A 72089-nucleotide genomic window follows, 5' to 3' on the forward strand; every position below is an offset into this window, starting at 1 on the left:
CCAGGATGAACCCGTCCATGGAAAGGCTGTGACTTCACTACATCGGTAACACTACTGATGAAATTGCTCAATGGCAAGGGGAGATGGCTCTTCCTTTGACTTATTAAATCCTGCTGTGCTGGCCGTGCTGGTACGAGAAGCTTCCTACTGACAGAGCACTGTTCACATTGGTGCTTAGGTCAGTGTAACTTACATTACTCAGAGGAGTGGATTATTCACACTTCTGAGTGACAGAAGTTATACCAAAGTAATGTGTAGAGTAGGCATAGCCTCAGATACCTTGTAAATAATAATCCACTTCAAAGTCCTTGCGGGTATTTTGTGAGTTAAAAAACTCCTCCTTGTCAGGCCCTTTTGACATTTTTTAAGCTGACTTTATGTTGCGGAGCAGCAGCAACAAAGGAAGCTGACATGAGTTAAATATATCAGGGGGTGGGTATGGTCAGCAGGAAGATTATGTCCTGATTGCTAGAGTCTCTGTAAGTGCCTTCCCCCCAAAAACAGGAGAGTGCAAGCAAGCAAACAGAGGCCTTTGGGATGCCCTTGCTCACCCTTGCAGCATGACCCAGTAGTTGAAGTAGATTGGTCTGCCTCTTCTCCTCCCTGCCTCAGTCTAAGGCTATGTCTACACTACAGAGTTTTTTGGAAAAATGGCAGTTTTTCTGAAAAAAATTAACTTACGTCCACACTGCAATCATGTTCTTTCAAAAAACAATTGAAGGAACAGAGGGGGTTTTCCGACATTGGTAAACTGCTTTCTAAAAAAAAGGAAGAAGCCTTTTTCCGAAAGAACTCTTTCGGAAAAAGGCATGTGTGAATAGGGAAGAGGGAGTTCTTTTGGAAGAATCAAAGAATCATAGAATACTAGAACTGGAAGGGACCTGTAGAGGTAATCGAGTCCAGTCCCCTGCCCTCATGGCAGGACCCAGTACTATCTAGACCCTGATAGACATTTATCTAACCTACTCTTAAATATCTCCAGAGATGGAGATTCCACAACCTCTTTAGGTAATTTATTCCAGTGTTTAACCACCCTGACAGTTAGGAACTTTTTCCTAATGTTCAATCTAAACCTCCCTTGCTGCAGTTTAAGCCCACTGCTTCTTGTTCTATCCTCAGAGGCCAGGAAGAACAAGTTTTCTCCCTCCTCATTGTGACATGCTTTTAGATAACAGAAAACCGCAATCATGTCCCCTCTCAATCTTCTCTTTTCCAAACTAAATAAGCCCAATTCTTTCAGTCTTCCCTCACAGGTCATGTTCTCTAGACCTTTAATCATTCTTGTTGCTCTTCTCTGGACCTGCTCCAATTTTTCCACATCTTTCTTGAAATGTGGTGCCCAAAACTGGGCACAATACTCCAATTGAGGCCTAATCAGTGCAGAGTGGAGCGAATAATGACTTCTCGTGTCTTGCTTACAACACACCTGTTAATGCATCCTAGAATCATACTTGCTTTCTTTGCAACAGCATCACACTATTGACTCATATTTAACTTGTGGTCCACTATAACCCCTAGATCTCTTTCTGCAGTACTCCTTCCTAGACAGTCGCTTCCCATTCTGTATGTGTGAAACTGATTGTTCCTTCCTAAGTGGAGCCCTTTGCATTTGTCCTTAATAAACTTCATCCTGTTTACCTTAGATTATTTCTCCAATTTTTCCAGATCATTTTGAATTATGACCCTATCCTCCAAAGCAGTTGCAACCTCTCCCAGCTTGGTATCATCTGCAAACTTAATAGGTGTACTCTCTATGCGAAAGAGGAAAAAACACAGGTGCTCTGGTGGCCACTCCGTCCGTAGTAATCACAGCTGAAATGCGAGATAGCGGCCAATCAATGTGGACACTATTTTTTCGGAAAAGCAGATCGCTTTTTCGATGAGCTTTGGCAGTGTGGAAGTTTTTTCAGAAGATCTCTTCTGGAAAAGCTTCTTCCGAAAAAAGCCTGCAGTCTAGACATAGCCTCAGGCACTTAAGCAGGGTAGAGCATAAAATGAATAGTCTGGGTTGCTCAGGGCCTCAGATAGGGCAGAATGGCAAGCCGACAGTCTCAACAGAGAAGTAGTGACTTAAGTGACTGGTAGACAACTGCAAGCCTCTAGGTTTAAGGGAGGGAGAAGCTACCACTCCAGCGAGGTGTTGGTAGTAGGACACAGGATCCAGGCCCATTCACTCCACCAGGTACCTCCACTGGGTCAGCAGGGCTCCCACCAAAACATGCTGATGAGTCTTCTGGTCTCATGACCAGACTAGAATCTATTTCTCTTGGGCTACTTCTTACCCGGTCTCCGAGGACAGCAGTCCATGGGCCCCCTGGGTCTTTAGGGTTATTTGCTGGTGAAGTCCAAATCCCTTCTTAGGTCTTTGCTGGTTGTCCAGTGTCTGCCCAGGGTTTGGCACGACTGGCATCTGTGAACAGTGGTTCCTGCAGTTCCATAGAAGGCATTCACAATATGTATCCATCCTGCTCAGTGGTCCAGCCCAACTGAGCTGGGCTCCTTCTTTACACCTTGTCTTCAGGCTGAGCATGCTTAGGAGCGATGGACTGTTTGGCTTCTTCAGTCTGCCATACACAATTAACCCCTGCAGGACCAGTGTGGAGTAAATACACACCTGCACAGAGTTTGGCCAGGCCACATTTCTACTCTATGTAGAAACCTTGGACTAGGGATTTCTCTGCTATAAAGTTCAGGAGGAGGAGGAAAAAGACAAGTGTTTTAGCGGTTGGAGCTATCTCCATTTTCTGTGAATTGTGAGCAGGGCCAGCAGCTACTTAGAAAAGAGCAATGGCATCTTACATGAGGGTTTTGCCAGAGAGGAGTTGCTTACATGCCGTGTGTTATGATCCCTGTTGAAGGAAAGAGGATAGGTGAACCTTTTGTAAATAAGCAAATGACACTATGGAAACACCTTATTTTGTATCCTTGATTCCTTCTTCAAAAAGAATATGGACCATGTAGACCTCAGATTTTGCTATTGCTCAGCAAAGAAGCAGAAATGCATTCTGCATTGCTGTTCTTATGCTGCTGTATCTGTACTGTGCTTTGCACAAAGCTCCACTAGATCTCTGAAGAGTAAAACAATTAAATTGCAAGATTTTCTCATAGGCTTTTAACTTGCCGTACAAAATTTACCCATACAACTCTTATGGGGTGATGCATGTAAATCAATTTGTGCACATAAAACATATGGCTAAAGTGAGTATTCAAAAGGGTCTTTTAGAGTTTTGCCATTTATAATTTGCTCACAAATATTGACTCCTGCTGAGCCAAGGGAGGAATCTGGTGGAGTGGGTGGGCCTGGATCCCCCTATCTCCTGCTGCCAACACCTCACCGGGGGCAGGGGGTAGCTTCTCCCCACCTTAGACCTAGAGGCTTGCAGTTGTTCACCAGTCACTTGAGTCAGAATGCTGCTCAACTGAGACTGCAGGTTTGCCATTCTCCTCACCTGAGGCCCTGAGCAACCCAGACTGGCAGAATCGTGGCCAGCATGAATTTAATACTTCATATATATTTCCCCAAAATGTAATTTGGCCATTTGTTAGTGATATGAATATATGTGAAAGGGAATGGGAGATAGAATAAATGCACTGGATTTTTTTTTGTAATTGTAAATGGCAGTGTAAGCAGTAGTAACTTTTTCATATCAATGCAAACTTTACAATATCTTTAAACTGAGTTCTTGTGATACAATCAAAGTACAGTAACATTGTCATGAAACAATCCAGGGTATGAACAAACATATGTTTCCCAACAGAGATATTCTTTAGTTAAAGGTCAGAAAAAAATCTCTAGGGTAATTTAAAGTAGTCATTCTAGATTGGGGGGATGCCAATAAGAGAGGATCCTAAGACAATTTGAGCAAATATAATTTATCTGGGGGAATGCAGTTTAGTCTGCATTTATGAGCTGGAGTTTTAACTTTGAAATTTCAGTTCTTCATGAACATAAGACAGAACTGATTGCTTACAAAGGGTCTATATTTGGAGTGTGGGGAGAGAGAAGAGGAGAAGAAGGATTTCTGTATAAATGAGGGCTTATTTTATATGGACCTAAACATTTTCTGATGTCAGATGTGACACAATTACTGGGCTCACTGTACAGGAGTCTATAGAATCTGCAAAGCTTTTAAAGCCCTTTGAATAGTAATCCCAGCATTTGTAGTTCTATGTTACCTAGAAATAACGAGTGAGAGAGAGAGAGAGAGACTGTTGACATGAAATAAGCCAAAGCAGTTTTGGAATTTATGCTCTGGTACATCAGCTTCAAAGGGAATTTACAGCCAATGAGGAGGCAAATTGTTCCTTCTTAGACAAGTTGGAAGTATTGCTTTAAGGTATCTGTGGTAAATATTTTTATTCATGTAGCTTGTCTGTATCTTTTAAAATTCCTACAGGCTTAAAGTTAGTTAATTGGGGTTTCCACTTTTAAAACGCAATGGCTTTGTAAGCATAGCACTTGTCATAAGACTAGCGTGTCTGCTACCTACTGTAACCACATACAAATGATTTTTTTTTCTCTTCCAAATGCTAAACACAGGCTCTGTTTCTATGAATCTATCTTTAGCTAGGTGATTATATGGCTGTTGTCACTGTAGTATCTGAGGGCTGAGATGACAATGCAACCTCTGAAATCCCTTGTCTTTTAACATGCATAAACCAGCAAAATCTAAATGGATTTGTAATGTTTAAATGTAATATTACAGACCAAATGATTCCCCTTTTCTTGGGCAACAGAGTAGAGCCTGAAGTTGTTTCTCTTGGTAGGGAGTGGGGTGCAGGTTGGGAGTGCTGAAGTGTTCCTCTGCCACAGTGGCTACAGAGTTTGCACTTTAGGGTTAGTTGAGGGAGAAAATTGAGATGCGGACAGGAGAGCCAGCAGCACCTCCCCCTCCCCCAGATTGTCTCCATCGCCCAATAACGCTGTATAGAAAATCCAGCATCACTTAATACTGTCTGGGCCAGCATTTGCTTGTGAGAGTCTCTTCTCTATACTGAATGTACTCATCCTCTTCTTTACTTGACAGGGGAACCTCCACGGCAGCAGGGAACTTGTGTTCAGTCTAGTTCTGTACTGTGAAGGACTCTAGAGGAGGGGATAGTGGCCCTCTGTATGGTTCCCTGGCTGGATGTAGATGCATGCTCAGAAGGTTTCTAGTCCTCACCATAGATTATTTCCCCATGATCAAGCTATGAAAGTTACATCCATGTTACTGGGGGCCCAATGCAAAAGACTAAAGACTCCACACTAAAGATAATGGGGAGGGGGGTCTCTCCTTTGACTTCAGTGGGCTCTGGATCAGCTCACTTATGTTTAGTTCTTATACTGCATTCCCTGCCATGGTTATTGAAAGACAGAGCTCCAGTAAGCACAATTTGTGCTCATATACAGCTGGGGGTTGTCTTTGCAGGCGTTTGGCTAGTAGGACTGCTTGTACTGATGTTTTGTCCACACCTGAGCAACAAATCAAGCCAAATTTTAAAAACTGCCAATGAGTGTGTGTGTTTGTTTTAAATACAGATGACACTTTTGTGGTTTGAATTATTTTTGGGAGGGGAGGGGGGTTGATAGGTGTGAGGAGTGCTCAGGTTACAGGTCTAGTGACTCATTCTTTACCCTTGATTTGTATAGTCCTTTAATAATACAAAACTACAGCAGCTGGATGATGTTTCTATGACAAACCAAAACACTGGGAATGCAAATATAAGCTTAGCTTTGAGTTGAATTGTTTTTTCTAGCATCACCCATGAACAATCCTGTACCTCAGGCTGCAAGAATGAATTTTACAAAGCTTGATTCAGAGAAGCAATCAAAAGTCCCAGTGCTAATCCACACATTTTTTTCTAAATCTCTAGCAAAGCCAGGCTGTTTCTTGAAACTTCCAGTACTTCCTCATTAGGGACTTGTTGTAAATACCACTATAGAGACTCCTTTTGCTATATTATCACACTTCTCTCTTTGGTTAACAGGAGGGGTCTGAAAAAATAAACAATAAAATGAACTCTTTTAAATCTCAAAGATAGTTTGTGGTTTGGGTGAGATTTTGATTCTGTTTATATTTTAACCAAACCAGTGCATTCCTTTCTAATTCAATAGTCTTGATAGAATGAGACTTTATTGGCTAATTTGCATCCTGTTGAGAAATTAATTGGAAGAGGTAGGCAGTGAAGCAATGGACTGAACATACCTGGGACTACATGAAATGAATGTCAGAGCCTTCTCATTTCAATTTAATTTTGCATTTCGGTCCAATTCAAAACATATTTTGCCATGGTTTTCTAGCTGAATAATTTAAAATCCCTTGACTGTGACTCCAAGATTCCAAGTTATATAAATCTTTTGTGTCTTACTAGAAAAAAGGGGAAAAAATTGGATAAGGGTTGCTAAAGCTGAATTTTAGTCTCTGCAGTCTTATTATCATCAGCCACTCAAGACCTGCTTTTCTAGTTCATCAACTGGATTATTTACACCGTCATATTTCAAAAGTGAACCTAGAGGTCCTGGTTGCCTAGCCCATATGTTAAAATAACAAAATAAGCCTATAAATATATCCACTTCAGTCCCAACACCCCCTCAACAGCATTTGGAAGGAGGAGAGAGAGAGAGAAAAAAAGATGATCACTGCAGCTTGCCTGAAGAGTAAACAAAAGTTCCAAAGCCAAGACCCACTTGCAAAGAACAGGATTAAAGCACGGCAGGAAGAGCTCTTTCATATTATTCCACACACTGTAACCATTTTAATATTTGTTATGGCTTTTGTTAGCCTTATTTTTAAGACAACACTAAAGGGTATATGCATGTGTGTTTAATATAACTGATAATCTGCAGAAGTACAATTTACTAGGTTATGTGAAGGAATTATTGGCACTGATCTCTTGGGAAAGTTGCAACAGTGGAATCTAAAAAGATTTTTTTTTGTAACTTATTTGAAAGTTTTCCATTCATCATGAAGATTTATTGATCATTCTGTGACTATGGTATAATTAAGCGTACAAAGGCTTGGCAGTTAAAGCAGAGGCAGATCCTTTTAGAAGGGCTAACAGTATATTAACCCGAGGAAATTCCAATCTGAAATAGAACTCTGTGGGGGTCAGATACAAGTTCAATGTAATGGATATAAATATACATGGTACCATTTTCAAAAAAACAGGTACATGACCAAACTATAAATATCGAATGTATGTCTCATTTGTTCAGTTATTTATTAACATTACATAAAAACCCCATCACCCTACTTCAATTTTAACCATTTTTCATACCTGAATAAAATCAGCTGTGCCAGATTCATAGATATTCATGGTCCTGGAATTCATGAATTAAATGGAAATATATAATTCTAAAAAGAATCTTCAAGTTTTTTTGGAAAATGACATCTTGACATACCCCCCCCCAACGCAGTTATGAGAGGGATCTCTGTATCACCTTGAAATTTGTCTTTCACCAAGAGAAGTTGGTTCAGTAAAAATATATTACATCATTCATCTTGTCTCAGCTACAAAACAGGTGGCTATCAGCTCTCTAAATGAAGTGTTATTGCTAAAATAAAGTAAACAGTGTTTTAAAGCAAGGAACACACATCTTCATAGTAAAACTCAAGCTCATTTTACAATTAAGGAAAAGTGACATGGTCCCTATCCCTTCCCATACCCAAGGTTTTTTGTATATAGATATGTATTGAAAATATTGTAAAAGAATACAAAATGTTATACTTAAACATATATTAATTAGTACACTTAAATATAGCTTAATTATATTTACAATATGATGCAGATACTATTAAGTTTTAATGCCAACTTCAATGTTTCCCCAAAAAACATAACATTATATAAATATACAATAAATATTTGTTACACATCGTGAATAATAGAGAACAAGTCCACAGACATTAACTTACATTTGCACAAAAGTCTTTACTTTAACAAAGCAATAGGCCTGCTGACATGAATAAAATACCTTTGCCACAAACAGACCACAGCAAGACTTCAACTGAGTGTCTTAAAATAAAAATCTCATTTCAACCAAAACTGTCAATCTGGGGTCATGTGTGTGTTAGACCTGCATGTGACAGCCATGGAAACATACTCTAATTAATTGTCTGGTTCATCTTATAGAAATTATAAATATCAACACCTTAGGGAATAATTTGTAATGTAGTAATATACTTGCATAGAAGATTAATTTGCTATTCCTGTTCCTCCCAAAAAGAATCTATGGATTTTTTTTTTAAATATACAATTATTAAAGAAAAATAGAAGTCAGATTCTTCACTCTTTGCCACTTTGTTTAATAAACCACTCCATAAGTAGACTCATTAATTTCAATTACTCAAGAATAAGAATCTGGAAGAATCTGGACATAGATCAAGGTACACTATTTTTAAGAATCTGCAACATATAGTTTCCACATCTGTCCTAATCATGTCTGAGAGTTTTGTTTGAGAAAGGACAAACCGAAAGATAATTTTGTAAATTCACTATCATTATGTTCTGTCTAGTATATACTATGTTTGAAGACACAGACACTTCTCTCAAATTTATTAAAGTCAATTAGAAATTCTTATTTTACACCTATGTTCAGATTAGATTCCTGTTGTATTCTAGATAGCCTTCTATTGTCACATTAAAAAATTGGCCATAGACCTATACACTAATTTTCACTAATGAGAGATAATAAAACCATTGTCATATCTAAAGTTAGACCTCAGGAGAGTCAGTTGCTGTTTTGGCTAAAACTCCAGCGTCTGGCAAAACTTTCATTAAAATTCCATATTAAATACCATTGATTTCAGTGAGGCCAAGTTTTCACCCCTTCTGTCTATCGAAAGAGTATGGAAATATTTTTGAGGTTGTAATTGCTTCATACAGTATTATCAGGGTTATAAAAAATAAGGATATTTAACACACACAATACTGAACAAAATCAAATTCTCTCCCACCCAACCCTTCAGTGCATAAAACAAACTCAAACTGGAGCTCTGAGATATTCAGGTAAGTACCTTATTTGTAGTTCCCATCTGGGAGCAGCATGCCTGAAGTCTCTCCATAAAGCCTGAATTTTGCAACTTCACAGGGATAGAGAGACATCTATCCGAACCTCTTGGATTTTCATTGTTAAAGCAGCAAACTCTTGCTAGCAGGCCCTATGCTTAAACATATTGAGGATGGCAGAAGAAATTGTCATTTAGCAGGTGGAGTAGCTAAAATCTGAGTTTCATTTCTTCTGCTGCACTGAAAGATCCAGAGTCTGTTTACCTTTAGTATACGGACAATTTATTTAATCAATCCCTGGCTGACATGGCTCATTGGGTTAATTTATGGGATAACAACTACTTGTTGGTGGGTTATGTGTGTTCAACATAAGACAGGGATCAATTGTGAGAAGAAAGTACATTTTACAATACGCCTGATCTCTGGGGATTTAGAATAGAGATGCAAAGTTTTGCTAATATTGAATTCTGGATGAATATTGTGAAATTCAAGTGTCCTTGTTTGAACTATTTTCCAATGATCTCTTTTTATCCTACCTATCTGAATTTCATATAAAACTGAACTATTGGACTCATTCTAGAAAGCAAGTTTCTCCCACTGTATTCACTGCAATTCCTGTACTTAGTCCATACCTACATTTTGCCTTTATTTAATCATGTATCTCTGTTTTGAGTTAAAGTTTCTAACTAAAAAATACTGATTGTGTGCGATTGGACTAGTAGACGTCAGCTGCAACTGGATATTCGCATCTAACTGGATTTGGTGTTTGTTATTCCAACAGTAAGTATCACACCTACTTTCTTACCCTCTTATTTATTCATAATGCTATTTGTTTAATGGATTAAAGCAGCCATGTGCTGCACCTGAAGATTTAGAATCTCTTGAACATATCCAAAGTTATTTGGTACTTAAAAGCTAGAGGTAGAGCCCTCTTTTTAGCTCATTCCAGAGCCAGTCTTCAGGAGTCCTTCAGGCCTGAATTCTCTCAATTTCTCATGTGCCATAATTCCCAGAAACTCCAAGGATAGAGCATATTAGATATTTCCTTTGTCATCAGTGGAGAATTAGGCTCCAGTACATGCATCAATATGCAGGGCAATGGCATTGCTCTGCTGCTGAACACATGTTGCCAAATTCATTGCAGATTTACACTCATAATGCCCCACTCAAACCAATGTGTTGTAACTCATCATTGAACTGGGCCCCGAGTGTACAATCTTGTAGTGTCCCTGAGTTGGGTTTACTGTTCTCTGTTCAGACCACATTATCGTGACATTTTATTGTGCTTCAACAAAACGTTTGATCCAAGCACAAAACTTCTTTTATTAAATTTTAAGTAATTGCTCTCAACACTCTATATGATGTTTTCAATATGACAAGCATTAGTCATATGGGGAGGCATGAAATATTTCAGAGATTGCAATCAATTTCCTGCCCAAGAGAGGAAGGGGAGAAAAACTCCAAACACCCGCCCCTGCCAGAAAAAAACACACACACAAATGTGATATAAGTAAACGCAGTTCTTTCAAAATATAGTCATTAAAAAAGAAGAGAAACAAGGAGCCAGGCAGCTACACAAGTTCTGTCCTTGAGTCTGAAGTTCAGCAATGTGAAGCGGAACATTAGCATTCTTTTTCAGTTGCCTCTTTTTTTTTTATTTAGTCAATAGCCTGATTCAATATTGCAAACACCTTCACAACATACAAAAGAAAAACCAAATTTGTGTTATCCAGCACATGTTTCATAATGCTTTTACCCCTTTTCCAACCTTGTGGGAATTTAAAAGTAAAAAAATAAAACAGTAAAACTATGACAACAGCACCTTGACATTGTTTTAATTCCAACGCTATCAGAAGTTAAAAGCAGTAAACAGATATAATATTAACAGGAATAAAGATACTTACTGTGTAAAATGTAAACGGAATGTTTTGGTTCAAATTATTTGTCTGAAAGAGAACAGTTTATCATCAATTCACAATTGAAGCAGCATGCAATTTTATTATTTTTTTAAATTTTTATGTTATCAATTCTTGGCAACGGCAACAAACCACAATGTTATCGAGGAATGTAATGCAGAGAGACTTATTTGTTTTAGTTGTGCGCAAATGACATTTGTTCCCCTTCAGGTCATGGATATGTTCAATAAATAGATTGTGGAACCACTGTACTGTATAAACTTCAGTTATACATGCAGTCCATAAAATTATTATTTTACTGAATAATTTACCCTGTTATGTATATATACAAATAGATAATTTTGTCTCAATATAATCTATACAACATGAATCCACTATCTTCCTCTTTTAATGGTCAATGTACATACACAGGAAGTGTCTATTCTTATAAACCTCCAGCCAACTCTCTTTTTGTTATCCATGGTGAGAGCTCGCACATAAGACTGGGTAGTTCGGCACTGGGAATTCCAGTGCCTCTTGTCTATGCCCCTGCAACCCTCTTTCGTGTAACCTTTGGGATTGCATTTGGTCTCATAGAAGTATTGCTTCAGTTGGCCTTTGGGTACGGGAACTTTTTCCAGGACCGTGACCGTTGCACCAGACATGTCCACTGCTGTCTTTTTTTCTGCTGCTGTTACCCACTCACTAGTACTGTCACACACGCTCAGTTCCCCACGGCGAGCAGGGTCAGAGTGGCGCCGGACCCTCATGGACATATTTGCAGCATCCAAGTAATTTTTGTACTCCTCAAGCAGAAAGAGCAATGGTGGCTCCAAAGGCACTTGACTGCTTAGCATAACCCGAGATGTGTACAAGTCTGCATCTTTGTTTTCCTCACTGGGCTGGACATCCTGTTCCTCATCTAGAAGCTCCTCTATGACATGTTCAAAAGTGTCTGCCAATGATGTCAGTCCTCTTGAACCAGTATTGGGCCCACTTAGGCTCTCCAGAGTCCCATGGGTCCGAAGACCTGGGTAAGCCAAGCTGCCTTGTCCTCTGACACTTGCTTCTTTCATAGGGGCAGCTTTCATGCAACTGAAGTATGAAATAACCATAGTAAGGAAAAGGATGGTCATCACTCTTCTTACTTGGTGGAACTGTTAAGGACAAGACAAACAAGAAACAACAGAAGTTTAAAATTTCATCAGTGCCAAAACAACTTCAGAGCTATTTAGTTGACTCGAGGAAAAAAGTTTACTTTGTAACAGCTGTTATGAATATCCGTGGAACAAATGTTCAGATTAATATCAAAGGTGCATTGTTATTTCCGTTTCATAAAAAGACACTCAACATTTGTCCCTTGATTTAGATCTTCAGCCAACACATAAGCCAATGAATAGGCAACCCTGCCCAAAGTCACTCGATAGTAAATGTCACACTTCAAATACTATCTAGGCTTACGATTTAAGGACCTTCCATTAATGGCACAAGTGTAACAGCAGATTAGAAATGGCACTAAGCAGCCGCAGCACATCTGTAACAATGTAAACAATTTCAGAGATAGCTGTACCAAACAATAGACTTTAACATGGATGTAGCAGTCGGGCTTAAAGTAGGACTTTCTTGGCTACTAAAACAATTGGACATTGTGTAGGTCACAACATGGACATTCTGGGCAAAAAGTAAGTAAGCTATACTTAAACAGTGCTCGCAACAGCCGCACTAAGTAAAGGTGGCTCTACCAGAACCTACACCAGCAACTGTTTTCCTGTGTGGTTGTTGTTTGTGTGGCTCAGACAAGATTTCCATTATGAGTGTGCACACAGGTCTTTCATTCTGTGGCCCCAACCATGTCACAGCCTATCTGCCTGAGGTTGTCTACAGCACATGCAGACACAACGGCCATAAGCTGTACCTATGTTTTGAAAAATACCTTCCGTCACCTATGGAAGGTATACAATTATAGAGTGTTAGCAGGTCTATTCTTGGCCTAGAAGTAGGGGGTGTACAGAAATGGACAATGCAACCTGACAAACCACCCCCAGAGTGGCTACTGTAATAAACACCTTAAAACGCAGCCTAAGTAAATAAACTGTCACCTGGACGTGATGGAAATTTTTCAACACGTTATATTGAAATGACAATAATAAAACCGCTGTGCGGTACCTGCCGAGGGCCAAATCCTACTGTCGTTATTCAGGCAAGCTAGCTGGTGAACTCGGCCTGGATTTCAATGAAAATTTTGCCTGAGGAAGAATAGCAGCATTTGGCTTCGGCACTTGAGCACAGGAGCTAGCATGAGCATCAGCGGCAGGCCCAGCTGTTAAGGCCCAATCACCATCTCAGCAGTGTCCTCCTGCCAAATTTAAATATCATGACTGTCTAGTTTGCCTTTTGTCACTCAGCCCACAGACAGAGGTGTGAGGCGGGCAAGGTAAGAGAGATGTTTGCTTAATTTGCTTGCCCATCCACAGAGACAGCAGATCCCATTGGCTGCAGATCACCGTTCCTGGACAGTGGGAGCTGCGGGAAGCAGTGTCCCAGTCCATGTCACTTCTTGCAATGCCCATTGGCCAGGAACAGTGATCTGTGGCTAATGAAAACTGCAAACAGCCATTCCTGTGGAGGCACAAGTAAATAAAGTGCCAATGGCCCACCAGGGGCTAACACTGGTGAACCGCTTCTGGCTTATTTCACATCCCTGTTTTAGATGCTACACTGCACATCTGAGGTGCTCCTATAAGCAATCCACACAATCCTTGAAAACCAGCAGTGACAAAGAGAGCTGTGTTTGCTGATCTGGAAATGCTTCTACAACATCCTCTAAATCTACTTGTTACTTTTCCCCCCTTCCGATCCCTGTTCATGCCAGTCCACAGCTTGCTAGAAAGCAAGGGCATTATTCACATATTTGAAGCTGCAGCTAATAATCATTTCAGTGTTTTTGAAGTTCATTCGGAAGTACCTCATACTTGGCATGTATTGCACACTGGAGTAAATGCTGTATTTGTCTGGCAACAGGGTGCTCTGTAAGTCTTACTTCATTTCCTACAAATATTCTGTGGGAAACAAGTACTCCCAAATTTGCAAATGGAAAACAAACCAAACTAGTAAGGTCAGATACTAGAGGGACACTGTCCAGGTTTGAGGGCCCAGTATTCACTTAGTGAAGGTTTATTTCTTTCAAGGGCAATTTACTTGTGGATCTCACAGACTCAACTCACCCCTCTGGTCCAAATCATCCCTCTTGTTTTAAGTGTGTCATTGTTTCACGGATACATTGACATTAAATAAGCCTTATGGTTATGACTCACAAGAACACAGTATTTGCTCTAATGATGAGAAATAATAATATTTTGTACATGAACGGTGTTTTTAATTTTTGGAACTGGGTATCATTAACCGAAGGGGATGTCTACACAGCAGGGCAAAAGTTGAATTCAGCTACGTCAATTGTGTAGCTGAAGTTGAAATAGCTTAATTTGGCTTTTGGTGCTGTCTACGCAGCAAGAAGTCAAAGGAAGAATGTTCTTCCTTTGACTTCCCTTTCTCCTCGTAAAATGAGGGTTACAGGAGTCGGAGTAAGAGGTCCTCTATCTCAACATTATTTCGAAATAATGTCAGTTATTCCAAAATAACGCTGCTGTGTAGACATAGCCTTAGTGACAGACAGGGCTCTTATAGCACTGAAAGCTTAGCTCCTTTTGGTTCAAGTAGCACCCTAAAACTAAGACATTGAACAGTATGTGGACAGTTTGAAAAATCTGCCCTAATTTGTCCAAGATCACACATTAAGTTAACAACAGTTCTAGATACAAAATCAAGATCTTATGGCTTGCATTCAAGTATTCATTACTCTTGTTATTTGTATTACAATGGTATCCAGAGGCCCCAGCCAATAACTAAGTTCTGTAGTGCTGGTAGCTGTACAAGCGTAAAGTAAAAAAGACAAGCACCATGCCAAAAACTTTACAGTCTAAATCAGGTGGGCGTAAAACACAACAGGGTGAGGATGAGTGAGACAGAGGTAATAGGGACGCAAGTTTGTACACACAGATTGAACCTCTCTAGGCTGGCACTCCTGGGACCTGACCAGTGCTGAACCAGAGAATTTGCCAAACTATAGGAGGTCAATATTGTCTAGCAGCATTACCAACACTTCCATTGCTTGCTGGGCTCTTTGAAGACATTTAGGGGTAAACTAGAGCTAAATAACAGCACAGAACACTGAGAGACAGGACTGGTGGCTGTAAACAAACTTGTTGGGACCACGGGAAACTTGGCCATGCCACTGATAAGGACTTCCGGGTAACTAACATCATGCCGGACCATGAATATTGCTGGACCAGAGAGTGCCGGACGAGACAGGTTCAATCTGTATTCTCTAGGTGTACAATTTGTAGGCCTCAAAGTTTGTTTTTAAATTAGGAAAGTGAATAAGTGACAGAGTGAATCATGAGCAGGCTGCTTACCTAGCCATTAATATTAGGCAGTTTACAGTGGGCAACATGATGACAACAGGTCTTAAGAAGGGATTTGAAGGCGACCAGAGTAGTGTGTATGCAAAAACAATTTAGGATGGGCATTTCACTCAGAGTGGCCCTAGGTGTTGTGCTGGCCAAGATGGAAAAAGTTTTTGTACCTTCCTCTCCCACAAGGGGCTGGGGTCGGGGAGGCCAACCAGAACTCAGTGGCACAGCCATTTAGTACTCCTAGAAGTTGGTGCCTGCCTCTAGCCACAGGAAGCCATAAGGAATCATATGGAATAGAGGCAAGACAGTGCTTCTGGGAGACTGAAAGGCTCAATCCCTTAGTTTACAGGTATCCTCTGACAACTGGCCATTGGTCCTTCCAGTCTGTCAGTACTCCATACCACCTACTTCAAAGTCAGTTAGCACACAGTGCACCTAACCAGTTCTTCCCCATGGCATTGTAGAAAAGCATCCACCTTAATCTTGATCAGTTTACACCCCCAGAACATGACATCTGATTATCCGTTCAATCCCATTAACAATCCTCTCAGCTATCTAGCCTCTAAACTGCCAGAATTGTATAATGATAGCATACATGCAGATTTATTGTTGTAAGGGTCACCAGTTCCCCCATCCCCCCCCCCCCCCCCCCCCACTTTTGTGATTTAGGCCGGCAGCAAACAAGAATTATATTTGGAATCCACTTTAAAGCACCACAAACACATGTTTCTAGTATGTGAATTTTGGGACCTAAAATTTCAAGTCTCCCCTTTAAATGAGTTATGGGTCAAGTTACATATCCATTGATCCATCACAAAAGCTTGGACTGTATTTCTTTATATAGGAAAGAGGCTGTTAGTAACTTGTGCATTGGGCATAATCATTATCGCTGGCACAGAATGAAGTCAAAATGTGCTAATATGGCAGGACACCCTTTTAACACATACAAAACCTTTTCATTTCATAGGCAACAGTGAGGTCATTCTGGAAGCACAGATGCAGTGAAACAAAGTCGCTAAACTTGTAATATGAAGTCACAATGGTATGACAGTGTTAAGTCTCCGTTCGTAGATAAAAATCTTTTGGTCACTTTCAAAAGCTGAAGACTTTCGCTTTGTTACTTTAAAAGTATTACCTCAGACACTGCAAATTTATTGATGGATGCAAGGTTCATCTCTCACTTAATGATTGGCACAAGATCCTTAATATTGTAACGCAGTGTCATAAAAGGTCACTGGAAATAGTTATTACAGTTTGAATGTGAGTTTTCAGTTCTTTTCCTTCTGTCTCCAGATCACTAAAGTTACAGCCTGTCCGTTACCATAGATGTCTTATAAATCCAAATGCTAATACAGGTTACATATGCATTTCTGTTTGGTCCTTAGCTACCATGCTAGCACCCAGAGGAGAGAAAAGGGGGAGCGACCTGTATTTGCCTACCTTCCAATCTTCTTTACTAGCAGAATTTCTAAATACCCTTTGGTATTGTATCTGTGCAGGTGGGGGAAAGCAGTGTTTCCGGGATCGGTGCATGGTACTTTCCCTCTCCATGCAGAAAGACAATCATCTCCATCAAACCTTGCATGGAGGTGGCCTCAGCAATTCTAGGAATCTGCACTCAAAGGGAGGCCCAGGCTATGATAATCTGCTCTCCCCCCCAGAGGCAAACAGTGACAAATACACTTAGAAATGAATGCAGCATGCCCTATCACTTTCCCAGGAGAGCCCTGGGGCACAGACAAATGCTGTGAAACAGGACCACAAACCCAGTACAGATCCACAAGGCTCCCCTGTAGATCATCCTTTCTCTATAGCATATCCATGGAGATCTCTCCGGGTATTCCAGGATTTGAGGACAGATAGAAATTCTGCCTGTTTTGGTGGGAAAGGGTGGTAGCTAACTTCCTGCAATGAAATAACAACTTATTTTCCCTCCCTGCCACAGCCTTCCTCTTCTGCTTTTTCTTTTGCTTAGCCAGGGCAAAGTCTTCTTCCTTCAACTCAAATCACAGACTAGTACCTGATCCCGCATGTTCTCTAGGATTGCTGAAACTTCTTTCCAAAGTGAATGCTCTGAGATGATGTCTTAGGCTCCAAAACAAGCGTGACACCACACACTTGTTGTTATTAGTTTGTACCGTGGTAGCATCAACAAGCCCTGACTGATAACTGAGCCCCATTGTGCTAGGTACTCTACATGCACGACGTAAGAGATGGTCCCCGGCCCATAGAGTTTACAGTATAAATAGCCATCATAAAGGAGGTACTATTTTGGAAGCGTGAGTCCTGGGGCACATAGAAATTAAGAGAATTATCTAGGAAGTCTCTAGCAGACCTAAGGAATTGAAATGAGGTCTCCTGAGTCTTGTGTTATGATCATAGAAACGTCCTTCTTCTCTAATACAGCATGGAAGAGCAGAAGCAACAAAAAGTGATGTTATACACCATGAGCTGGAGCTCAGATAAACTTATCCTCATTTGCACTGGTATAACACCACTGAAATCAATGGAATCACACTAATGTAAGTAAGATCTGAACTAAGCCACATAACAAACAATGGGAAAGCAACTGGTTAAATGTTGGTCTTGCCAATCATCCAGAACTAGTTTACATCTCAAGTTCTATGATTGTATATCTGTATACTCTTTCAAATAAAAATAAAGAGTCCCCATGAAAAGTCTAATTTAATGAGACTTCATTGAAATATTTTTTACACATATACACACACAGAATTTAAGCAGATTCTAAAAAGATTAACAGGTCCTATTTCCAACAGAGAGACCCAGTCAACGGCTGTGTATAAAGAGCATTTCTCCACTGGATCTTGACACTAAAGCCATATGGTTTCGAGAGTTAAATAAAGGGAACAAATTAGGCAGTGAATGGTATAATAGGCCTTTAAATTATCAAAAATGGAACCCCAGGTGGGCAATAAAATTAGCAGCAAGTAGCTATTCAATTTCTGTCTTGACATTTTCTAAGACTTTTTAAGTTCGATTTGCTACATTGTATTGAACGGCATAGGCATGAGTTCCTGCTCTATTTATCTTTACCGAAGTGTGTGAACAGATACAAAATGAAATGCGTGTCAGCACATGATTTGCAAAGACTAAATGTACTGAGAACAAACAAGATTAACCTTTAACATATGCATAACTGGATGTTTGATGCGTGTAGTTTATCCTTAGGGCTATTTGTGCATTCAACTTTATAATTATTTTTATTGCTGAAAACAAAGGAAGAAACCACATGCACACAATCTAATGAATTAGCGTGTTCATAAACTGTTGCGTGATGTGAGGGAAGAATTATTCCCTACTCTTGCTGGCGCCTATAGCTTTCTCAGGTAATAAAACCAACCAGCTATATTACCAGAGATAGCAGTGACTGAACCACACAAGAAAGTCAGAGTGGGTTGCAAACTACATCTTATCAAAATGAGATATTTTTATTGTCTCACAGGAGTCTATCACAGCTGCTATGGTCATGATAGTAACATGTGGCTCTGGAGAAGTACACATCTATTCAGGGCACCACATGTCTAGAAAACATGAGATATGAGGGAAGATTTAAAAAACTGAGTTTGTGTACTTTGGGAAAAAGAGAAGACTGAGAGGGAGCATACAGTTTTCAAGTACCTAAAAGGGTGTCATAAGAAGGAGGAAGAAAAATTACTTTCCATAACCTCTGAGGATAGGACAAAATGTGATGGGTTTAAACTGAAGCAAGAGAAGTTTAGGTTGGACGTTAGGAAAATTTTCCTGTCAGGGTGGTTAAACACTGGAATAAAATTGCCTAGGGAGGTTGTGGAATCTCCATCCTTGGAGATTTTTAAGAGCAGGTTAGGCAAACACCTGTTAGGGATGGTCTAGCTAGATGGTGCTTAATCCTGCCAGGAGTGCCTTTATGACTTCTTGAGGTTCCTTCCAGTTCTATGATTCTTTATGTTTTTTTATGGAGTTGACCAGAGCCCTTGCTCCCAAGGAGAAGGAGAAATGTCAACAGCAATCAGGGCGGGGGGGGGGGGGGGGGGAGGAAAGGGGAGGAGAGGAAAAGGCAAACCGAGTCTCAGAAAGCCACCAAACATTTGTGCCAAGATGTCCTGACACTACATTGAAATATTAGCTTGATGATACCGCTGGGAGCACTTGTGCTACAAATTCCTTGGGCTGGAAAAACTATGGGCCACAAAAGCCATGAGCCCGGATGATGGTAGGGAGATTGAAATTTGGGGGAACAGAGAGCCAAGCCCAGCTCTTCCAACAGACACTCAAGGTCTTCCTCACCCTCAGAAATACATGAGGCAGGCGCTCCTGGCAGCACCTCTACTAAGCAACCTATGAGAGGCCCACTATCCCTACAATGGGAGGTGGAGACAGTGCCAAGGTGGCAGTATAGGAAGATGAAGAAATGGCAGGCTACCCTTCCAAGCCTAGGAGCTTAGTGACATCCCAACTCTTGTTCATCTTCATTTCAGCAGTGGGGTGCTGTCCATTGGGTGGTGTGTGTTTGTGATCATGCACATTATTTTAATACTTCTACAATGGGAAATGATTGTTTAGTCCAGCACACACACAGCCCCCCTTCAATGTTTTTATGACACCCAACACCATGGAGACCTGATCTGGACTTCCACAGTGAATAAAACAGCAGACTCCCGGGAATAAAAACAGCAGCTTTCCAAAAAGGAGTTCACATTGCAATCCAGGCCAAAGGTAGAACACTACTCAGAAGGGGAATGATTCAGAAACTTGTGAACATGGGACTCTCACTGAAACAGTGCTACGAACTGAGCTACACAAAGTGCTAATGAGCATGCACTAATACAGTTTAATGCACTAACCAAAAAACAGCTTAGAATTTAAATATCCAACTGTACAGAAAAAGCATCACTCAAATAGTATAGCTACCGATAGGTTTACTTACCAGTTGCCGAGCACAGGGATGGGGTGGGGTGACATGCTATATTGCTTGCACCATTGTATAAGAACTATACAGAAAAGGCATGGCTTTCAGAAGTGATGTCCAAGCATCAGCAAAGACTACTGACTGGAAGTAACCTTGATTTCCAGACTCAAGTAAACACTGAAAACTGTATGCCGCAATCTTAGCACCACTTACCCTTGTGGTATTTACATCAGAAGGATTGATTCATCAGCAGCTTCTAGGAGGAGACATACTCTTTATGGAATTGACCACTTACTCTTTTTAAGTCTGCAGCAAAACGTCACCATTCTATGTCAATAAGTTAGCAAGTCCCACAATGAGGGTAGGTGTTTCTTCTCACTCATTTAACAAGCCACGATTTGCTCAACCTGCTCTCCTTCAATAGTTAGGGTTGCCAGTCCTCCAGGATTGTCCGGGAGTCTCCAGGAATTAAAGATAATCTCTAATTAAAGATTATGTTGTGATGCAATCTCCAGAAACACATCCAACCAAAATTGGCAACCCTAAGAGCCATTAGTACACAAGCTCTTGCCCAGTTGGATTGTAGCCATGATCATGCTGGCACATGAGTTGTCATACAAGTTTTGTTTGGGGTTTAGGTTGCCTATCAGCAGTTGGAAAGCTTGCAGAATCTTCCATACAAGAACATTGCTGCAAGCAGTAATTCCTTTCTAGCCACCTACAGGGCCACATAGGTGGCAGTTTGGATCCGATGTAAGCAACAGAACACATGGCTCGTGTTGCTAGGAGGACTAAAAGTTAGAAAGTATAATGCTCAGGTGACACACTCACCTCATGACATGGGCAGATACATAAGGCTGTAACACCTCAGCTGGTCCTCAGGGTGCTTTCTAGATCAGAAACAGCAAGAGGGATGCTACAAAAATTTGTTCTATGCAAGATACCTTTGAGGTCTTGCCTGTGTGTAGCATTAATGTAGGTGACAGAATAGCTGACTGGATACCTTGCAGTTAGCCAAAGTCAGTCCTCCAATGGCATGCTGTGATAATCACAACCCAGAAACCGTAAATGCCTGCTATCAGAGCTTAGATGGGTATTAACATAAACTGTGCCTGTATTTTTGTTAATGGTGTTGTCAGTCATTTTCTGTCCATCCACACTGTGTGTGGGCTTCTCTCAGCACATGCTAAGTCCATTCATCAGCCTGGCATCTCTATGGGAATACTTTCTATACATGGGCAAGCTTACATTCAGGTTCCATAGTGGCTATATGTTAAAGGCAGGAGTCCAAAATTCCATAGAATGTAAAGGATACTATTGGTTTGTTAGTAAGAATCTGATTGGTTAGTGGTTGAACTCAGGAAGTTTGAAAAGTCTCCATGATCTATGCCATGGTGGGGAATTTTTGTTGAACACAGACATAAATACTCATCAGAAAGCTAAACCACCACTGTCACAGCACTAAAGCAGCATGCTGGGAATTGCTGCATATAACTCACCCTTTGATTCCATGCTTTGAATCTTTCAAGCTAACATACGATATTAGTATATCAGTACCTATAGTAACACATTAGCAAAATTGCACTGCAGAAGGTTGGATATTGAGCATGGTCTTTTTTTAAAATAATTTGTGATGACAAGAATCATGCAATAGAGTCTGCAGTATCATTATGGTAAATCAAAGTTTTTGTTGCTGTTTTTAATAAAGCCCAGTGCATACAAAACAGTAACTTTACAAAAAATATGCGGTAAGAATCAGATAACTCTTTTGTTAGGCCTCTATCTTTACTCTAAAATGTGAAAAGAATGACTTATTTTCTTGAAGGAATATTCTTCTGGTTTGTATTTCTATAAAGAGAGCACATTTAAATGATCTCTTTCCCTACGAATTCAAAAAAGCTTGCCCTTGCCCGAGCAACTGTTTTTGTATTCTTTATTAAGAAATGTATGTGGGTTTTTTTTCAATTTTCCGTGGTAGCTTGTTCAGCAAGTGATAACATAGCTTTATTTCATACTTGTCACTAGATCTCATGATAGAAATAATGTCTGAGTGTCAGGGAGCCTATCAGGGAGCCTGCTATGGTAAACCCCAGAAAAGTATAGGAGGCCAAATCCTTAGAGGGTGTAAAATGCTGAGTTAAGCTATACTGATTTATGCCAGCTGAGGCGATTGCCCAGTCAGTATTTCCATGGACTGATCTTGTGGGAATGAAATTAAATGGGGTCATCACCTGAACAGCTGCATCAGAGCAGCAGTCTTTTGCCATGCAGAAGAGAGGTTCCAGGGAGATAGATTCCTCACGCACAAGACTCCTCAGGGACAGATGCATATTTGGGAGTGATTGTATATACAGTACAACTATAAAATGAAGGAGTGTAGATGGCTTCCCAAACATGCCTCTCCCCCTAAATGTCTACTATAACTATTTGAAGAAGTATACAAGTAGCACTCATACACCAGTGATACATAAAAATAGCCTGCTGCCAATCTAATACTCCACCCTTCACTAGAAATGCTTTGCTTCTGGGAAATCCTCACACAAACACAGTTGGGGAAGGAGGGAAGTGGGTTTGCTGCCAAGATTCAGCTCTTGTTGCAAGACCCTCAAGCTCCAAATGGAGGGAAGCACATAAGTGTTTTTAAGCAATTAAGTTACATATCTATGAAGCAACCACAGGACCAGCTCCTTCCCAGAGATTCTGCTGCCTTGCAGGGAAGGGGAGTCTCTGATCAGTTAGCTGAAGAGAATGAGGAAACAAATAATGGTTATGGAGGAAAATATATTTGTTCCCCATTCCAAACAAAAACTAAACAAACAAACAAAAAAAGTCACACAAAAGGGTGCCATGCCAGCTACCCCAAAATTTCCCTATCAGAAATCAAAAATAGCTCTGTATATGGACAGATAGACAAAGAACCAGGTCCAGTAACTAGAGAGCTATTACTCCTCAAAAAATTAAGTGCAAGGGAACACAGATCTAGCACTTAAATTGTGTAGTGCCAATATGTATAAATTCTAACATTCTTATAGCGCTTGTCATCTGAGATCCCACACTTGTCTGAGGGAGGACTTGTATTAAACATCCCATTTTTCTGATGAGTAGACTGAAGCCCTGAGAGATTTAAATAACTTACTTAAGGTCACACAGCTAGTCAGTGCTAAGCCAGGAAGACAACACAGGAGCCCCTACTCCTAGTCCCCTGCTCTAACCACTACAGAACGTTGCCTACCTGTTCATATTACTCATACTTCTTGCAAAGCAAAGGTCTCTTTAGCAACCCCAGAGTTTCTATGTCACTGAGAGGCAGGGCTGCTGATTAAAACCTTAGGGGTATTATTTTGAATACATATGCTAGCTTACTCCCATCTGTGTTGTTAATTAGTTCCTGATCGTGGGTTAAATGTAGGGCATGTTGTCATAACCCAAAGTGGGGTGGCCAGACCTCCTGCTCTTGCCATATGGCTTTTCCCCTCTCCCCCCTTCACTCTTCAGTTTTTAACCTGATCTCTGTGCTTTTAATATGGGGGCTCAACAACAAATTATATGTTGTCAAAATAGAAGTGACATGCTAAAGTAGAAACATGCTCTTCCATGCTGAGGCTTCTGGGAGGGTGAGAGGCATCACATCCTCCATGGCTCATACACAATGATTATGCTGCATGTGAAAGCAGCTTAAGAAAAGCAGGAAATAAATATTCCCCTGCAGAAGAACTGCTGTACAAGTAGGTGATAGCCAAGGCTGCAAAACTCCATTGATCTAGGAGGACTGCATAATATTTTGCCAGGCACGCGTGTCTCCCCTTAATAGGTTTAAAATAGAGAAGAATGGAGCTGCCCCATCTGGAATACAGATCCATTGCCCTCAGAGAAGAGGAGATCCGGGAAACAGAGCATCATCTTGATCCAAACGATCAGAAAGAGGCGGGCAGGCACACTGGATTCCATTATGTCCAAGGCCACATCAAGGCATGAGGGCCTTGGGTCATATCACAGAAATCAATGGCTCATATTCTGGGATACACTTGAGGATTATCAGTCATCATTAGTGCTAAGAACTTGCAACTGTCAATGAAATCAATTCCCAATCAGCTGAAGTGGACTGCAGAAGCAGATTGCAGGGACACTGCACCAGTCAGCATTTGGCCCCAAATCTGTTTGCTTCAGAGCAGCCTTTGTTTAAACTTCTTCCTGACTGCACTCAGTCCTGTTTTCCATTTCTCATTTAATGGCTACTGGTCCATTAGTAAGGAGGTTATAGAAGAGCTTTCCAAGAGCATGGTTTTATAGTCTCATACAATCAGGGGACTCTATTCAGAAAAAAAGGCAATATTGAACAAAGCTAAACCAAATCCAGATGAACAAGCTTTCTGCACTACTCCTGTGAAACTGCCATCCCTAGATATGCCAAATCATCAGAAGAGACTCCATAGAGGTTTAGTGCTCATCTCTCTTACATCCTTATATTACTCTATTATTCAATGTAGTCTTGCACAGTCTTATTCTCTCACTGATTCTGCATGAACTTTTGGTTTTGGACAACCAAATAAAGCATCATGAGGTTTTGTTTTAAATTTACCATTATCATTGTAAGGCTGGAAAAGTAAGTTCTGTGCCAAGGTTAGTAAATGCTATGACAATTTTACAGGGCAACTTTAAGAGGGACTTAAACTCCACACTGTTTGGTCTGCACCCCAAAGAAAACATGTTGCAGAGGTGAGAGACAGGGCTCTTCAACAAACCAGATTCTGCCAAGAGAAAACAAGTATATTGGTTTACGGATACGACACCATTGCAGTGTTGAAGTACCAGGGTTGAGAGGAGGTTGTACAATGGATTCTACCATTTTCTTTAGCCACTTAATACAAGATCCTATACACAATGGGTAGCGTAAGAAGAAAATTATTATAATCTAGATGCTTGCTGCTTATATAAATGATTGTGATGTGGAAGCATGTTTTGAGGTCTTTTAAACCTATGTGTTTGTATAACAATATTTTTGTTCAAAAAACCTCCTTGCAATTTAGACATGTGGCTTTGCTAGCAGTCTACTCCTACATAAGACTGCATACATTTGTGGGCTTATATGGCTACCTGAGCTGCAACAGACCAACTTCTGCTCTCAGTGTGCATGCATAACTCAAATTGTAATCAGTAGGAACCTCTCCAATATCTGAGATCATATCTGGTACAGTGAATACTCACCATATAACTCTTTTTAATGTAGCATAGCATCATATAAGGCTTCTGCATCTGGGGTCCTAACTTGACTATAAAGGATTGCCTTCAATCATAATAACTCCTTGAATGGCAACAGAAATTTAAGGAACGTAGATTAGTCATCCACCATAATACACTGTGCAACTGTAATTGTAGGTTCTGAAGAGTCTTAGAAATAACCAGAGTCAGCATTGAAAAAGACAAGGTGCTAAGTAAATATTATAGACTAATGGCTGAAACTTAAATTTGCTTACGAGTTAAAGTCTCAACTTCCATTGCAATTCTGTGGGAGCTGGGGACCTCAATCTCCTAGACATCTACTCAAGCTTGGTGGCTTACGTCTACTTTTAAGTCACTGGTCTCTTATGTGAGGTCAGGGAGAAATAATCAAAAAAACGACGAAGAGTTCTGGGAGTCAGGAATGCAGAGACACACGAGTGTTCTGTATGAGCAACTCCTGATGGCTGCACCAAGGAAGGGCATATTCCCAAATGGAAGGCAAGTACTATAATTTTCACCAGACAGAAGGATATAAGAGATATTTAAGAGGGGAAGTTGTGGAACCCAGAATAAAGGAGGGCATTCTCTGAGGCAGTCGCACATAGAATGGAAGCATCCACTCTTCACTGTCCAATATTTGGAGGAAATAAACACACATCTGCACAGCCTTTCCTCAGTTCAATTTCAAAACTGTATTGAAAGATAGTGGCTGAAATTCTGAACACAGTCCGATCAATGGCGGAGGTTTTCAATTTACTGTACTTCAATGCAGAGTGGACTTCATAGCCTCAAAAAATTCTTAAAATTCCTATCAAAACACCCTTACTTTCATGCTCAGTAAAATGATTTAAAATAGGTTTTCATGTATACTAAAATAAAATATTTGAAGGGATTTTCTACTCATCTATTTGGTGTACACTTTGGACATGCATCAAGTCTCAATGACACCTGCAATAAACCCAGAGAAATTTAACTGGCAAATATTTCCCCAGCAATAATATAAAGCAGGCATTTGATTTACTGAAAGTGATCCTTCTTTGTTTATTTGTTTACTCCACACAAACTGGACCATGTGAAGATTATGACTTTTCTGATGAGGCAGATAAGTAGACACAATTTTAGTGCATAAATATTTAAAAAACAAGACATTATGCACAGCTAAACCTAGATTCTGTCTACTCAGAAGCAGTTAAGATAATAGTCTCATCACTAAATTCAATCTTCAAGAGTTGCACACAAAAGAAGCTGTTGGCATACCTGGCAAATGTGTGGGACTTATCTCTAGGTGGCGGTAGTAGTTCAGATTTTGAGCTATTCAGATCTACAAATATTTATCTAGAATTTAGTAATAAGTATTCCTCTTAACTCCTTCAGATACCTTTTACAATTATTCTCCTCTGAAATTAAAACATCGTACCTACTTCTCTGTAAATTTATAATACAGTCGGAAATTAAGTTAATAGGATTTTGGCATTTTGCTGTCAAAGTGTATAGAAAAAGGCAAATAGATTTAATTGCCCCCAAATTAAGGCACATTTATGGAACAAAGAGCCATTACATTTCAAGCATTTTAGAGGATTTACATGCTTTCAATTCTGTACACACTGCCATGGTAAATAATGAGAGTTTTAATTAACTAGTTGAAAAGAGAATTACTTCATGCAAAGAGACTACATTCTAAATGAAGTAAATCTACAACTGCTACAGCATGATGACAGCTGTCATGGACTCATGAAAATGTAAGTATTTACGTAAAGTCTTATTTTACTTTTCCTAGTGGTCCAATGGAACTCAACTTCAGACAGCTGAATCAATTAGCGATGTCTAGAGATTATGCTGTAATGGGATGTTTGGGACAAGTCAGGGTAACTAAGGGACTATAATCATAGCTAGTCAGTATTGTCCCAGCAAATCCTTTGTTTGTATTAGAAAATATAAACTACTCCCTTCCTTTTCACTTCACATATTTGAGTGATTTATTAAGAATTGGAATTAATACTTATCATGATTAAAAGTATCCTAATTTCATTTTGAGCACCTCCTTTAACAAAGCTGATCTAGCACGATTAGCAAATATGTGGTTAATGTCATCATATCTTCAATATGTTAACAGAACTCAGCTAGTCAGTCTGGCTCAGCTGAAGTTAATGCAGCTACTTTACACCTGCTGAGGATCTGTCCCAGTATTGTGAAGAAAGTGAAAAATTAAGACCCTAAACCAGCAAAGACACTTTTGCACAAATTTACTCATGTGAATATTCAGAGATGTTGGTGAGACTTCACATTTGAATACAGTTACCAATATCCATGTCTGAAGGATCAGCACCTAAAATTATAGCAATATATGTCTAGCTTAAATAATTGTAAGTGGTATTCCAACAAAAGAGCTGTCCTATTAACACACCCGTCTAGTCCAAAATTTAAAGAATTTTCTTCCGTCTTATATGGTGTCTATTAGTATTTAGTCTGCCTCCAGGTGGCACCAGGATTTAATCTGGCAACATCATTTAATACACAAGTTAGTATAAGAGCAAGCTGTTAAATGCACACACAGGGTAGTTAATCTACATTATTACTGTGACAGCATCCTGGAGTCTCCATTGTGATAGGTGCTGTGCAAACATGGTACAAAGCCACTCCCCCCAAAGAGTTTACAATCCAGGTACCAGACAAAAGACAGCAGATGGATAGTCAGACAGGAAAACATAAGGCAACAATGAGTTAATAGTGCTCAGCATGATTCACAGTAGTCACAATTTACCAGCTGTCAGTCTCAGATCCAGCTGTACACCAATCCGCTTGTTTAAAAGCACATCTGTACTGTTTGTTCACTGCAATAAGATGCCTCAATGGAGATATTACTCACATTTTTCCTTTTTTGGAAGTAGAGTCTGTAATTTATTCCACCACGTCTCATTTCAGAAGTATTTTTTTTAAATTACTGAGCCAGTACTCAACTTTAGCTGTCTTTAAAAACAACTATTTAAAATACAGTTCACTGTTTGATATAACCAAGCATGCCAGCATATGAACTGCTGTAAGAGATGATTGAGAGTCTTTCAATTAAGCAGCAATTCTGCAATTAGGAGGAACTGAGTGCTCATAACAATAATTTGAAAACAAGTCAAGACAAGTTAGTAATTACTCTACTAAAAGGATATATCTGCTTACATCAGAGCCTCTACTACCCCACGCAGTGCCAATATGAGATTTTCAATGTAGGCACACAACACATGCTTAAAACTGCACTTCAGACATACATATATATCTATAAGGCAAACGCTTAAAGTAAAATTTGAGGGCCTTTTATTCTTAAAGCAGTGGTGTACTGAGTATAGAAAAGTGTGAAAGCTCACTGATCTCCATTCTCAGGCTAACATACCCAAAGTTTGAAATTCTTCTACCCATAACTTCTCCTTAACTTCTGCTTTTCTATGTGCACCTTTGAGGATCTATTCACTGAGCAATAATGCAACAACTTCTACTTCTTCAGCTATTATGTCCTATTGTTTATAGTGAGAAATTACTGTCAGGATAATAAGTTAAAACTGCAGACTACTTTCAGTGCTGGATCTTCATTATGCGTGCAACTATAAAAAAGATTTATTGGATGTTTATTTTCCTACGTGTGTCTTGACTGAACATTAGAAAAATGAATTTAAAAAAATGTATCTCTGTACTGTGTTTTCAGCTGGGTCCTTCAGTCTTCTGTGGCAACATATAAACTAATGTGTTTTATGTTTGAAAGCATATTGATGAGAGCCAGCCTTTTCAGTTTAGCCTTCTCAACCCCTTACACGTATAATATACACTTATTGCCCTCTCCTTCACACCTCTACACCCAGTCCTCCATTTCAGCAGGATTATTCAGATAAGAATTAAAATGTTGAGCCTGAGGGCCTACTTTAACCTGACTTTACAGCGTTAAAACCATGGGATCCTCTCTGCAGTGCTAGGATGTGGTGGGTCTGAACAGAAAGCATTATATTTATATTTGGGTTTTCCCAGCTGTGGTTTGGTGAAGTTGAACTTTAAGTAATAGTATGACAGCAGAGAATTGGTTAATTTATGGAGCATAGTAGAAAGAGTCTTCCTGGATGTGTTAACTAACAGTGACTAGCAGCACTTTTCAAATGATTTTATATTGGAGGAGGCAAAGTTGGGGTTTTGTCCTGAGCCCAGAATAAGGGACAACATACTGTTGCGCCACCCCAGGAGTGTACCAGAAGAGTCTCAATCTCTCTTGCAGGTCCCCTCATAGTCTGAGTGACAGGTACCCTGCATATGGTCCATCTGCACAGCTAAAGCACCACACATGCCCAGTGGGAGGAGATATAATGCCTCTGTGAAGACTTCCTCTTCCTGCACATCTGTCTACCCATGGTTCAGACAGCTAGTAAATGGATGCAGAAAGCGTTATTCCTGCTTACATCACTGCATAGCTTCACAAACCAGGCCACCATTGGACCCATAGTAATTCAAATGCTACAGGGCCAATTTTGATACCCTTACTTGCATTAATTAGTATCTTACTCAGCAGATAGATCTATTGAATTTTGTGCAATTCAAGGACTAAATTACTATTCATTGTGATTAAGGGATGAGAAATTGACCCTAAATCAATAATATGACCTTTTATTGTGAGGTAACTGATTAAACACATTCAAATAAATTACAAACTTCTTATTCATGTTGGTGAACAACTACCAACCCAAAAATCAGTGGGACTTGTTGAATGACTAAGTGTTCACATGTATAAGTAGGGGGTTCACAGCCTGTCCCCTCTATGTGTAGATGTATATGAAATAGCATAGATTTTTCATGTATATGTATTTTTATCAAACCACAAATGACAGATACATAAATACTTGCTGAAGAGAAAATATCACCAGGATAGATTCCCTGCATACATTAAAACTCAGTTACTAGAAGCATAAATAAGTAATGAATATTGATCTCACAATGGCAATAACTTCAAAACAGCAACCTATAATAAAGTGAAAGTAAATATGTACATTGTAAAAAAACTTTACTGTTCAAGTGAAGACACTAATAGTATCTCTGGAATTAAAAATTATGTCCATAATTATATTACATTATAATATTACAAGAGTATTTTTTTAAAAAAAGTCAGTAGCAAGGTATCCAAATCATTAATTTAGTTTTTTGGCCATTCAACACAGCTTACCACTTAACACTAATTCCTTTTCAAAGGAAAGAGAAATATTTTCAATGCAGCCATGAAACAAGGACAGAAAAAAAAAACATCAATTTTTACCATCTTCCTAATTCTTAAAAGAAAGAACACATAGCTATTATCTAATTTACTTAAAGATAGAAACTTTTGCCCCTTAAAGAGTTCCCTTCTTCATTGAATGCACCCAGAGCATAATCAGTTTAATTGTTTACTGGACATTTTCATATTCTTTCTTCAGTTTAACACAAAGTTGATGAACAGGACAAAGACTTTATGACATTGGAATTCCAGTTATGGTAACCAGCATGTTTTAAATTCCAGGAAAGGTTACATTTCAACAAGTGAATCTTTCCATTCACTAACTGTACCTCAGTTGATAGTATAGATACATTATTGTGAGCGGCAGTCAATGAGTTTCTTCTCCTTATACTCAAACATTCCATTTACCATTTCAGGCAATATGTTATACATACACTTGTGTGTGCCCCTTGCCAAAACTACACCGCTTAATTCCTTCAAGCTATCATAGCTTGAAGCTGTCCATGTCATATCCAAGTAACTTTAAATCTGGAGAAAATCTAATGTCGCACAAAACAATGAAAGCCCACGCGTTACTTTTACGACTATAGAAAACAAAAACCAGTCTTGAATGTGAGCATGTAAAGTATCAACTTTTAGCAAACAAAAGATGTACAATGTTGGTATTCACTGCGCTATGTTACAGCTTTCCTTCAGGGTGCTGTACTGTAAAGCTGTTTAGCAGCTTGAGTTACAGCAGTGTAGCCAGCAAACTACCATGGCAGAAAGAGATCCAGTACTGGGGAGATTACTCTAACACCTAGAAATCCACTTGGCCTTCACTCCTGTGCAAGTGCGCGTCTTCCTCTCTGTTCGCCGGGCAGTGCGGATACCGACTGGGGGAAAGCCCCCACAGCAAGCTCACTTAAGACAACACACACACGTTGGAAGTGATGCCAGCTGTGCCCCGCTCTGCCCCGCTCGCTACGGCTTGCCAGACGCAGCTACCCATCCCGCCTTCACTGCGGGAGCGTCTCTCCCTCCCGATGGCGCTTAGCGGACAAAGCGGGCTCAAGTGGCTCCTAAGATCCGTGGAAGACCCACCAGCCTGCAGCCGGGGACTGAGCTCGCTGGTCACAGCTCCTCGCGGCTGCGCCAGCACCGGCCGGCAGAGGGCCGCCTTTCCCACCAAACCTCTCCCGGCTCCCACCATGGGCACCCCGCGCGGGGGGCGTGCGCCCAGGGGCGGCAGCCTCCCTCCGCCGCGCCGCGCTCCCTGCCGCCCGGGGGCAGGCGGCCGCGCTCCCCGCCCGTAGCGCGGGGCAATCCCGCCCCCCGCCAGCCTCCTGCGCAACTCCCGGCTCCATTACGGCGCGCGGGGCTCTGTGCAGCCCGCCCGCCAGGCTCTGGCAGCCGGGGAAGCCCGGCTCGCTTATCGGGTCCGCCTGGCGCGTCCCCGCCCGCCCCAGCTCCCAGCCGCCGCCGGGGTGCCCCGGCTGCCCGGAGCGGAATCCAGCAGCAGTCCCGCGCCCCGCGGGGGCTGGAGAGGAGCGGAGCACTGCCCGGTGCTGCCTGGGACCTGCCCAGCGCGCAGCAGGCAGACAGGTGCCTGCGCGCCCGCGGATCCGGCGGGGAACAAAGGCAGCGGCGGGGCTGCTGAGCGGGGAACCCCAGGACCCCCTAATTAGGTCTGGTTCCGGCTTCGGGTCCCCCCCGCCGCCGCGCAGCCCAGCTCCCAACCCTCCCCGCCCGCCTCCTTTCCCCCCAGCTGCAGAGCCCCTAACCGCGCTCCCCCCCCCCCCTGCTCCCGGCTCCCTGCCTGCCCACCCTTCCCCGCTAGCCATGCGCTCCGCTCTGCACGGGATCCCCTCCTCTCCCTGCCCTGGATCTCCCCCGCTCCCCGGCTGCGCCTGCCCCCGAGGACTGGCTCAGGGGAAGCGCGGACAGAAGTTGCTCTGGCGGCCCCCCGCCAGTGCCCAGCCCTGACACTCAACTTTCCCGGCCGGCCGGCCGCGCTGGCGGAGAAGAGCGAGTTAGTTGGGGCCAAGAGGCGCCTCGTACCTTGTTGTCCACACAAAGCCTGCTCGGGTCCCTCCGGAAAGTCACATCCTCTCCCAGCCGCCCAGTCCCACCAGCCGCCTCCTGCAGCCCCAGCAACACAGGAGGCAGCTCAAGTGTCTCATCAAAGCTTTATGAAGGGTGGGAGGGCAGCAGAGTTGTTGTGAGGCTCGGATCTCCCCCCACCACCCTCCTGCTGGTGCAGGAGCCTCTCACACAAGCCTCTGCCTTGGCTTCTTCTCACTCAGGAATTATTTAGATCTCCGTTTGGGCTTCTATTGGTCAAACTGTCTCCAACAAGCAGCTCCAGCAAGCCCGAGACACCAGCGCTGGGCTGCTTGGCTTAAAGGAACCGCACGCCTTTTCCCCTCCATCAAGCCGAGTGGGAAAAGCCCCTCGGCCAGCCCTTCGCTCGCAAACACCCTCTCTCCCGAAACTTCTTGCCCTGAAAGGGGTCTGATCCACAACCCCCCAAGCCCCTTCATTCTCTTTTCGTAGGTAACACACCCTCCAATCAGTTCCTGCTCGGGTGGAGGGGGGACGCACCAGAATTCCCCTCTGCCAAATTAGTCTGATCCACACACTTCGGGTTCCCCAGCGGCTCCCTGCTGCCCTTCGTGTGTCACTTCGGAGTCCCCGCTGCCAGGCAAAAGTCCTGTTTTATTTTGCTACAGAACACGGAGAAATCAGGTAAGGACAGCGAAGAACCCAACACAAATAAAAGCCACCGGGAGCCTGAGTCGGCCCCTAAATCTGTGAAAAGCGTGAGAATATTAGTTTACTTGTGAGTGCATTACACAAACCAGATCCACTTAAATATAGCTCCCTGACTGACCCCTTCATAGTTTGCTATTAAGAATGCAATCAAGATAATAACAAGCATTGTTTATTAATGAACGCTCCAGATAACGTTACGCTAGTCACTTTCTGGAGGCACGCAGGGGCATATTTGCAGAATCTAGACAGCAAAGACTTTCTCTGAGGCATAACAACAGACGGAAATCCAAAACCCACCTGGCTTTTTTTTTTTAGTGGCTACTTGTAAAAGTCAGTGTCAACAGCGCTGCATAGGGGACCTCTGACGAAACTCCCAAATTGACTGTGGTTGGTTTGGGGGCGGCTTTTCTTTCCCCTTCAAAAATCTGTCCTGCCGGTTTCCCCTTCTGTTTGTGCAGCAAACCGATTAAATTATTGATAGTGGAAATTGCATAGTGGAGGTAATAATGGCATCCCCTGACTCAGTAGCTCCATTTGATCATGGTAAAGACAGAAAGATTTCATGCTCGCTCGCTCCCTCGCTAGGGTTAGCTCAAGCCTCATCAGACCGCTAGTGCTCTGAATGGGAGTGTGGGTGGGAAGCCACACTAGCGCTTGCTCTACACTCTTGACGTGTATGTCATATGATACCCTGGCTGCCTCTAATAGACACGCTACTGCATGGATTACAAGAATCAAAATACCATGCATTGAGAATGATGCATCTTTTATTAACGGGGTTTAGTTTCAGTGCCTTACACATGTTTATAATGTTCTCACTTTAGTTGCTCTTATTTCCCCAAAACAGGCACAGTGTGATTTAGTTTAATTTCAAGAGGGGAGCATCTCTCTCTTTAATAAGTTGAAGCAAATACATTTGGAAACCTTAAGGCTGGTCAATGACAAAAGTCACATTGACTTCAGTACCTCATTTTTGCCTTCAGACAGCCAGTGTGCCTTTACTATGAGGCATTTGTGCTCACTAGGCCAGAAAAGTAGTGATTGTGCCAGGCCTTTGAAATCTGAGGATACCTAAGACTTTCTATAAAAAACAACTTAAGGCAAGCATCACAACTTACACATGGTTAGCTTGGTTTGTTTCCCTACTACTGTTTTAAAAACTGTTTTAAAAATCTGATTAAAGTATCACATTACATTCAGACTTGGAGGTTGGGTTAAATAAGTTTGGCTAAAAGTGTAGTTGTACCCTGGAAAGAGTTCCACATTTATTGTTTCAATGATTTCTCGATCAGACTAACTAAGCCTACAAGTAAAAAAAATATGCCATTTCAAACTGCCAGCCCTCCACCTGGCCTCTAAAAATCATGCTTTGTTCTTTCCGTCTGGCATACAATCGCATGTAATAACAATTCCACTGGCCAAATATTGCCCTCAGTTGCACTTGTACAAACCCACTTCCATTTCTGTGTTTAAGGATGTCTCTGCCACCCTTTTGCCTATTTTTATGTGCTCATACCTATACAACCAAGTCTCTCTCTCTGGTGTTGCACAGATGTACTTGAAGGCAGAACTTGCAGACAGGAGGATGTCACACTACTGGAACGAGTTTAAATGAGTCAGAAGTTAATACATCTATTTTAAGTTTGATCACTCTTCAGTAGGACCATTCAAATTTACAACTGTAACTGCACAAGTATGAGAGTCTTGTCTGCAATTAGGGACATCCATACATAAGGGTTTTTTAAAATAATGATGGGAACAGAACAACATTCTTTTATATTGAATATTCAGAGCAACAACTCTGAATGAGCCACTATGCAAATGTAATAGCAACAAGCTAGTAAAAGGTTATATATTAGCTATAATTTAATTAATATATTTTATTTCTACAGGGAGATGTGCACGTGAACAGTATCAAGAACCTTATTAATTGGTTTCTGGAAGTGGTGGTGGTAACAGAGAATCTGTAAGATATTTGTGATTAACACTGAAGGGTTTAAACTGTGTTTAAACTCTGAAGGGTTTAAAGTCAAACAATTTTTTAAAGCAGTTCAATGGCATACCTGCATAGTAATTTTTCCATATTGAGGGCTGGTTTGATAGGACACTATAACTTCCCAACTGTGTTACGACTTGTTTTGGCTTTGTCTGCATAGGTATGACCAGTGTTTTTAACCTGGGAAATGAACCACGTTACAGCGCTTTAAAAACGATGGGATCATTAATCATGCTACATTCATTTGCACTGTGCTCTGGTGGTGAAAAAAGGACCATAAAGCTGATTTAACGAGGCAGCTGAGGATTCCCCCTGCATGCAGGAATCTCCAGCTGGCTCTGCCTCCCCCACTTGTCTTTTGCCTTGGCATAGGACATACCTGGGGGGGACCAGGGCATGGTCAGAGTACCATTGTGCTCTGATAATGCCTAGCTGGCATAACCAGCCCCTTGGGGAGCCTTGCTAGCCAGCCTTTCAAGGCCCTGCTTACTGGGGAAATGAAAATAATGCTCTGTCTTGGTTTCAGTATTGAAGTTTACCATACAGTCTATGTTCCTGATTTTCCAAGCCTTGGCATTATCTTCAGTGTGGGCTTTGCATGAGAGGATCAGGCCCGTAATTTATTAGATTTTTGAAACAACATTCAGAATACAAAGGCAACCCCATGGGCAATTCTACCCATCATTCTGAGATGTTCTGTCAGCTTTATGAAATATAGAGCCTACTGCCTACAAAATTCCTATTGCAAGGATTATTCCTCCTAAGATTTCCCACTGACTCCCAGGTGAACCCATAAAGAGCACGCTTATTGTATTTTCACCTCACTATCATCTGAAAAATGATGTCTCATAACCTAACAGTGTCAGGTGAATATATTTTTCCCCAGTGGGATTTTCCAGCATTAGCATACAAAGATACTTTGAACAAAAACCAAAAAATGCAGGCTTCATGGAAAGGAACAAAGTGATAAGAAATTATTTCCTTATCAGATAAACTTCACTTTCAATCAATTTGCCATCTCTTAGTGTTCTTCAAGGGTCTTGGAGTCATTATCATGGCACATCAACAGATACAAAGTTTATTTTGATCCCTAAATAATTAAAATGGTTTTTCCTGTACATAAAATACATTTTTCTCTCTCTTTTTTTCAACTCAACAAATAGAAAGAGTGTACAAATAAAGGTTGCCAATCAATGTAATGCTGATTTATCCCTGCAGCAACAGGAGATTGCAAAGATCAGTGCTGTCTTGCTGACTTAAATTTGAACTATACCATAAGCACCAATGATGTAGTAGATAGCACATAGAAGAAGGGGAAACATGTACTTCTGGTTTCTGTCCAGACCAAACCCTAATAGGCTGTAGTTACTTGATATAGTAGTGTGCAAGTTCTTAAACTATCCCTTTCCAATGCTAGTGGAAGCAGTAAAACTCCAATATTTAAAAGGAATACTTTTCTTTTTAAAAATGTGTATTTAAATAACAATAGGTTTTGGGGTAATTTTTTCAACAAAAGCATTTCTTGCTATCTTTATAACATCTGTTTTATTAGCATACCACTATCCCAACTTGTTTTTCAAAGAGAAAAAGATCAAGAAGCAACCATTTGGATTCCCATCACTTCTTCTTGTCAGGAAATTTAAACTAATCCTGATTATACAAATGTACTCAAGTTTTGAAACTGGAGTATTTTTTTCTATTAATAATTTGTTTAATTATGTTTATTCACATCTCCTAGTTACCTATCTTCGATATTTTTTCAGATGAAAGGAATGGACAATTGATCAGAATCAACCTGACCAATTCATGTGATGCTAAAAATCCCAATGAGCTACATAATTTGAGTTTGCAGACAAGCCATATTTGTAATAGAATGACTGAACTTTGACTCTTTTGTATGATTACATGACAATCATAGCACAAGAAACACAACAATTTAAGGTCCCAGAGCTTGATCCTGTAGTGGGAAGGTTCTAAGCACCTTTGTTTTGCTCTTTGCAAGTTCTCACACCTTGCAGGATTGAGCTATATTTGTCTCAGGTATATAAATACTGAGTAACCAAACTTTATGAGAATGAAATCACCATAGTGGGGATCCAAGAGACAAAATTGACCCCTTCAGTCTAGGGCCAGGGTGCAGCCAGGAGCCAATCATCTTGTGGCTATTACTCCCCTTTGGCTACAGCCTCTCCATGATGTTTACATGGTGTGTTAAGACCACTCGATCCATGTCAACTTGAATGCTATAGCCCTGCACTGGGCCTACTCTGTGGCTAACCCATGGAGACTTCCTGTGAGTCTGTTCCTCTGGTGGTCTTCTGTGAAGCTAGAATATGTGGGTGTCAGTGGTGCAGAAGGATCATCATCAAGCTGAATTTCATCGGTTGTGTGCAAGGTCTACTCAGAAATTTAAGTGCCCCAGTCACTCTGCCACTAAAAATGCAATTATCAGCATCACCAACAACAATAACACAGGAGCATTTATACTTTTTATAATAGTCCCTCTGCTACTACAGTGCGCATGTGATAAATCAATGAAATCTGCCCTTCAAGCCAGGTGATGATACCTCAGTGTTGTTAAAAAGGAAGACATCATCTTGTACTACAGAATCATCATCTTTCAAAGAGTACTATAGAGCAAGAGAATTGGCGGCTTTCCAGGAGAGCAAAAGGTGCAGTGAATGGTTAAAATAGCTATTTGCTAATCATGTCTGCTAGAGACACCAGCATTTTAGTTTACAGGTGCATAGCACCTTCTATCCAAGGATCTCAGTACACTTTACACTAAATAATTCACTCCTAACACATTTGTAAGGTAGATATGTATTATTGGCTTCATTAATTTTTGCAGATGAGGAAACTAACTTATGGCAAATCTATTAGCAATATGTTCATTTAAAAATATATATATAATGCATCTCATCTGTCTTTATGTTTGCATTGTGCAGACATTCATATCATATTTCATTGGCACAACTGTTCATGGAAAATGAATTTTCATCTCACATATGCCACTTTTCACAAAAGCTGACTGATAAATTTGTACACATGAGTATGTAAAAAAAATAAGACACATTTGGCCAATCACCGCTAACCAACACAGATCAAATTTCAAACACTAGTGGAGAGCCAAGCTGTACTCCGTATAGGGCACAAGGGTGGGGAAAGGTGGCAGCATACCACCTTCCCATTCCTCTGTCCCCAGGGCTGCTTGGAGTTGGTTTGGTAGGAGAGGCAAGATGGAGCAGCCTTAATGCCAACTTGCCTCTCCTACCAGGGATCCATTGCAGAAGCCAGGGATTGTTGTGCTCTGTTCCCATCTCCAGCACTCCTTATATGGCTGGGGGGCTAGGAGGCTTAAAGCCAGCTGTACCGGCTCTATGCCAACTTGAGATTCCCCATGGCAGAGGCATCAATACCTACCCTGTTACAAGTAAGGAAGGGGGTCAGCATCTGGATTAGGATTTGGTCAGTATGTATATAATGGTTTCTTGGTCTTTTTTTGGTATTTTAAAATAATCTAATTTACTGCTTAAGCAATTTTAAGAATGTACTTGGTAACTTCTAAGCAGGGCATGAAATAACTTTCAATATGTAGAAAATACCTGCAGGGTATCCAGTATAATAAATATACTGTCTGCATTGACTCTTGTAGTACTGTACTATTAAAGTTGCAGTAATTTTGTAGTATTGCATCTGCTCTGCACAAGGCTTGACATGAGAGGAGAACAATCAAAGACACCAGAACAGTGGAATACAAGATAAGGAAGGCATAATTCAGGAGGCAAGGCCTGGGAAGAGCAGGAGCAAAGGATATACACAACTTAATACAGCTGCACAGCACGCGAATGGCAATGCACAGACATAGAAAGGAGGACTTGTCCAGAAGGAGAATGTGTTGTATTTCTACGTGTCCTGCACTCACAAAATGCATAGAAACTGAGGATTAGTTTAATCGATGTCATTACCTTACTCCCATGTGCTCTTGCAGGCATTAAAAAGTTAGTGCTTGAACTGAGAGCAAAGTATCTGGGTTGTGCATCGGAGTATCTGGTGACTACCGTGCACTATCTGAGCAATTCTAATGTTCACTGCATGACCCTGGTGACTAACAAAGAAAGGTCCTGAATGCATATCTCTTGGTGATGATGGGGAAGAGTGGATGAAATAACAAAAAGAGGGATCAAAGGCAGTGGCAGACACTGTAAAGAAAAAGAAAATCCATCCCCTGCCCCCTCCAAAAGAGGCTGTATGTGATTCTGCAAGGCAGGGGAAACATGAGCCATAGTCAAGTAGATTAGATAGACAGAGAGAGATGTACTTCTGAGATGAATCCTGCTATTGGAGCTCTATGATTAATGGAGATCAGAAAACTACTGCTGCACTTGAGGGTGAAAGGTGTTGGGATTGAGTCATCTCCCCTTTCCTGTACATGGTCAGAGTGTTCAATTAGATGTGTTATAATGAATTATTTTTAAATTTTAAAAAGATCAAATTCTAGCAGTATAATAAACTAAACCGATCATCTAGTCTACCCCTGCAGTGCACGTTTCTTACCAAAGATGTACCAGTTAATAATCTACCTATAGCCTGTTTTTGATAGCTCTTAAAAATAACACTGCAAATCTCAGGCTCAAACAGCTGTAACAGACCTTAGAAAACTCTTCATGATAATATTCTTTTTATTTAAAAAAGAAACATCCTGTGGCTTGATATTAAGAGGGGTCAGAGCTGGGGTTGCATATGTGAGGGGAGGCATCTATGTGTGTGTCTGAGAACAGAAGATTGCCCCTAGATTTTACTTTGTAGGATGTGTAACAGGGCAGCCTCACCACCCAGGGCACCTCCTGCTGGTCACTCATGGAATTAGCATTTTTAGTGCCACAGCACCCCCTTCTGGCTGGTGTCTTACCTGCTGTTACTTGTTATTCTCCATTACTTTGCGTCAGGGCCCACATCTCTCCCAGACCATGGCACCCCTCTACCAGGGTACTGCCCTACCGTAGTGCTCCCACACACTGCAGCCCTCCCCTTCTGGAAACCCTCAATCCCCCTATGCCACTTTGCCTCAGTGACCCACTGCTAGTCTTCATCTAGCCCCTGCCTTAGGGGCAAAGTGCAGTCTGAAATGGCCACTCATTATTAGCAAGGGGGTATAGACCTGCTGCTTTTGCCTACTCTGGCTGCCTCCCCGCAACCCTAGTACTTTGAGGCCTTGCTTCAGGCCCTGCATCCTGGGAACTTGCCTGCCCAGAGCTTCCCCAGCTCTACTCTAAATCAGGAAGCCTCTAGCTTTCCTGGCAGCTAGGTCCCACCTACCACCCCAGCCAGAGCAAGAGTGTCTCTTCCTTCTTCTCTCCTGGAGCCCTTATTTATACAGTCCACAGCTGGGCCCTAATTGGCAGCTCTCTGCTGCAGCTGCTTGCTCCATGGCTCCAGCTCTCCAGCCCTCACTCAGGGCTGGGTTTTAACCCCATAAAGGGCCAGTACGGGGTAGACACTCCATCACAGATGTCATGCCAATAGTTTTGCACTGTTGCTGTATACTTTTAAACAGCTGCCACATTCCGAGCTCAGAAACGAGTTAAGGGGATTCCTGTTCAGGTAAATGTTTATAAAGCTCCTTGAGACTCTTGAGCATTCGGTGTGTCACCTATTATAATTATTTCCAGTAACCCATCCTTTTGTCACTTCCAGACTGGGGCATCCTATACCATGCACTGCAATGAGTCTTGATTTTGAGTCTTGAAAGAGTCTTGATCTTTCTACTGAATTTAGTGGGCTTTGGATCATCCCTTTCAAGCAAAAGTACATGTAAAGATGCATAATCCTTTCAGTTTTTAACTACTCAGTGGGCATTTTTAAAGATGGATTCAGGATTTTTTTAAAATAGCATATTCAAATAGCTCATCAAGAGGTACTTCTGTGCATTGCACTGTCCATGTTCAAGTGTCAGAAAATGAAAAATCTGACACAATATGGAAGACAATTTAGTTTCAGAGTATAAATGCCAGTGCTTTAAGACAAATTAAATACCATACTAGAAACTAACCCCAGGCCCACACCTCATTCTTCTCATTCCATGTTGATAGCTTGCGGTGAGAGAGAGACCTTTTTTAGATGACTTGTGGATAGGACCAAGATTGGTCTTAATACGCTTTTGTTTTCTGGATTTCATTTTATCACATACTTGGGATTGTAAATCTGCCATTTATTCAGTAAATGGTATCATTGTGGATGTAGACATCAAAGCATTCTTCAACCGAGCTCTACAGCGGACAGGTATCAGTCTTACAGAAATATAACTTTTTCTTCAGATAAAATTAGACAAGCTCTTTATTGTGGCTAAAGAATACTTGGTACAGCTGAAGGGATGCTGTGTGTACATGTAACCCACACACCTAGTGTGGTTCACTGTCCAATCAGTGGCACCTAGACCACAGCAACAGTTAAGAACAAGAGACTTCAACAGCAGGGGCTGAGAGCCTGCTGGCTTTTAGCTCAAAGGGTAGATGCTTCTACACTAAGCTTCGGAGGCCCCAAGTTCAAATGCGCCTGGTGGAGGTTGTATATTCTCTTGATCCTTGATATACTTTGGGTCAGTTTATTCCCTCGTGCATTTTACCTCAGCCAGAAGGATGCCAATGCCTCTGCAATGAATACCGATATCCGTGTGAAGTTAGTTTCATGGGGACCTTACAGCAGCTGCTGTTAGTTTGGATGTTGGGGATAGCCTAGCTATACCTTCTTTCCTCCAGCTATATCTCCAGTGCCAGCCACAGGGAGCAGAAGTTGGTGTAGAAGCCACTATGGCAGAACTATGCCCAATGAGAATACCCAGAAGATGCTCTGGGTAAATCGATGTATGGGCAACTTTGCACTGGCAGAGCAATTTGTATAGTCCATTGTTTTATTAACTGTAATTGTGAAGCTCTTGTGAGTTTTTTCCTTCCACTAACTTGTATATTTCATGCTTCTAAACTTTCAAACTTTAGTGCATAGAATATGTGTATGAGCCACCAACTGAATCTCTGGACAAGGCCCTACATGATGACTATGTTCCTTGTGCTAGAATAGATTAATAGAAATTAAAAGATGTGTTAGATGTAGCCCCCCCCCCACACACACACCTTACAAAAGCAAGTTGTAGACCCCAATCAGCTGTGGTCAGATGTAAGTAACTACAATATGATTTATATTTTAAAATCAATGTTTGCTTTTTATGACATTTTTAAAAATAGCTTTCTGTGTGCTGTACAACATTTCCTGGATGAAACCAGTTCACTTCTGTGCACCAAATCCCGACATGCTCTGCTTGGATGATCAAGGCCTACATTATGCATGTGGTCTGCCATTTGTCATGTGGCTAATGTGCTCACATGTAGTATGGACCCACTTGACCACAACTCCACACATAATGGCTATGTCTAGACTGCAGGCTTCTTTTGGAAGAAGTTTTTCTGGAAGAGATCTTCTGAAAGAGTGTCCATACTACCCAAGCACATCGGAAAAGCGATTTGCTCTTTCGAAAGATAATGTCCACACTAAATGGACTCTATCTCGCATGTAAGCTGTGATCACTATGGACGGAGTGGCCACCAGGGCACCTGTGCTTTTTCCTCTTTCTTCTTCTATCGAAAGAACTCCATCTTCCCTGTCCACACATGCCTTTTTCCGAAAGAGCTCTTTCAGGAAAAGGCTTCTTCCTCATAGAAGGAGGATTACCAGCGTCGGAAAACCCCCTCTGTTCTTTTGATTTTCTGTCTGAAGAACACGTTTTCAGTGTGGATAACTGGAGGTTTTTTTCAGAAAAACAGCTGTTCTTCTGAAAAAACTCTGTAGTGTAGACATACTCATAGAAACAAGGCATTAAGGCACATCTACTATGTTCCCACTAAGCTCAATAGCACAGTACTTCTCTGCATTACCCCAAGCACATCTGAAAGTTGCAATAGTTACCCTGACCTGGCACATATGAAGGAATGGAGGATTCCCTTCTTTGGCCCTGATGTGTGTTTTAGTGAAATTTTAGTTGGCCATACTCTTAGTCTGAGTTTGAAGTGTGATCTAAAGCTTACAGAAGTGATCAGAAATGCACCTGTTGACTTGAGGGTGACATTGTACCAGGCATTTTCTTTGCTGGTTTGAAGGTTGTGATGAATGGGAGGGGTACTACTCTTCTGGACATCCCAGCCATTCTTAACTAAATTGCCTTTAAAAGATTAAAACCAGAGACAGTGGGTCCTAGCAAGGATGGAAGTGACTAGTCGACTATCCGATAAGCATATGCTTATCAGAAAGTCGACTAGACTAGTTGCTTCCCCCCTTGCTGCCTCTATCATATGGTTTATTTCCTGTTCCCATATTATTCTGCTGTACTGAGAATGCTTTTAAGTATCAAGTTTTGGTTTTATACTTTTTCCTCACGTTGCATTTGTGATTCTTATTAGCTTCTGCTTTCTCTTTAGCTGTAACTTATTTTTGCTATATGCAATACACTGACCTCATTGTGTCCTTAGTTGCATGAATGTAGCCACCATTGAAGTCAACAGGGATACATAGCGTGTAAATTGGGGCAGCAATGAGTGGTTTTACTTTAAACTCTTTTTTCTCCTACAGAGAATGTAGACGTTATACATATTTTCTTTCTGTTCATTGCTCTGCCATGCTGTATTTTCTAAGTATGAGCCTTTACCTTCTGGGCATGTATAGATTTTTCCCCTTTGGTTTAATAATTTGGGTTATATCTCATAATATGAATAATATGCTATGATATTGTACCTAGAGCAAATTGATGAGGCCTAAAGAGCTCTTCTGTGATGGGAATTAAGATCAAAAAGGATATAGAATGTTAAATATTCAACGTTTTTCCTTGGATTTTAAATATAGTAAAAACAGTTTTGATGCAAAACTCATTGCAACAGAACATATTACTTAGACTCTCAGATCATGTCATCTTTAAATAGGAGTTGCATTGAGGGAAATCCCTTCATATGTAAATTATGACATTTTGTTTATGGCTTCTTGTTATTAATCTTTAATAGCTATTTTAAATAAGCACCTTATAAGTAGTTGTGTCAGTGTAAAAAAAAAAAAAAAAAGTAAATGAGAACTAATAGACTTTAAAGGTATATTTTCAGTCAGATTTCTAACTAGAAACCTATTAATTTTATACAATTAAAAATAAAATTGAACTTTTTTTTAGGACGTTTAACTGTTAATAAAGATTACTTGAGTAATCTGGCACTACTCTTCTTAGTGGAAGGATTCCTAATTTTAATTCTATTAACACTTTGTTAATTAAGTGTTAATGATTTTATTAATTAAAGAAAGAGCATTGTGAAAAGACGGTATAATTTAAATATCAAGCTCAAATAAAGATGTAATAAATGTGACTTATTTATGAGAAAAATATACTCACTGGTTAAAAGTTAGACTTGGTGTAAGTAGTCACAGCATCAGCCAAATTTGTCTTTTTTTACATCAGTGGATGCCTCATTCATTGAATGCATGATGTGGCCCAATGTGGGTAAAGTCTTATTTTAAATACTGTCACATCTCAGTGCTCCCATCCATAAAAACCCTCTTTGACCACCCTTCTGTTGCCCCCACCTCCCACTTGCAATGGCATTTGTATTAAATAACTTGCCAATAGTCAAAATGCTCTTTCTGTTCAAAGCTTGTTTGTAGTAACACTGGTGTGTGGAAATAGCGAGAAGGTTGGAAATGCTTATGAGCACATGGAGTTCTTTTTACCATGTGCACAGGTCAGAATTTGAAATGATGTCCCTTCTTTTAGCCATAGCTCTGTTATGCTTGGGTTGTACCACGCTCTCATTCAGTCTCTGTCGTGCCACGTTTCAAATGGCACTTATGAAAATTAATGGCGTGAAACAAGTTCAACAGTGGCTCCAGTTTATAACTGCACCTTGTTACTGCATTAGATGTAGACATTCTGAAGAGTGAGGTGTGGTCATTTGCATGGGGCTTCTACCTCACAGCTGGATTGTGTCACACCAGTGCTGGTATCTATGCTCTGGGACTATGAACTAAGGAATACTGATAGGTGCACAGAGGGCATTTTTTGTTGTGCTCCACTACTTGTCAGGGGTTCTGTTTGTCCCCTCATCAACATATCAGTGTTTCGCCTTCCCCCACTACTAGCACCCCATTCCGTTCTACTCCCTCTGTGTTTTTCTTTTTCTTTCTGTCTGGGACAACATTTTAAACTCTATCTGAGACAATGGGCAGAGTTGCAGCATTCAAAAGTTCTCATGTTATCATCAAGGTGACTGTAGGACCATTCTTTGTTGCTAACATTGTTACCATTTTGGCCTGCAAATGCCATTTAGGAATCTTAATTGGAGACAGTGACATTGAAGGATCAAGAGTCATAGGCAAACTTAGCCAAAATAGTTTCAGCTCTTCGGTTGCAGTTTCCCCAATAGCTTCCTAGGGGATCATGTACTGAACTCTAGCTGACTGCTAGTTTCCAAAGGGGAATAGGCATTGCACTCAATCTCCATGCAATCAGTACTGGCAGAAGAAAGCCAGGAAGTTATTCTGTTAATCAATGAGCCAGGCAGCTATCATGCAGAAATAGCATTTGGTGAAATAGCCACTTGCAGGCAGAGAGGGATGTCATCACATTTCTTTGGTCTTGCCCGATTGCTTGCTGTCAGGCTGGCTTGCCCATTTTATGTTGTTAGTGATTGGCATGGAGATTGAGAAACACTGTTCTAAGTGGTCCATGAAACCATTTTTGAGAAACCTGCTAACAGGCTGCTCCGATTTCTTTATTTACTGGCTCCACGGCCACAGAACCTTGTGGCTCCCATTGGCTCTGGTTCGCCATTTGCAGCCATGGGGAGTTGCAGGAAGTGGCAGCTCAGCCCATACCCCTTCCTGCAGTTCCCATTGGCTGCAAACGGCGAACCAGAGCCAATAGGAGTCACAAGGCTCTGTGGCTGCAGAGCCGGTAAATAAACACACCGGAGTGGCCAGTTAGCAGGTTTCTCAAAGTGGTTTTGCAGACCACTTTGAAAAACACTGGTGTAGAATTATTATTTTGTGCCAAAAACAGCAGATTGGGGAAAACCTCTGCAATTTTAAGAAACCAGATGATCTAGGAGAGAGCTTTGCCACAGCCAAGGTAAGCCAGGAGGATTCTGGAAAATGTCTCTGGGTGGGAGATTGATGACTGAGACTAAGTAAGCATGAGGACGGAGAACAGAACAGCAGACGATGGGTTGAAACTACTATTGTCAATGGATATCATACATAACTGGGGATTGGAAAGTACTATTGTGTGCAAGGCAACTACTGAGTGATGAGAAACAAATGGATTTGATATGGAGTGGGAGGAGAGAAAGAAAGAGAGAGATTCATGGTTGGATTCATCTCTCTCATCGTCCCATGGCCCAAATGTACACATATTGTGACAAAGTCCCAAAATGAAGGGCACAAAATTGTTATGAAGAAATTTAAAAATGCTATGAGATGCATTCTTTTGGTATGAATGACTCTTTCTGTACTCTTGGTTTCATTATGTTGGATATAATTAATTTTCTACCATAAAAACGAGGGGATATTACGTATGTAATTCAGGCACCCTATGGACTACAGTGTGTGATATCCCTTGCAATGAAGGATATTTGCGAGATCTAGCCAGACTTACATTCACTGGAAAATACCAATGCTAGAATTTAGCTCAGCTTAGCATCACCTTCTCAATAGAGCTGGTCAGATTTTTTCAAACAAATAGATGAGGGGGAGTTAATTATAAAAAACTGTTTTTTATTTAAAAAATGGCATTCCTCATGTAATAGCTTTGTAATATTTTATTCTGAAAATTTGACTGGCAACATTTTGATAATATTTTTTATCATATTTCCAATAAAATATATTAAAATATTGAAAAAAATTGAAAATGGATCTGTTTTGAGCACTTTGAAACAAAATAACTTTGAAATGTAACCTCTTTTTGGCAAAAAACCAACAATTTCCAGACCAGCTCTAGTCCTCAACTTCAAGGACCAAATTTGCAAAGAAGTCTCTAAGTCCAAGGTCTGCATGCACAAATCAGGTGCAGTTGAAAACTGTAATTAATTATACACATAAATCAGGTGTAGTAAGAAGAGAGCCTGAAATATAAGCCCTTGTATTGGAGGCCTGCTATGAGGCAGGAGCTGTTTACAAAATCTGACTATGAAGTACAAGTCAGAAAGCACTTATGCAAATGCATTCAATATTAAGGATAATAGGAACATGCTGAGTTTTTTTTCTAAAAGATAAGGTTAGGATAACAGTAAGCAATACAAATGTTTTCGTAAACCCAACATGTACAAGTTGACGTTGGGGGCAGTACTAACTTGTTTGTATTAGGGTATAAAAATGTGTCTCAGCGGAAGTAGCTTTGGTCAGCTTAGGGCGCAGTGGAAAGTCTCACCACTAATTGAATAGAATCCATTGTCACAGGCTTATGTGTCTTCATATTGTTGTAAAGTTTGCCCGGTGCTATTACCGTCTTTTGTCAACAATAAATCTGGTCTGGTGCCTTTGTCCCTTAACTGATCTTGTGGTCATTGGGTTGTTTGCTTTAGGTCTGCTTTGCTAGCTGGCTGTGCAGGTCTGAGGTGGCACACAGAGGAGACACACACACAGCCAAATATCTGTCAATATCTTGCCACTTCCATGCCTATTCAGATGTCTAGTGAGTTATTTGCACATACACACAGATATAGGCTATAAATTATAATTGAATGTTTGCAGGTAGACTTTGGCCTACTTTAAAAAATGATTCTAAAATTGAAACATCATAATTGACTGTGGGAGAAGACGGGAAGACAAGCTAAGCATAACAAACTTTATAAATGTTAGACACAAAGTTCTAACCCACAGGACTGGTTGATACAGGTTGCAAGTTCTGTAGCTATAATATATTTATATGGATCTTGAAGTACATTATACCCTGATATCAGATCCTCAACAGAAGTAACTATCTAGAGGGACAGTTTACTCCTGGTATGGAAGTGAAGCAACAGTTTAGTTTTACATGCCCACTATATGTGGCGTAAGTGGGGTTGAGCTAATCCCTCCCATACACCCACTTTTCTTGCTCCTTAAGGATGGTCTGGACAAGTGTTGGGTAAGAGTAGAGGGAGCCCTGAACAGCACAATGAAGAATGTGCAGTCAATAGCCACTGCTCCACTTGTGTGCACACTGAACATTGTTAACAGTATGTACAAGGAATAACTCCCCATAGCCATCTGTGTGTATGATTGGGTCTGATGTGGGTATGCTGAAGTTTCCATAGCTTTATAATTTTATGGCAACACTTTAGAGAAGGTTATAGGTAAGTTTATATTGTTACATCCTATTTGTTCTATGAATAGGTGCTATAAGTTTCCAGAGTGATCAGTCTCAACATTCTTGAATATTTCTTAATAAATCTTCATCTACAAATAAATCTTGCGTATAAATAGAGATACATGGTTCATATATTACTTATCAACTTGTATCTCAAAATACCTTGGAGGGGAAGTACTGTTATGGGAACGATTGTTCATGGGGAAACTGAGACATAAAATGATGCTTTGACTTGCCCAAGGTTCCACAGCACAGTTCCATGGCACAGCCACAACTATACTGAGATCTCATCACGCTTTGTCCACTGGCCATGTGTGTGCCTTTCCTTCCATTCTTCCTTTAAAGCAGCCCAAACAAATTTCTTACATATTGATTGAACCTCTCTAGTCTGGCACCCTCAGGACCTGAACAGTGTTGAATCAGGTTGTCAGTATTGTCTAGCAGCATGACCAACACTTCCTCTGCTTCCTGGGCTCTTAGACATTTGGGGGTCAATCAGAGCTAAATAACAGCACAGAACAGAGTGGTGGCTGTAAACAAACTTCATGGGATGACGGGAAACTTGGCCACACCCATCATAAGTGGACATCCAGCAACTAAAATTATGCCGGATTCCAGATGTTGCCAGACCCTGGATGTTGCTGGACCAGAGAGTGACCAATTAGAGAGATTCAACCTGTAGTGTAAATTTCCTCAGATTCACATTGCCTAGGGGCTTCTTACAGAAAGGCACATTCTCAGACCTCTTTGTGTTTATGCTGACTTAAAGGATCATTTGCTATTCAACTCTTGATGCGTGAATGTTTTAAAGGTTTAAAGGTTTCTTGAATACTTCAGCACGTATTTTGACATTTATTGTAATGACTGAATTCTAGACAGAAGCCTGTCATCCAATAAACTTAAGACATCATTTTAACTATGGCATCTATAAAAAGTCAATAACTGCCTCATCAAAGGGCAATCGTGTCCAATGTGGGTGTCTGACAATTGTGTTTTGAACTGCTGCAATAATCTAGATGTTTACACCCACATTTCCTCATAATGATCTTCATGAGGCTGAGGTACTTAGGCCTGATCTTTAGTGTTTCCTGGATGTCAGAATACTCACACACCTTCTGTAATCCCTGGGCTACCAGCACCCTTTCATATCCTTCTCAGTTGGTCCATCTAATTATTTACTGAATGGCTGTTTAATGCATTATTCATGACACAGAGTGAATTTCAAGATATAATGCCTTCTATTTTAAAAAGGAAACAACTTGCATAGTTAGATCTCTTTTGTTACACAAAGCATATAAAGATTTCAGTTAATGGTACAGATTTCTTACCCCTTCCAAAAAGGAGCCATTATTAGAACCATGTATAGCTCTGTTTCTTTAAAAGTGTCTATATTTCCTGCATCACTAACCAATGCATCCACTTCAGATGTTTGGAGTCTACTTCCTGTTTCAAGAGGGAATTCATTCTTTCCACATGTGTTAGATTCAATAAAGGTTTTAAATGGAAAGTGAAAAAGGTATAAATGGTATAGTGAGAAAGTTATAAACCTAATGAACATGTTACTTAATCATTCTTATTGAATGTCAAAATAAATTGAAGTGTACAATATATGGCATAATATATGGCTTAACTCTCCAGCTTGTTAAATTATGTGTCTCTGTGTGTGCTATGTCTGAAGAAAGACTGATAGACTGGAGTTCTCCAACCACCACCATCACAAAAAGGGCAGGGGAGGGGGGAAAGAATGGAAGGGGCTTAGCGAAGAATTATAAATTTAAACTCATAGGGACACATCCTAGCTCAATAATGCCCATTGGCTAATATTTTACACTAATGCTCTAGTGACACAAAGGTGCTATAAAAATGTGTGGATCCCTATAGTTGCCATAGAGCTGGTTCTAGAGAAATTTCTTTTAGCCCTTGACACACAAGAAGTTGGAATGGTCATGGAGATTGTCAGCCAGCGTGGGACCATTAGAAACCAGCCCCATTCAGAGAAGATGTTGCTTTAAGGTTTGCCAAGGACAGAAGTGGCCCCAGATTTTCTGGGAAGCAGGAGAGCCCAGTGATAGCTCAAAAGTGAGAGTCAGACCCATGTCCATCACTGATGTCAATAGAAGGAGTTTTTCCTCAGCAGTCAGAAGATTTCGTCCTTTGTTGTTACACTCAAATAGAAATAAAAAAATGCAATATACAGCCAATGGGATCAGGCAGTACTCCCATTGCAGTCAATTGCAAAACTTCTATTAACCTTAATAGCAAGAGAGTCATGTCCAGTTTTGCCACAGGATAAAGCTCATACAGCGTTTAAGTTATATATAGTAGGTATATATAACTGCTTGCCAAAGCCATGAGTACACGGACAGATGAAAATTTGAAAATGTTTATGCAACTAAGATCTTAACCCTGAAAACACTCAAGCATGTGAATAACTTTATTCACACAAGTAGTCCCATGAAGATTGCCCTAATAAGGAGCTGAATGGGACTAAGCAAAATTAGTCATGTGCATACATGATTTACAAAACCGGGCCTGAAAACAGCAAGCTCGAAAGGAGGCCAAAATATTACCAATGGATACTGCATGTTCTGCAAGTGTAAAAAAGCCAGACACTAGTATTGTTCCTTTGTGACAGGAGTGGGAGTGGTATTTCTAAACTAGTTACTCTTTGTGCCAGGAGAGGACTTCCTAGCAGCACACAAAGGCCCAAACCCTGCAGTCTTTATTCAGGCAGACTCCCATTAATTCACAGGTTTGGTCCAGAGTGTTCTGTATTTCACATTGCCCTAGTCAAATTCACAAATCATGTTATTTTAGTACTTGGCTCTCATTTATTCTTTTATGAAACCCAGAAAGGGGAAAAGTCCTTTACAGACACCTACGCCCAACATACATCAACTAAGAATAGAAACAATACAGGAACAGATGGAAATGTTAATGCTGACACTCACAAGCATTGCATCACACATTTGAGAAATAAATAATGCAAATGGGTGGGCAGTTGTTATGCACACTCCATGCCGGCTAGTATGTTTTTCTGGTGATAAGCTTGCAAGAGAATTCTCAGAGATATTTTCAGTTAAGCAGAGCAGTCGCTCCATGGTGTCTCTCTGGCACGTGGGTGTAGGACGTCACAGACACTCATGTTTTTTGCACTGCACTGGTGTTCATTAGTTAGAGCCTCTTTCAGAGACATGTGGCATGTCCATTCATAGGTGGCATGGTGTCCACTTGCCAATGGTGCCCTCTCATTATTTATGATGATGGGGCTACCACAAGATGGAAGGGGCAAAAGTGGTGACAGCTTCATTGACTGGAACCTCATGGAAATACAAACCTGGTAAGTGGGGGGAAGATGGGGGAGAAGGAGAAGCCAGGTTTGAAAATAGATGTGTCCTCTCGGATAGCCTTGCACTTCTATAAATTGTTATTCTGAGAAGTGATATTAAAAGACTACAATGACTTTTAATTTCTTGTGTGTTCACCCCTTGCATGGCTAGGTTGACTCACTGAACATGAATGGTAATGAGAACTACAAATTCAATCCAAATTACATCTCAAGCTTTCCTTTTCTGAATAGCATATTTCTATATTAAAGACAATGATATCATCTTTGCTGCCCCCAGCCCCCAATCTGTTACCCTAAATTGTGCATATGGGGTATATTAATTTCACAAAGAGCATAACATGGAAAATTCTGCATTCTGTGATCTCAGCCTAAAAGGAAGGAGCCATATGTAGCCACATGTCTAGCCATATGCAGAAAGAACATACATCTCTTTGGCTGATGCTATCTACATATTTTACAACTCTAGAAAGGGCATTTGGAAACCAATGGGAAATGAGAAACCTACTTACAGAGTAATATGTTGCCCAATGGGAGCAAGAGATCTGTATCTGGGCCAGTCCTGTTTGTTAGAGACATCCCGTGCCCACTGATCTTTACCAGGAATAGGTAAAACATGGCAAATAAAATAAATAAATAAATAAATAAATAAAAAAATCCAAGAACTAGAAGTAACAGTTGTACAGTTAAACTAGATGGAGATATATACAATTATCCACGGAGTAGAATAATTATATAAATATAAACTCCCTGGCAACATAACATGATGGAATCTGTTATTTTTGGAAGCAGATGAGTTTTAGCAAGGAGCACAGCAACTAATTAATAATAGAGGCATTCATACAGTAGATGAATACAAAGAAAAAACACTAGTTGGGGAAGGGGGTTAATGATTGTTTTAAATGAAATGAAATTGCAAATTAGGTGAGAGTGTTAAACATAACTGATTAAGAGAGAACACTTTTGATGTTGACCTTTCCTTATCAGGTCTCCCACCATTTTGTGTTTGCTTAATAAATGATTCTTATTTGGGGTTGACTGGCATGCCGCGTAAAGTTAAGTTCCAGCAGTGCAGGGAAATGGGGGGAAAACATTCAGATCACAACAAATCCCCCCCCACTTGCTAATCCTCAACTCGCAACTTGCATAGTAATCCGGGCAGCTTTCCCTGTGCCATTATGCTATGGAAGAACATGGAGATTTTGGCTGACTTGTCTACAGTCAAGTCCAGGATTCCCATAAGGGTTTCTCCAGTAGGGGAGCTAGATTAAAGATTATTAGAGTTTAATGATTGAAAATGCAATAAACAATAATATGCGGGACATCTCAGGAGACTGCTCTCTTGTTTTCTGAGAAGGAAGAGGTGTGTTTTCCTATGCACATTAGAACAATGTACTTCCATTGTAGCGTTATTTTCGGATTTCGGTGTCAGCACGGAACACTTGGTCTAATATTTACAGAGTACCTTTCCAGGGAGGCTGTTTACCAAGTCCCTGTATCTCACAAGCGACAAGGGACAAGTTGAGTAAAGAGTTAGATGACACTGCGTTGAATTAGCCCGAGGTGTATCGCGCCAAGCACGGCGAACGATGTCTCTCGTGGAGTAAACCAAATTCCTTCCTCCCAGAACACCGCAGCCCTGCAATTTTCTCGCTTCAACTGTCAGCTAAATTGGCATCTGCACTAACTGGATAATGCCTCCCTTTACGAGGCTTTCATTGGAAACCTTAGCAACTGTATTAGTCTGAGGCAGGGATTTGCCACACACGACAGCGACCTCTGCAATCGAGGCTGACAGCTGATTTTTTTCAGATCAATCAAGGCTGCGCGAAAGTGTCACAATATTTACTCCTCTTCCCCGAGCGTGAATCGGCTTTGGGGAGGCAATCCGAGGCGGGGGGGGGGGGGGGGAGCGGAAAGGGAGCGCTGCGCCTTTAACGGCGCCCCCTCCGTCATCAATCTCCTGTTGAAGCCTGCGAGCCCTGCAGATCCGTATTTAAAGCAGCACCATCTGGGCAGGTGGGAGGTGGCGGTGATGCTGGCGCCGCGGAGTTCCTTTGCCGCACGCTTGGAATTGCATCAGCTGAAGCAGAAATCCCCCCTCCGCCCCAGCTGGGAGAGGCGAGGCGGCAGCTTCCGAGGGGCTGGCTGGCTCCTTCCCCGCAGGACTGTGTGCGCGCGCGGGGAGGGGGGATCCCAGCGCATCCCTGCCGCCCGCCTTTTGTTCCCGGCTTGCGTGCGGAGCCCTCCCTGCCCCGGGGTGTGTGTGTTTTGTGTTGTAACCACACCCTGTTGTGAAATCGCCCAGCCTGCGCGGGCTGCTCCCTGCTTCCCCGAGCTACGTGAGCGCGGCAGCGCCGGGGGTGGAGGGGAAGGCGGCCGGGCCCCGGGGAGGGGCTGCGGGCAGAGCGGCTGGGCGCGCCCCCGGGGGCGAGCCGGAGCCAGCAGGTGAAGCGAGAACAAAGGGCTCCGGCGAGGGGAATCTCCGCGCTGCGGGGGCGGGCGCATCGGCCCGGGAAGCCGCCCAGGCTCCGGCTGGGGAGGGAGCCGGGGGCTGCGCGTGTAGCGCCCGCGGATTCGTGACTCCCGGAGACCCCCCCCCTTCCGCCCCCGGCCCCGCACCTTGAGCCGCAGCGGCCGCCCCGAGCTGCCCTGCAACCGCGCGGGGGAAGCCGAGGCGAGCGGCCGCCACCGAGCAAGGCTCTGTCTCCCCGCCGAAAGCCATTGCGCGCCCTGGCTGGGCCCCCGGAGGGCAGAGGCCTGGCAGCCCCCTCCCCTTCGCCAGCACTGCCTCGCTCCCTCCCCACGCTGCCTTCTCAGCCCCAGTCAGCAGGGCTCCCTTTGCTCCCCGCGCCTGGAAACCGCCTGGGGGCGAGAAGGCGAGTCCGCTCCGCTCCCCGTGCACCGGGGTAATGCCACCCGCTCCGCTCCGCCAAGTGCTGGGGGAGGGGGTCAGACAAATAAACTCTGCGTGTGTGTGTGTGTGTGTGTGTGTGTGAGAGAGAGAGAGAGAGAACAGTCCCCTTAAAGAGCCGGAGACCCTCCGAGCCTCGCTACCTGCGAGAAGCTTCTGCTACTGCTGCTGCTTTTCCAAACTGCTGACTTCCCAGAGCTTATTTTTAGCCCGGAGACTAAATATTATTAGCTACATTTCTACGTAGGAAGAATCGAAGGGGGGAAAGAGAGAGAGAGAGATGAGCAGAAGGCTCACCAGAATGGTCTTCGATTGTTATTTGCGTTAAGGCTTCGGTGGTGTTAATTTCAGAAGCTTCCCGTTTTAATTATAGCAAAGTAGATACAGATCTTGATTTAGCAACACTCTAAGCGACATGCACAGTTCTTCCATACTATCCTATGTAACATACATAGATGCATCAGTGATCTGTCTAGAAATCAGTTAATCTCTATGTAGCTAAAGATCAGTTACATCTCTGGCTTTATCCGTTGCAGCCCTAAAGATCAGCTGTATCTCATGATCTGAAGATCAGTTTGATCTTTATTTAAAACATGCAGAGAGCGAGAGAGAGAGGGAGAGAGAGAGAGAGAGAAGCGATTCTTAGATTAAATCAGACATAAGTAAACTTAACTCTCAGAGAAATCTCATAAAGACTGCCCTACCTTTTCTATTCCTTTCCACACACAGGTCAGCAACATAGGGAACAAAACTAGGCAAAGAGCAGGAAACGATCCCCACATAATAGACGGAGTTAGCAGCTAGAGGTGTTGTTGCTAGGGGTTAGCACCCCTTCGCTTACCTTAGTCACAGCTAACACCACAAGCAGTGGCTAGATCTTGGAGATAAACACTTGCATTTCCCAAAGTTGACACCGCTCTACCAAACCCCGGAGCTTGCAAGACTCTCCTTGCCCCCTCTTCCAGCCTGCACCGTTATTAGGAATTCAACTTCAGCCGGCTCCAAAGAGACGACAGAACTGGGGCTCGCTTACAAGTGCGATCAGCTTCCTAAACGAGAGTCTCTTCTTCAGCCTGATCTTTTAGTGTGAGCTGATGTTCAGGGATAGCCGCCTTTTAAGGGCTACAGGATTCACTCCGGAGTCGAGGCAGATACCTGGGGTGCTTCCACCTCTGCCTAACCCAATGCCCCTGTCCAAGGTACTGAAGGAGCCCCCCCGCTTTCCCCAGCGCTCCCAAAACTGCACAGCGTGCTCCAGTAGGAAAAGAGCTACAATCTATACTTTAATTAAGTGACACTTGATACCGCTTTAGACAGTTCCTTGCATTTCCCACGCCTTGTCACGTGAATATTGCCGTGCCAAAACCGTCCTGTTAATAGATGATCACATGTTGACTGGACCTTTTGCTTTGCAAGAGGCTCACCCATTTCGTTACCGGCTACATTGGTTTGCGGACTTCTTTCCCTTCCCCCCGCCCCCTATCATCTGTAGAGAGACCCAGGGTTCCTAACATTGAGGTCCTGCTCCTTGTAGCCATTACATTTCCTTGTCTTAACTCTCTATCAATAGTGCATACAGATGCCAAGGAAATGCCCACAGGTGCCACACATAAATCAGTCTCTATGCCCACATAGAAAAGATGAGCGAGAAGAGAACTTGACAGAGCCATCAGCACTCAGATATTCCAAGTCCCCCGCTCCAAGTTTGTTCTACGCAGTCTTTGCATCGCAGTCTTAAATCAAAGAGCATTTCAATTAAAGTTATACGGTCTAAAACACAATTCATCCGGCCTCAATGGGTTGTATTCTTGGGCATATTAGATGCTAGAAAGCTGAGCCATGATAGGGGAATACTGTTGTTAAGCAACATATCAAACATTTTTGCAGTTATAAAGAGAGGATTTTTATTGGTACTCACCATTGTTTCTTTGCTGTCCTGGAGACAGAAGTGCCTTAAAATCCAGTCTCTCCAACAGATGCTGGAAGGTAATGTGTCTTGTTTGAAGTCATCATGTGAGAACTTCTGCTTTGCTCAGTGGATCGCCCACCACTTGGTGTGACTTATGAATCTAATAACCCTTTGCAATATCCGCAAGCTTAAACTCTCCACCACCTTGGTGACTACAGAAGACAGAATGCAACTGGCAGGGATTTTTTAAAACCTAAAGATTTACGCAAACGCCTTAGCTCAGAGACACGTTTCCATTTGAGTTCTTACGTGATTTTAATGAATGAGAGGGGTTACCAATGATTACAAACGAACATGGTATAAAACGTGACTCTAACCGCCTCCCAGTATATTGGGAGTTTGATCGAAAGTTCCCGAGGAAAGTCTTTTCTGGACGCACTCTATATAATAAACTCAGCTTCCAGCTCACTTTCTTACAACCTCCTGGCTCGCACCTGGGGCTGTGCAAGATGAGCTGACTCTGGAGATTTGCATTGGTGGCAGGTAAGGAAACATTTGGCTTTTTAATGTCACGTTTACTCTAGCTAACACGGAAAGCACTCCAGAGACTTGTTGCATACTAGCTTCTGCAGAGCGTAGCCAAAAGAGAAATATGCAGTTGTCAAGACTAGATCACTTGGAAACCCTTGTAATTTACAAAAGCAGAACTTCCGAATAAACTTCTCCGTCCCACTCCCCTTTTGAGAAAGCCTTATGAAATAAGATGGTCCTGGGAAAAGTCTGGGGGTAAGCAACGCTTGACTACAGGACTTTAGAATGAAGGGTCTGATTTGTGTTTTTTCAACGCAACAAGAAACATTCTCCCTTGATCGCGAGTGTTTTAGCTTTCTTAATTAAAAAACAAAAAAAAAAGTTGCAGCCAGAAGTATGGGGAATTCAGCCCCCGTCTAGTGACGGAGCTTGAATGAAGTTATCGCTGCATCTAGGAGACTGTAATGGCTTTAAATGTGAGTAACGACACTAGGATAGCCAACTTGGCGTCTTGTGCTGTGAAATAACCCAATTGGCGCTCGGAGCTAGCTCCGTGGAATTACCCAGAGAAACATCTTCGCATCATTCAGTGTCTCCTCTTCCAGTAAATTGATTAGCTGCAATTTAGTTAATCCAATTATGGGTATTGTTTGAAGTCAGGGCTACTGAGCCTGGGGAAGCTGAACAGGGATGACTGGTGGCAATCAGTCAAGGGGCTTTCAGAGCAGAATGGGCACAAGATTGCAAAAGCTTTAGTCAGAAGGTATAAAAGCATCCAAGCTAATGGTTAACTCTGATATAGATGAAGAGTGAAGTGATTATTGAAATGAGTACACCCTTCTCCAAATGCTAAGATGGATTCCTTGATGGATAGACTCTTAAGAAACAACCCTTACTACACTTCCAGAGATGTATGTTGCACCTGATGTGATGGCTACATGCCAACCTACTTCAATTGACATTGCTCTGTGTTACCCCAAATTCACTTAAAAAGTCATCATGAAGGTCTGCCAAAGAACCCCCCTATAGTTTACGTACTAAGAACAACATATGGAGTAGCATGTATCTAGGGAAGTCTATTAATTCAGCAGAAATGCAGGTGGGTTGCCCACTCTCATTTGCCACTTGTTGTCTCCTAATATATAATCTACCACTTGTTCCCATTGGTCACTCTGGTGCTGCAACAGGAACCCAGCTGCAGACTGTGTTAATAAACAGCCAGTGCCTGCCATGTCAACCAGTGCCTATAAATTGTTACATCCCTTTAATCAAAACTAACCTGATTAGTCAGTGTTATATTCATCTTGATTCACATCAGGATACACAGAGCAGAAAACTTGTCCTTTCTTTAAGGAAAGAAACCTTGTTAGGTTATATGATCACATAAAATATAAGACTATGAATTATTCTCTAAAGCAGCTTGATATAACTGCAATTTCTCCCCACTAGAAAATAAATCCCAATTATCATTTCTATAAAGCCTTGCATGTGTTAAAGTTTTATTATTTTTCTTGCCATAGCTGTTCGCTCGTTTGGTATTTTCCAACCCTAGAGCTCAAAAAGCATGAGAAAACCAATCCCTTTTAAATATAGGCAAGTCTCCCTAAAAACACAATCTGAGTGAATATTTCTCTGTATTTGGAATCAAACTACTGACTGATCAGGCTGAAGTTGAGAATCCAGAGACGGTGTCTCTCAGTTTATGGCTGTTGTTCTCTAATAATATTCAACTGAAAGATGCAGAGGTGTTAATTTGATCTAACGCTCATTGGGCCTTCCCCATGTTTATCATGATAATACGTTATTTTAATTCTGTATGGTGGTTCCGGTGCCTCTTCCCCACTCCCAACCCAGCTCTTAAAAAGTCATGGATTCAACAGTTACTTTTTTTCTGGAAGACAAAGCAAACAGCATCTTCCATGACAACCATATATGTTGATCCATGGAATAACCAGCAGATGCTGCCCTAAGACTGGTACAGCTGGCATCTTCCCCTCTACCTTGTCCTGGGTGCAAGACGTTGTAGAAAAATGAATGAAGTCTCTAGCAATGCTGCCCGGAAGAGTATTGCTGAGACTCTTCCTTAGGATCCAATCATGTATTTTTTTCTCCCTCAGCAGGCTACAAGAAGCAACTATGCATAAAATCTTGTGTTGGCATTAGACTGTGGTCAGTTTCTGATTATACCTACTTCTCTCATTTGCCTTGTAAATTCTCACCAAGAAAAATATTCTGATGTGCCAAACATTTCTTTTTTAAAAAAATGCAAGTCATATTTCAAAGATTAACCATGTTGACTATTTGGCAGGGAGGTTCAATTTTCAAAAACTTATGTATTCTATTGAATGTTTTGATTTTCAGTTTACAGAAGGAATATCTTTAGACATATGGAATCTTAATTCAATAGTTGCTACATTTTAGATAAAAACACAAGAAATCTTAGTTTTGATGTCATGAAACTATGTATAGTCCTAAAAGTTCTAGTCCAACTATAGATACATGATAAATTCCTCAGTGATCTTAGTTGGATAATTTTATTAGTGCAACATTAGTTTTAGCAGTTCTTTCCATTTTCCACTCACTTCCCAGCTCTAGAAATCCAGTCTCTCATTTCAGCAAGGTGTAGCATACCACAGGTAAGGGACAAATACAAAGCAGGGTACCTACAATGCAGGGTACTCTTCTGATTATCTATTTGGTCCTTAGTTCTCATTTCATCAATATATAGGTAGCCTCATTTCCTCTTTAAGGTTGCAAATTATTTTGAATGTCAGGAGCAGGTGATTCCATCCATGTAGTAACGTTAAAAGTGAGAAAATTCCTAATTACCAGAGAAGGTAAGAAAACCTGTTCAATGAGTAGGCAATATGAAACTAATACTGCCTTAGAACATAAATTAAACCCCAAGTGTCAACTCTTTGGCTGTGTCTACACTGGCCACTTATTCCGGAAAATCAGCCGCTTTTCTGGAATAACTTGCCAGCTGTCTACACTAGCCCCTTGAATTTCCGGAAAAGCACAGACGATCTACTGTAAGAAATCGGCCACTTTTCCGGAAATACTATGCTGCTCCCGTTCGGGCAAAAGTCCTTTTTCCGGAAAACTGTTCCGGAAAAGGGCCAGTGTAGACAGCACAGTAGTGGTTTCTGCAAAAAAGCCCCGATCACAAAAATGACGATCGGGGCTTTTTTGCGGAAAAGCGCGTCTACATTGGCATGGACGCTTTTCCGGAAAAAGTGCTTTTCCGGAAAAGCATCCTGCCAATGTAGACGCGCTTTTTCCGGAAATACTTATAATGGAAAACTGTTCCGTTTTAAGCATTTCCGGAAAATCATGCCAGTGTAGACGTAGCCTTTCAGTAAGACTCCATAGAGTGAATGTATTTGGATATTCTTGGTTTTTTTTTCACGCCACTGACTTTATTATTTCTTGAGGCAAATTAATAAGGTATACTGCCACACACACAAATACATACTCATTTAGAAAACTATCTGGAAAAGTTTTTGAGCCAGGCCCTTATTTATGGTAAATCAAGATAGATCCGTTAATTTTAAAAAAAGTGGGTCATATTAGGCATAGAGTAATTATAGGCAGAATTTGGTCTACCATTTGGATCCTATTAACCTCCAAGAATTCAGGGCAGATCACACAGAGCAATCAAGGAAATAATGAGAATGTTGTTAAAGTATATAAAAGAGCAAAACGACATTCATGGAATCAATAGGTCTCGTAAGAGGCAACAGGAATTATTTAGGCCATGTCTACACTAGGAAACTATTTCAAAATAACTAAATTCAACTTAAATCCTGATTTTACAAAATTGAAATAGTGTGTCCCCACTATGGGGAAGCCTTGACATTAGTCTGAGGTAGGATCTGTTAATGTGGATGCTCTACCTCGACTTAGAGCCCCAGGAAGCACTGGGGAGTAATTAGTTCGAATTACTCTGGGGAATAATTATTTTGAAATAGCAGCACTGGAGCGTTCACACTACTACTATTTTGATATAACTATTTCAAAAAAATTAGCATTATTCCCTGAGAAAGCAGGAGTACAGACTTCAACATAAGTGGCCCCTTAATTAGAAATTACGAGTTTGCTAGTGTGGATGCTCTGCTTATAAATTTGAATAGGGGCGTGTGTTATTTTGAAATAAAGCCCTACTGTAGACCAGGGCTTAGTGATGGAGGAAGAGGAGAGGAAGGAGAGAAAATATAGAACATTGCAATAAAATTCCTCACATTAGTGTTCGCTGGGAATATATTGGTCAAAATTGATTAGACATACACATTTTCTATGTCAGGAAAGCCAGTGAAGAAATTTCAGGCCATGTTAGAACAAGTGAATAGAAATCAACAAGGCATATGGATCGGATCAGCTTTATCACAAAAGGTTAAAATGATATAGGTGAATCACTGATAAAAAGTTAAGAAAGTTTCCCGCAACAAAGATTTTATCTGAGAACCTTCTATCTGGTTGGAACAGCCTCATAAAGCAGACTAATAACATATTTGATATGAAAGAGAACTTAACAATGACATTGCTTGATTCATTAAAGAACAACACAAACTAAACATAAAACAAGTATCACCTAACATTTATGCCTCCTCCCATGCTGATGAAATGTTGTTCTATGCAGTACTTTCTCTAGCCTAGATTTAAACATTCCATGCAGTGAGGATTCCCTCTATTCCCCATGATTTAATATCTCACAAATATCCCGTTATTCAGCTTAAAATTTCTCTTTATTTCATCCAATTGCTCTTATTTATATCTCCTTGTACCCATCTATATAACTGTGTTCCTTCTTTATTTGTAGCCTTCATATATGCATCAACATATGCATAGTTAAAGAGGACAACACTGCCCTTAATAGAAAGCCCTATTTTAGTGCTATCTTTGTTTTAGAGAATTAGTGTCATCTGAAAACTGTCAAATTTTCTTTGAAGGCAAAAGAAAAGGTTTCTGCAGAGATTGAGGAAACTTCCAATTGTTTCTGAATTTTATGTCCCTGGAAATTTCTCTGAATTAAGAATCTGAAGTTGTTCAACTCTTCTTTATCTCCCTCTGGCTCAAAGGTGGCTTGTTACTAGTTCTTCAACTTTCCATACAGTTACTTCTCCTTTAAAACTCTTGTGCAGCTATCATGGGATACTAGACTATGAAGGCACTCATTTTTTTGTTGTTGTGGATAATTTGGGACAAAATCCTATGCACCTGCTGATTTCAGCTGTAGTTATAGGCCCAATTTTGCTCTTGTTTTTGTCAACGGGAGTTTGTTTTTGCCATTGACTTTTTTGGGAGCAGCCTTTGACACATATCTCTGTCTGAGAGCTAGCCTCTGTTGGCTGGTTGCAGCTTAGAAAGAACATAAGGTGTCATTCTAGAGCTGATAATTAACAGAGATCTTCCTTTGTAGTAATTTCAGAGCTGAAAGACTAGGATTCCAGTCTTGGAGATGAAGACATGGAGGATTTGGCATGGAGAGGTAGATTTTCACAGTCAAGGTTACAATTTCAGTCTTATTTGACGGCTGATTTGATTCCACCTGTAACTCCAAATGTATGCAGAAGCTTCATTTTTTTCATATTGTTAGCTTTACAATCTCACAATTAGATCATTTCCAAGCATTTGGATTAGACAGAACAAGTTGTAATGGGCTGAATTACACACGTCCCCTTGGAGTTGTTCCTTGGTGTGCTGATCATGCCACTGAAACCTGCCGTCCTGCTCTCTGGGGTTCCCCACCACCCTATCATGCTGGGCCAGATCCTCTGGTCTCCCCCAACCAAGGCACAGAGTTGGGGTAACTGTACCCCTTCAGAGCAACACTGACACTGAACTAATTCATCTATAAGGGCTCAGCATCCAGAAACAAATCCCCAAAAGGGACAAAAACCCCACATAAATCCATCCTACTCTATGTAACAATTTTACGCAGTGAAAGCTCCTAAGATCCACCTCCTTTATCAATAAGAGATAAGCACAGTGGTTGCTCCCTCTGAGGTAAGAATTACTTACACTGGGTTTGATAATAAACATAAGCATTTTTATTAAGTACAAAAAGAAAAATTTAAGTGGCTGCAAGTGAAAACAGATCAAAGCAAGTTACTAAATTAAAATGAACAAATACTCTTAGCTAGTTCTAATTCACTAAGAAACTTGTTACATGCAAATTTTTACCCTAAATAGCTTTTTTTTTTTAATCTCAGGTAATGAACTTTAAGTGAGAGTTGTTCTTTACTCTAGCTTGGGTCTACAACTTTTCAGAGTTCTGTGTTGTCAAGAATCCTCTTAGGGTGGGTCCAGAAGTTTAACAGGCCAGACGAAGAGAAAAGGCTGATTTCTTCCCATTGCTTAAACAGTCTTTCCTCAGGGCAGGAACCTTTTGTTTGGCACCTCTCTTCCCCCAGAAAAATACCAGGTTCAAGATGGATTTCAATAAGAGGTGGCATTGTCACCTGTCTTTTTAGGACCAACCACAGTTTGGGCTTATAAAACAAGATTATTCATAGGTTGTTGATTTGATCACTGAGTCATTACATTCTGGGGTATCAATAATGGCCCTAATTAAAACATTTAGAATTATAAACAGATCCACACTTCATATTTCTAACTTCCTACGACAATGATACAAGCACAAAAACAGGATATACACATTCTGCAGATTGATATGTTACATGAGGTATTTTGTCTGAAACATCTTTGAGTTATGCATATGCATAATCACAAGCCCGTTTTCATAAGGCATGGGGGCCCTTCTGACAAGTGTATTTTGGAAGACTAAAACCAACTTTAACATTTTGTAAAACATCGTGTGTGTGTCTTCTTCAATGTGTGCAAGACAATCAGAGCCCACGAGGTATCTAAGGTATTAAACCATGACCTCTTGGAGTCACAGTGCCCCAGTTTAGATGGTAACCTCGTTTCTTTTCAATAATGGATTTAGAATCTTGCCCTAGTGTGAGGAATGAATAAGCTCTCTGTATCCTTTTCCATTGCAAAGGTAGTTGCCCAACAACATAAAGGATTTTATTCAATGACGCCTTTCCCCATAGTCTATACTGTCCTGTTGTGTTTAACTTTACTATGCTCAGCATGAAGGCAGAGTTAGCAATCTCTATTCTCCAGCTCCTTTTATCCCTGATGTAATTTCTCTTTTTCCCCACCAGCCTTAAAACCAGTCTCAGTTATGTATATTCATTCCTATCTGTACCATGCATAAGAAAATCAACAAGATTCCTCATCTAACTCAGACTCTAGCTACCTCTCTCACCAACACATAATGTTCCTTCAAAGCACCAGTATGGTTTTGTTTTCTTATAGTTGCCCCGAATATCAGAAAATATGATGTATTAAGAAGCCTCAGGCACTTCACTTGTTACATTGACACCTTGGGATACAGAGAGAACATTTTTTAACAGACTAACAATTAACTCAAAATGTGAAGAGAAGTTAGGTTGTATTATTTAATAACAAAATAGATCTTTAGGTATTTCAAAAAGACTTCATACTAGCTATATTTTGTGTTTATTTCTATCATTCTACTCCAGATAAAACTTACAATAAGCAATACAGAACCAGGATACTAGTTTGTGTCACTCTCAGCTGGAACTGGGTGTATTAAGGAGTTCAGTGTCAGAAAGCAAGTGAAGTATGATTCATTTAAAATTTCATGTTGTATGGTCTGATTCCTCTCTGCTGCCAAGCTCATGCTGACACTTGGCACATCTGGGCACGGGACATACAAAGATGGTTCACTTTAGGCTACCTTTCCAATTTTCTCAATGCTGAGACTTGCCCAGGGGCCAAAATAGCTCCGGGCACATGTCATAGTAGCCTCAGGGCTACTCTAACCTAGACTGGTTGGAACAGTCTCATAGGGATTTTCCCTTATTTGTGTAGGCTTGCTGCAGTCTAGATCTAGCTCTACATACTAGAGTGAGGACAGTTGGTGTAAAGAGGCTTTGCTGACTTTGTGTTAGCTGAGAATTTGCTCATATGGGTGGGACTCCTCAACTGCCCACTTATGACTATCTTTGGGCTCCTTTGCATTGCTCCTGAAGCACAAAGGGACCCAAGAGAGGGTTTAGGAGCTGGCCAGGTATTTTTACATCAAATATTTAATTTCCTGCCAGCTCTTATAAAGCTGTTGTTTAAACTTTTTGTGTGTGTCTTATTCAGATAGCAAACAAAGTGGCAGGCTTCTACGATGCAGTTTAAATAACAGGCCATAAATTAGTCCTTGTGTAACTTCACTTACTCCAGTGGAGTTCAGACCATATCATTTCATTTGGCTGCAAAAGACAAGAGAAGAGGTAAATGTAATGGAAACTATTGGCCCATGTAAGTTCTCTTAGATGACCTGAGCAAAATGAGCCACTAGGTATCTCTTACTAGAATAAAACCAGAGACAGGCAGAGAAATCAGAACCTGAGGAAAAAAGAAACATGACAGCAGTAATCTGTTACTATTGCAACTTGATTACTGCATTCTTTGAAACAATAGTGGACTCTTTCATTTGGCATTAAGATAAAATATTTTTCTTCTTGTAACCAGAGTGCCAATCATACAAAGACATAGAAAGATGAGACAACCATTTTCAGCTGGTGCAGGATTCAATTTGCTTCTTTTAAAGGTAAAATAGTCTGTATGTAGAAACAATGGGATATCTTAATAGGAAATTAAATTAACAACTGATCTGCCATGCAGGCTTCTTTGGGGATGTTCAGTAAGGTCCTGGTTCAGTAAAGAACTTTAGTACTTGCCAACTTTATGCACATAATTAGTATTATTGAAGTCAGTGGAACTGTGCTTGCTCTTAAAAGTTACGCACATTATTTAGTTTTTGCTAAATTGTTTAAAAGACAAGATATACACAAGCCTGATACTACCACCAACCTACAGTCAAATAACCCTCTGACTTCAATGGGCATTCTGAGTAACACATGTAGGCTTGGCCCTTTAATTATGGAGAAAAGAAGCATGTGGTACCTGGGAATAAATACATCCATTGAAGAAAGCATACACTGAAACTATGTCTACATTACAGAGTCTATGTCAGCATAGCTATAATGGTGTAGCCTCCTACCATATACACAGCATAAACTGACAGGAGTTTTTCTGCTGCTGTAAGAATATCATCTTCCTGAGTGACTTAACATGCTGACAGAAGGACTCTTCTATTGGCATGGCTGTATCTACGCTGGGAATTTTGTTGGCATAGCTATGTCAGACAGGGGCACACATTTTTTTTCATATCCTTTACTGAGGTCATGTTTGCACTACAAACTTTGATTGATGCAAGCTACATCAGCATAAAGCTACTATAGTTAGTATCACTTGTGTGCAGAGCCATTAATAGTCTGATGCTATACAGGACAGTGACTCTCAGCAATGTGCATAATATAGTGGATAGATTTTTGGCACTGAGATTCCTGCACAGCACTGATGCATCAGACATCATGCACATCCCTATTTTGGCATTAGACTATGTTGACACAGAGTACAGCAACAGAAAAGGCTACTTTTCTGTGGTTATGCTTGCACTGGTGAGTCATCACTGATGCTTCACCAACATCAGTGTTGGCTAGCCAGGGAAGGTACATGCCACTCTTAGCTTTAAGACCATAGGCCTGTTCAGAAAGCTTCAAGCAGGGACTTTATTTCCTGACAAGTGTATTACCCATTGGTGATGCTGAAATGTCATAGTGATCCTAAGGGATCCAGTCTCTCCCTTATTCCCTGGCTCATGAAGCCATTCGCTGGCCACCTCAGTAGCACCAAGGAAAGATTCAGCTATTACCTTAGCAGGTGCAGAATGAAAGTGGAACATGTTTTGGTAGACTGAAGGGACACTAGCATTGTATACTCACAAGACTGGATTTATGTGGGAAAAAAAGCCATCACTAGGGTTATAGCTGCCTGCTGTGTCCTGCATAATATCCATGAAACAAAGCAGGAAACATTGCCATTATGGTGGAGAGTGTAGTAGATGTATGCTCAGTTTGAGCAGCCAGACAAGAGCAATTAGAAGAGCTCAGTGTGGTGTTAGACAGCTCAGGGAGACTTTGAAAGAGAACTTTAACATTGAACCACAGTAACATGTTATAATATACTGCGCTCTACCTGTGCTGGTTTGGGGCCTGTTAGGAAACATATTAAAGAAATTTAAAGAAATATTAAAGAAAACCAGAAAAGATAAACTCAGTCCTTTACTTTTCCTTTGTATTAAAGTGATATAATGTTCCAGAAATACCCACTTTCTGTTTGACTCTCCTATGCTAAATAGGAAGATGGAAAACAGAGGAGGACAGAAAAAAGAAAAGGAAAATTTAAGAAGAAATACTTAAATAATGTAAAATGGATATCAGGAAAAGTTGTTCTGATGAGAACACTGAACTAACGATAAAAAAACCAGTAACAATAAATCCTTCAGCGCAAATAACCCACCATGTTTAGGGGTTACCTCACCATTTTTTTACTAACACTTGACTGGTGTTTCTGCCTACTGTCACTCTTTTTCCAATTAAACATATTTCCCAACAAATTCTCTCTAAAAAGGTGGACACGCATTCAGGTAATTATAATCTAGCACTTTTCAGGTCCAGTGCAGAATGGATAAGAATTTTGGTATCAGGTCCATCAGTACCAGAACACTTTATAAATATTCATTAAGAAACCCTCAGAACTCTCATGATCCAAGTAACTCACTAAATGATTACCAAAATACTAAAACCCCATTATACAGATGGGGAAACCGAGAAAATGTGCTTTATAAATGGGTTGCTTAAGAACACACAACTAATGAGGGCCAGAGATGAGATGTCAGAAGTTCCAGATCCCCAGCATTAGCCCTTTCTGACAGAGCATCAGCTATTTGCCATGTATAGAATGTCATTATTTTGTAGTGGTCATTGCCCTTATTTAGTAAACCATGGGCATAACTTTGAGCATGTACTTAGTCCCTTTGAAGTGCTATGAAACTTTTTGTCTTCTTTTTCCTGTCTGCATAATGGGTTTCCACTCCTACTCCTCATTTTCATGGAGTTAACTCATTTAATTTCATGGGACTACTCACAATCTTAGTCACATGTATTTAAATGCTTTCCTAACTGGGATCTGTACCATGTTCTAGATCTACTGTATTTTTTATTAATTACAGGAGACTCTAGCTACAAAATTCAGATCTAGATCAAGACGGCAAAGAACCCAAAGAACCGAAGTATTAATATCCAGGAGTTTTGTGCAGGCCTATCAGGAGCGCTGGAACAATTTGTATAGTGGGGGTGCTGAAAGCCACTGGAACCCTGTATATAGTGGAAACTGCTTCAAGCCAGAGGGTTCTATAGCACCTTCTGCACCTGTAGTTGCAGCCTATTATAGGTGAATGCTAAATAGAAGTTTAAAAACATTATTGCTAATCATACCTTCCATTTTCATCACACATTTAAGGTTTCATTTGTTTCATTTCCATCCCACACTCAGCATCTCTGCCTTTGTGCTATCAGACTGTTCAGTATTAGGTCAGAAAGATACATTTTTACCAGATCCACCGCTAAGTAGCAATTAGTGATTCCTTCATTCCAAAAGAGGTTATAAAACTGGGTTTTGTTTTTCCAAGGTTAAATGCTAGTATGTCAAAGGAACGTGATTATTTTTATTTTATTTCCGCCTCAACTAAGCTTGCCTATATCGAATACTGCTGTGTTCTTCACCATGGGCTCTATGACTCAGTATCATCTACACCTGCAAAGTAAGTATGAATCTTTTAAGTGTGAAGACATGTCGTTGTGCATGTTCCCAGCTATCTGAGTGAAACATCATCTACTTTTTCCTTTTATTCTGCTTTTATGACACACTTTAATTAACGTCTCATAATAACTTTTGTTTATGACCAAAGCATACTTCAGTATAACATTTGAAGGGCTATAGCAAGAAGTACTATTAACATTGAACAGTATGTACTGTACAGCTTCAGTTTATGCCTTTTATTGAATTGAAAGAATGTTTACAAGATAAAGGACTCTTCAGTGAATAGAGCTGGATCTATACATTTTATGGTATATTTAAATATTTTTACATCAGTATCCAAGACTGAATTCCAATATTTTTTCTCAGTATCTCAGAGCACTTTAATTCACAGTTGGGAAGTTTTACCTTTTATGATTAAAATAATATTTCCTAACACAGTCATTATTTCAGTTTACTTGTAATTCTGTATATCTCAGGGACATGGCTTTTGGTTTTAAACAACTGTTGAATTTTGAGGATTTTTAGATATGGCATGAGTGCTTAAAATGTAAAAAAATCATACACTAATGCTTTTGGAATAGCTAGGGTAAAACACAAACCAGCAGAAATGACATAGTTAAGCACTTTTAACTACAGTTGAGAAACTCTCTTGATATAATTTTGTTAAAATATGTATCCGAGATATGGCAAAGGCATCAAACAAGCCAACCTGATTTAAGTATGACATGCCAGCCACTCCTAAAACATGTTAGATTGTGCCTTGGATCAGAGTTTTCTGTTCTGATCATTGACAGATAACTATGCTGGTCAACCTAATTCCATAAGACTTTAAAATGCACATCCTTAACTATACATTGCATATATCCCTCATTGATACAGTAATAACACTTTTCATATGAATAGTATGTGTCATTCTAAGATCTCAAACCCTTTACCCATGTTAATCAGGTCTAGGACTCCATTAAATTTGTATTTCTATTATTGTGCCCATTTTACAGGAAAAGAAATTGAAGCAGAGGGAGAATAAGGGTCTGCTCTTACTCCCACTAAAACCAATGACAAAATGATAATGAAGTCAGTGTTTCAGGAAGTGTGATGCATCCCTCAGCAACTCATACAATTCCACAATACCTAGGCCAGCCTTTGACAGTCCAAACTTCCTGTGGCTCCCCTTGGCTGCAAATGGTGAACTGGAACCAATGGGAGCTCCAAGGCTCTGTGGCTGCGGAGCTGGTAAATAAACACACGGGAGTGGCCAGTTAGCAGGTTTCTCATAGTGATTCCATGATCCATTTTGAGAAACACTGACCTGGGGGAAGGAAGCAAGCAAGGCTCCACTTCCACTGTGGTTCCTGCTGCCATAGGGAATGCAGGGAAGGGGGGGTGAGAGGCAGGACCACTGCCTCCATGCAGTGCCAGGTCCTTCCCATCTGGTGATCCCCAAAGCCACGCCCTTGGGGACAGATTGCCATAAGGGCCGGGGGGGGGGGGGGGGAGGTTGGGGACACTAGGGCTAGTAACAGACAGGCTGCCTCCTAACCCCCATAATCCTGGGCCAAATTGTGCAATTGCGTCAGCTGGGAATGACCTATTGGCTGGGAGCTTGAGACCCTTGCCATAGAACTTCCCCAAAATAATTCCTAGAACATCTCTTTTAGAAAATCATCTAAACTAGATTTTAAAAATATCATTGAGAAGAGAATCCACCACAACACCTGTTAAATCATCACAATGATTCAACTTCCAGCCACTGGCGTATGTTATACTTTTCTCTGCTAGTCTGAAGAGCCCATTATTAAATATTGATTCCCTGTGTAGTTACTTATAGACTGAAATCAACTCACTACATAACCCCCTCTTTGTAAGGTTAGAGGTGGGCAAGATCTGGCCCCCTGGCTGCATCCAACCCACCAAGGCTGTGGCCCGCCCCACCAAGACTCTTATGTAGGAAGCAGACCCATATTGCTTAAAGCAGCTGGCTGCTCCATGTGCCTCTGTGTGATGCATGCCAGGGGGGAGGGAGAGGCTTTGCACACTGCCCTTGCACTCAGCACAATTTCTCAGGTCCCATTGGCTGGAACCAGTCAATGGTAGCAGAGAGACTGTGCAAGAGGTGGGGGCAGCATGTAAAGCCTCCCCCACAATGCATGGCACAGAAAGCACATGGAGCAGCCAGCCGCTTTGAGTGGTGTGGGGCTATGGCAGGCAGGGAGCCTGCCTCAGGGTCCTGCTGAGCAGCTGGCTGGGAACCACCTAATTAAGCACCTTCCAGACAGAGCCTGCCTCTGGCACCCCCACCCCTTCCTGCACCCCAACTCCCTGCCCCAGGTCACCATACAAACCCTCTGTCCCCTCCTCACCCCAGGTCACAACTCCCTCCCAAACTCTGCACACCCTTCTATACCCCTGTCCCAGGCCAGACTCCTCTCCTGTGCCCATATCCCCTACCCTCCCTACATCCCCTGCTGCACCTCAGTCCCCTCCCCAGGTCACCACTTAAACCCTCCTCTCTCCCCCTCTCTCCTGCCCCAGGTCACAACTCCCTCCCAGTCCCTGTACCCCATCCTACACCCCTCTCCCAGGCCGGAATCCTATCCTACACCCATATCTCCTCTCGGAGCATGAACCTCAGTCCTTTATCCCAAGCTCCTTTCTGCACTCAACCTTTGACCCAGACCCCACAGCTCCTCCATAGAAAAGTGTGGTCCTTGACCACTTACCAAAATCTTGGAGTGGCTCCCCATCAAAAAATTCTTGCGCATCTCTGAGTTAGAGTAATTGGGTTTCTTGAGTCTA

The 72089-nt window shown here is 41.3% G+C and overlaps 1 protein-coding gene and 1 long non-coding RNA gene across 4 annotated transcripts; one reads left to right on the forward strand and one right to left on the reverse strand.

Annotated features, from left to right (window-relative positions):
- Positions 1 to 6739: 6739 nt before the first annotated feature.
- BDNF (brain derived neurotrophic factor) lies at positions 6740 to 32977 on the reverse strand. Of its 3 annotated transcripts, none has more exons than XM_075927777.2 (2): positions 28351 to 28588; positions 6740 to 12040 (listed from the first exon to the last, which is right to left on the reverse strand). In XM_075927777.2, exons 1-2 carry the CDS (start codon positions 28399 to 28401, stop codon positions 11279 to 11281), a joined length of 813 nt encoding a protein of 270 aa, XP_075783892.1. In that variant the 5' UTR covers positions 28402 to 28588; the 3' UTR covers positions 6740 to 11278. The 3 variants fall into 3 exon arrangements, with proteins under 3 accessions (XP_075783892.1, XP_014429510.1, XP_006111570.1); XM_014574024.4 differs by lacking the exon at positions 28351 to 28588 and adding an exon at positions 20478 to 20620; XM_006111508.5 differs by lacking the exon at positions 28351 to 28588 and adding an exon at positions 32761 to 32977 and having other exon boundaries at positions 6743 to 12040.
- On the forward strand, positions 32091 to 41140 carry LOC149524350 (uncharacterized). The gene is made up of 3 exons (XR_016349685.1): positions 32091 to 32387; positions 33256 to 33447; positions 35367 to 41140. It is a non-coding gene; the product is annotated as an uncharacterized LOC149524350 (long non-coding RNA).
- The last annotated feature ends 30949 nt before the right edge of the window (positions 41141 to 72089 follow it).

This window comes from Pelodiscus sinensis, chromosome 5, assembly GCF_052426305.1.
Source record: "Pelodiscus sinensis isolate ZL-2025 chromosome 5, ASM5242630v1, whole genome shotgun sequence".
Taxonomy (NCBI): domain Eukaryota; kingdom Metazoa; phylum Chordata; order Testudines; family Trionychidae; genus Pelodiscus; species Pelodiscus sinensis.

Bases quoted from the DNA above. Each gene is read 5' to 3' on its own strand.
- BDNF (XM_075927777.2), bottom strand. From the start codon at position 28,401: ATGAGACGTGGTGGAATAAATTACAGACTCTACTTCCAAAAAAGGAAA. The intron at 12,041-28,350 runs GTGAGTAATATC...TGTCCTTAACAG, and splicing joins ACTTCCAAAAAAGGAAAAAT to TTCCACCAAGTAAGAAGAGT.